The sequence below is a fragment of the Carassius auratus genome, chromosome 40, assembly GCF_003368295.1.
Source record: "Carassius auratus strain Wakin chromosome 40, ASM336829v1, whole genome shotgun sequence".
Lineage (NCBI taxonomy): Eukaryota > Metazoa > Chordata > Actinopteri > Cypriniformes > Cyprinidae > Carassius > Carassius auratus.
In genome coordinates this window covers 1,424,986-1,497,074 of record NC_039282.1, presented here as the reverse complement: position 1 = coordinate 1,497,074, position 72,089 = coordinate 1,424,986, and the positions used below count along the sequence as shown (strand labels likewise).

Sequence of the window (72,089 nt, the reverse complement as noted above, 5' to 3'; positions counted from 1 at the left end):
TACGGAACAAAGCTTTGTTCTACAGCTTCACCCTGCCATTCCAAAATACCTCAAACTAACTGCAAAATAAATTATTGCCTTACTGGACTGACCCTCATTAGATTATGAATGATAAACTCTTCTAATATGAAGGGTAATGTAGTTTCCTCAGGTGAAGAAATATAAGTCTGAGTATCATTAACATGAAAGTGAAAACTATTTCTGTGGTTCCTGATAATGTACCCCAGAGGAAGCAAATTCTAGGAGAAAAGCACCTAACACAGAACCCAAATGGGACCTAACACTGGCCCCTGGGGCAATCCATTTAAATTAACTAATTTAATTACAGTTTTCCCTGCTTGATCATATTGCTCTTTGGCCATTTTTAACTATGTCTAAAACTAGCTTATCCACACATTTGGTTTATACTGCATTAAGCTTAGTCTGTGACGGGCATTGCAGGGCCTAGTTTTTTAGTTGTCTCTCTCTGACTCCAATAAAGAAGAAAGGTTTGCCACATTTCAATTTGATCTTAGAGGACTAAAAAATGCTAAATGCCATCAAAGAAAACTTCCAGGACAATTGTTAGAATATTTTAGAGGGCAAAAAGGAACACCCTATTATCTATTCTAGGACGAACAGGACACAGAACAGCCAGCCTCTTTTGCAATTACCTTTTGTGTCTTGCCCTCCTTGTGCAAGGTGTCAATGGTCGTGTTTTGGATAACTGTCAAGCCAGCAGTCTTACCCATGATTGTGTAGCCTACATAACTAGACTGAGAGACCATGTAAAGGCCGTTTCATGTGTTTTGAGTTAATTAGTTGATCCGTGTGTTGCACCATGTTTTCAATACTGAACCTTTTCACAATATTCTAATTTTCTGAGATACTGAATTTGGGATTTTCCTTAGTTGTCAGATATAATCATCAAAATTAAAGTATTGGTATGGATAATATTTGTCTTTTAACGGAACTACTGTACGTGTCTAGCTTAATGTATAAATCAAATCTGTGTGCTTTCTGTATTTTGGTTTAACTATCGAGCTAGTCAAATCCTATTCTGTGGTGGTGTTGCCGGTAAAAAGAAAAGTCCCACTTGCCACATGTTTTGTTGAATATGAAATATTCATAAATTTGAATATCTGAACATATAAAACATCCAAAGAAAGAACAGGGTATCTTGTAAACAAAATTTTTTTTTTATTGCTTCATGCATTCTTCTAAACCCTTTAATGTGAGTTTCATAAAAAAATAAAAAGAAAATAACATTTTGAACAAAAAGCTGAAAAGATTAATTATTAATTGGATTCAGAATAATAATAAAAACGTAGATGAGTCGATCAACACCCAAACCTTGACTTAATTTTTACCTCTTCATCGGTCAACATTTATATTCCATAACGTCACAGTTTTAATGTAGTTTCATGATAAACGATTGGTGATCCATGTTTTTTTTTTTTTTTTTGGAATTCTGGGCAGAAGATGTGTACTAGCACCCTCTACCATATAATAAAAACATGGATTCTAGGAGTATAGCTCAAGTAGATTTAGAACTTCTATAAGGATAAGTATACTTAAATCTCATTTTAAGTAGGTTTCTGAGGAGTACATAAAGTAAACAAAGCATACTTTCCTATTTTTAGTTTAAAAGTATATTAATAGCACACTTGAATAAACTTATTTTTCCTAAGAGGAGCTGCAGTGGATTATGTTGGCCTGGGGAGCTGAAGTATTGTAGATACCTCGCCCTCAAGGGCAGACCCACATAGCAACATTGTGTCGGCCCAGATCGGCCCACATCTGGCACCAGTGGAAAGATGATCTGGCCCACATGCAGTGTGGAATGAAGGCCCTGGGGCGGACCACTCCTGTTTGCCAGATTTGATTTGATTTCATCTAAGGTTGTGGCTGAATCAGTTGTAGTTCTTGTGTTTCTGCTCATCTCTTTTTCTGTTCTCTTCTTTCCTTCATTGATTCTGCTTGTTAACAGGCGTATTAAGGCTGAAATTACTTCATATTTAATATTCACAGATTTTGTGGCTCGGATAAGGTCCATTTCTGGTTAATTTCTTTACTCTTGGCTGACATGTGGCATTGCTATGGCCTGCTTGTGGCTGAAATCTGGCAAACAGGAGTCGCCCGCCCAAGTGCCATCATTCCACTCTGCATGTGGGCCAGATCATCTTTCCACGGTTGCCAGATGTGGGCCGGATCTGGGCCGAAACAATGTTGCTCTGTGGGGATGCTGTCACCTCACCTGAGGGCAAAAGGCATTTATGTTGTCCAAAGAAACACAGTCACACTGATAAAACTTTTCTTTTGTGATGGGTGGAAAGAGGGTTTAGAATTCTATTCTATCTGCCTTATGTCCATTACAATAGGTGTCAAACAGCAACCTCAATGCAGAGAGTAAGAATCTGGCAGGGAATCAGTTGTCCATTCCCTTGAATAACTGAAAAAAAGAAATGAAAAAATGATCATGCAAACTGCTTTCTCTCCTCATGTGACTGAAATTTGTAAGCTTCGGTTTGTCTTCAATGATTTTATTGAAAGTTTAATTGATTTGATCTAGAAATTATTAACTTGTTCTATTGGGAGATGTATTGAGTATGTTGTTGGTTTTCCCTGTTGGGAAGAGGTAACATTTGTTATTTTTTTACAGTTGATCACTAGGTGGGATCATTAACCCTTCAGATAGGCATGTGCAATAAAAGGCTTAGTTTCTGGCTTGTATATGGAGTTATATGGAGTATAACAGCAAATTATAGTGTGTGTATTTGTGTACACATTTGAGAGAGAGAGAGAGAGAGAGAGAGAGAGATGATTATAAAATAACAAATTTTATCTCTTCCCAAAAGGGAAAACCACAAACAATCAAGAATGCATGATTATATGGTGTCCTGGCTTTGCAATCAAAAATGTCATTATAATTGAAGTCAATGGGGCAAAAACAGCCATCAACAACAAATGAGGGAGAAAAAATTAAAATCTTTAATTGAGTTATGATTGACCATTATTGAAGGCACCTGATGTTAACAAGCAGAATCACCAACTGAGAAAAATCACAATTTGTGTGTCACCATAATAGTGGTCAGTGTTTGCTTTAGTTGGGATCTTGGCTTGTGGCATTTTACTTTTAAAATGTGTTTGACAAGTCAAGAGCAAAAGTCATCGGGTGGTGATGATTATGTTTTAATGTAATCATTGCTTGACCTGAGTTGCTGAACTAGTTTACAGTGTTTTCTCTAAATATTTTTCTATTATTGATACTAACAGCTTTGATTCCACAATGAAAGTGTCTGCATTTTCTATCCATTTTGCAGCCATCTCTTGCAAGTGATTCTGATTTATTTATTCAATTAAAGAGTTTTTATTTTAGGCACACACAGATAACTAGAATCAGCGTATGAATCTCAACAACGGTGACAAACAGCATATTCAGAAAAAAACAGATCTACTCTGAACGTCACAAAACAAAATACAAAAAAATTCACATAAAAACAGCAAAAATAAAATATAGTTAGAATAAAAAGTTAAAAAGACAGTTCAGCTGATAATTTATTCATGCTGCAATGCATGATGGGAGCCATGGATGAGTTTTTATTGGCTAAAACATGCTTTTTTGATGGTCACCGTTGTTGAGATGCTCACACTCATTCTTGATGTCTGTGTGTCTAAACGAAATAATGTTTTTTATGTAGAACTAACTTTTAAAAACAGGTCATATTATGCCAAAAATGTTGGATTGCGTTTGCTTTGGTCTGTATGTTATAACTCAGTTACCACAGCCACACAAAGTCAAAAGTAAGTAACTGAAGGGTCAAGATCCCAACTAAAGCAAACACTGACCACTATAATGGTGACACACAAATTGTGATTTTCTCGTTTGGTGAGTCTGCTTGTTAACATCAGACGTCTTCAATAATGGTCAATCATGACCCAATTAACTTTTTAATTATCTCATTAACTTAAACTCTGCTTCAGTGTTACTTTTAACTCTGCTTCAGTGTTTATATGAGTCCACACTCAGAGTGTTAAATTAACACTGGGGATTTTGCTGTGTACTCTTTTTTTTGATAGACAATAACTTTATCTATAATGCAATGTCTGCTTCACAACTTTAGAGACATAAAGCCACTTGACACACTGCATGAAAGTTGAAAAGGCATAATAGGGGCATTTTAAAAAGCTATATCAGCTTTCTTTTAAGATATGTCATCAAGGAAACAATTACAATTATAGCTCCATCAACATAATATGTTGGCTTTCTCCAGTTGTGAACACAGTGACCTGGCACTGGGCACAAATCCTTCAGAATCTGAAATTGGATTGGATTCATTGTGATTGACGAGGATTAGTGCATACAAACATACCTTGTGCTTATTTCCCCAGAAGTAGCCATAATTTCAAGACTGCAATATGAAATTTAATAACACATCCTTTGCAATCCTGTAAAACTTTAAAAAGAGATTTCATCAGATTTTTTTGTCTTAAAAATAGGTTTTCTTTATTGTCTGTTCTTCTTTTGCTCTCTATATGTGTCATTGTTTTCTTTTTCTGTTGCAGTGTGCCAGCTATTTACAGAAATAATACTTGCATTTTAATTTTTTATGTATTTATAGAAGAACACTAGTATATTTCAAAAAGTTAAAGAGGCAGTTTCAACAAGCCAGACGAAGGAGAGTGAGATAAATTGAAGCAAACTCTGTCTTCTCTGTTCATCTTGTCTGGAGTATATCAGACAGAGCTTCCCAAGGTCTGTAAATTCATTACGGCACTGCATCTTTGAAATAGGCGCATTATAAAGGGCACAGGCTGTGGATTGTAGTCAGTTGAATTGCTAAGCAGTAGCCTGAGGGCAGAGAGCAGCTCTGCAGTAAAGGTATGACCAGTCAGTACTGCAGGCACCAGACTCTCCTGAGAGCCTTAGCAGCACACTGATACAGGTGTGTGGGTGTGTGTGTGTGTGTGTGTGTGTGTGTGTGTGTGCGTGCGTGTGCAGCAAATAGTTCAAGATGTGATATCACAGTATATAACTAATAATTCTGAGAACAATCATTTTACTGTCTATTGTCTGTTGAATCAATTTATACATTTTGATTTTAATGTTTTTAAAATATATAATTTTATCATGTTATAGGGTTAAGCATGTTAGGTTAACACTTGAATTCACATCCGTCTAATAACCAGAAACTGACAGTGGATGGAATTAGTAACTTTTGTTAGTTTTCTTTGCTTTAATTCATGATAATTCAACACATGCAAGGATAAGAAAAAAATTTTTTTTAGACAATTTGACAACTCTTTGAACAACAATTCCACCATTGCGAATAAACAAATTTAAAACATTAAAATAATTAAAATCTGATGTTCCTTTTTAATCTTTCTTTCTTTCTTTCTTTCTTTAATATTTAGCTTTGTTTGTGGAACAAACATAATAATGTAGTTAATATTTTAGTCAAAGATTTCTTAAATGAATTTTGCACTATGCATTAGCTTTACAGAAAGCAACAATATTAGAATGAACAAAACGGAACCCGGTAACAGTTTAGATTACAGCCCACAATTTACAGCATAACTATTTGTAATTATAGTGTACCTCCGTGTAGGTGTAAGGGAACAATATGCAATGTTTGGTGAATAAATACTACACTGTACAAATGTATCAGGAATTTGGATTAAATAGTATTACTTTTGAATAAATTACTGTAGTCAGAAATTTACTGTGAAATTCATGCATGCTGGTCAGTTTCTTATAAACTACTGTGAATGAACAGCGGAATGATGCAGACATCACAGCAATGTACTGCTCTTGTTGTACTTTGAATTATAAAGATGTATTTAACTGTGCCATTGTGAGAAGTTTTGTCGTTTACTTCTGTAGTTGTTTTGAAGTCACCATGATGGTGATGAGTGATTAGTATTTGTTTGGGCTCTATGATCTAGTCATGTCAGAAATGTGATAAATTAAAATATTTGTTAAAATTGTGACAAACTAAAATATAAATTATTCTGGCTTCTCAATTTGAATAATTGGTAACTGCCTGATTTTAAGATAGTCAAACTATTCTTAGCATGAAGATATTTTATTTTGGCATTAAGCATGAAGATTAATCAATAACTTATTTCATATTCATAACTGTTTGTGGATGGATCTTTTACAACAGTGAAGTGACTGCTGAGAAATGCCTGAAAGATGTGACATCAATACTCAACATCCAAAACACAATGGTAACACTTAACTAATAAAACAAACATTACAAAATAACCTGCCAAAAGTGAACCAAAAATCAAGTTCAATCGCACAAATAAAAAACTCAAAACACAATGAAAAAGTATCTATTTATGCTGCATTGAAACACAATATAACACTGTTTGTTCACAAGAAATGTCTGAGAGTGCAGTTACATACAAGTGCTAATGTGAAATTATTGTGAAAAGAATGCAATTGTAATGAGGAGTCAGAGACATTAAGATCTATGTGCAATGTTTATTTAAGAACTCGTAGTGTTAACAGGCAGGGTTCAGACAACAGCTCCAGGGATATCAGAGACAGTCATTATCAAGATCGATTACCAGGCTTGAATCGGGGCCGACAGCAGACAATAGACAGGTCGTAGACAAAGCGGTGGGTCAGAAAGGCTGGCGGGAGAGGATTGGCAGAATCAGGACAGAACAAGGTAATAAACGGAAAGGCAGCTCCGAAAGGATCTGAGAGCAGGTCGGTATAGGGGTGGTCTCGGTGGTATTCCATAGTAAAGTTTGGGTCTAAGATGTCCTGTGAATTAACCCATGATCGTTCCTCCAGACTGTATCCCTCCCATTCAATAAGGTATTGTAGGACCCTGCCTTGGCAACGTGACTCGCACCTGATAGGTTATCTCACCATCGATGGTTGTGGGAGGGGTACTCTCCTCAGCGGCCTCTTCCTGGTCCCTCTCTCCTCCAGGACCACCGGTGTGCTTGAGAAGGGATATATGAAAGGTGGTTGACATACAGTAACTGGCAGGTAATGTTAAACGATACGAAACTGGGGTTATCTCTCGATAATTTTGAAAAGACCCACGTATCTTGGATTGAGTATCTTGCAGGACTGCTGGAAATCGAAGATCTCTGGTGGACAGCTAGACCCACTGACCCGGACTGAAGCTAGGACCAGCTCTGCGGTGACGATCCGCCTGTTCCTTGGCTCTGTGGACCGCACGCTGAATGTGAACATGGGCTACATTCCAAGTCTCCCCGGTCCTTCTCAGCCATTCAACAACTGCGAGGAGCTCAGAGGGCTCATCCGACCATGTACACAGCAAAATACCCAATGTTAATTTAACACTCTGAGTGTGGACTCATATAAACACTGAAGCAGTGTTAAAAGTAACACTGAAGCAGAGTTGAAGTTAATGAGATAATTAAGAAGTTAATTGAGTTATGATTAAGCATTATTGAAGACACCTGATGTTAACAAGCAGAATCACAAACGAGAAAAATCACAATTTGTGTATCACCATTATAGTGTTCAGTGTTTGCTTTAGATGGGATCTTGGCTTGTAACTTTTTACTTTTAAAGTTTGTTTGTCAAACCAAGAGCAAAAATCATCGCGTGTTGATGATTATGTTTTAATGTAATCATTGTTTGACATGAATCACTGAACTCATTTACAGTCTTTTCTCAAAGTAAAACTTCCATTATTGCTTGTCACAGCTTTGATTCCACAATGAAAAAAATCTGTATTTTCTATACATTTTGTAGGTATCTCTTGCAAGTGATTCTGATTCACTCTGCTTCAGTGTTACTTTTAAGACTGCTTTAGTGTTTATATGAGTCCACACTCAAGAGTGTAAAATTAACACTGGGGATTTTGCGGTGTAAGCAAGGGTGGCTGGAAACCAAGTACACATTGGAAAGGGGTGAGGCCGGTAGCTGGCTTTCGAAGGGAGTTCTGGGCTTACTCTGGCCACATAAGGTAATGACTCCAGTTTGCCTGATTTCTGTGACAGTAGGTGCAGAGAATGCGAGTAAGCTCCTGATTGAGGTGCTCCACCTGGCCGTTTGATTCAAGGTGATATCCAGAAGTAAGGCTTACATTTAGTTTAAGTTGTTAACAGATTGTTTTCCATACCTGGGAAGTAAACTGCGGACCTCGGTCTGACATGATATCCTCAGGCAGACTGTAGAAACTGAAGATGTTCTGGAGCAAGGCTTCAGCAGTCTAAAAGGTGGTAGGCAGTTTGGGGAGAGGAACCAGATAGCAAGCTTTGGAGAAGCGATCGGTTATGGTGAGTATTGTGGTGAAACAGTTGGAGCTGGGTAAGTTGGTCACAAAGTCGATTGGAATGTGAGACCAGGGTTGTTGGGGTATGGGCAGAGGTTGGAGAAGACCAGCCACTCATTGATGTGAGGATTTTGTGATGTTGCAAGTTTTTGAACAAACTGAGTAACGTCGGCTTGGAGCGATGGTCACCAGAAGCGGTTGGCTGTGAGTTCTCTGGAGGCGTTGATGCCCAGATGACCAGCACTGGGAGATTGGTGTGTCCATTGTATCACTTATGGTCAGAACTTGGCAGGGACAAAAGTACAGTCTGGTGGACACTCGGCCGGTACCGGGTTGATAACCTGAGCCTCGGAGATCTCCGTCATGATGTCCTATTGGATAGGTGCTAGGATCACAGTAGAGGGAAGAATAGGTTCAACAGAGTTAGATTTTGGCAGGTGATCAAACTGTCAGGATAGAGCGTCTGCCTTGCCATTCCTTACTCCAGGTCTGTAGGTTACCTTGAAGTCGAAATGGGAGAAGAATAGATACCATCTTGCCTGTCTGTGATTGAGACATTTAGCGGAACGGATGAATTCCAGGTTGCGATGGTCAGTAAGAACCAGGAAAGGTTGTATTGCTCCCTCCAGCCAATGACGCCTTTCCTCAAAGGCAGCCTTCATGGCTAGTAGTTCCTTATCTCCCACGTCATAGTTCCTCTCAGGTGGATTTAGCTTGAGGGAGAAGAATGCACATGGAAAGAGTTTAGGTGGGTTACCATGGCGTTGTGAGAGGATTGCGCTGATGCCCATGTTAGATGCGTCCACCTCCATCGTGAACTCTAGTTCTTGGTTGGGATTATGTAAGATGGGAGCTATCGTGAATTGTAGTTTGAGCTGTTGGAAAGCCTGTTCACTCAACAGTGTCCACTTTAGACGTTGGCTCGATCCCTGCAACAGAGAGGTGCAGCTACCACACTGACATTTCTGATAAGGTATCAATAGAAGCTTGCAAACCCTAAGAAACTTTGGAGCTCTCTGATTGTGGTTGGTCTAGGCCAATCTAAGACCACCTCTACCTTCTTCTCATCCATGGCTACCCCCTCTGCAGTGATGATGTAACCCAGGAAGGAAATCTGTGTTTGGTGAAACTCACATTTCTGTAACGTGGCGTAGAGTTGGTGCCGAATGAGTCTTTGAAGGACCGCTTTGACCTGTTTGACATGGGTTTCCAGGGATTCGGAGTATATTCAAATTTTGAATATAGGCGATGACACACTGGTTAAGCATATCCCTGAAGACGTCGTTAATGAGGGCCTGGAACACAGAAGGACTGTTGGCAAGGCCGAACGGCATAACCTGGTACTCATAGTGCCCAGATGATGTCGAGAAGGCTGTTTTCCACTCGTCCCCCTCGCGAATGCGAATCAGGTTATAGGCACTGCATAGATGTAGTTTAGTGAAGTACTTGATTTTGCGAAGCTGCTCCAGAGCCAATGTAACCAGAGGCAGTGGATATCGGAACTTGATACTAATTTTATTGAGTGCACGATAGTCAATGCAAGGCCAAAGCCCTCCATCCTTCATTTTGACGAAGAAGTCAAAATGAAGGATGTATTTAAGAAGTATTTAAGAATTTGTTGTGTTAGCAGGCAGGGTTCAGACAACAGAGTCAGGGATATCAGAGACAGTCAATATCAAGGTTGATTATCAGGCTTGAATCGGGCGGGCGGCAGACAGTAGACAGGTCATGGACAAAGCAGGGGGTCAGTAAGGAAGGCGGCAGAGGATTGGCAGAATCAGGACAGAACAAGGTAATAGACGGAAAGGCAGACAGGGATAAATGCTCAGAATTGCTAGATGGGCTAAACAAGACTTCACAATGAGTTAGTGTTTGGCTTCAGTTTATATAGGGCGTGGAATGAGGAACACCTGTTGGTGATTAGTCTGGGGTACGGGGCGCTCGGTAATGTAGTTCATGAGAGTGTCAGTATTCAGGTGAAGGTGCCCTCCCTTGGCCGTCAGAGAGAGCCACAGAGGCCTGGGTTGTAGCAGCAATTATTAACCTGGAATATATTATAATTTCACTGTAGAACTTTTAACAGTTATTATAAACAGGTACGCTGTAAATTCAGTTTATTTTACACTGTATATTGCAAACCGTAATCTAAAGCATTACCATATAACATAAAATAAATGTAGAGAAATTTAAGCTCAAAATTAAATCTTCATTAGCTAGAAGTAGTGAGCACCTTTGTTAGAGGAAAAACAATTCATTTAAGAAGCAGGACATATTTCTGTATAATATTAATTTAATGGTATTATTTGATATACATAAGGATGGGTTGATACTTGTTTCATGAATGATTCCCAAATGTCTGCTGCCTTTAATTTATTCTACATTCCAATTCTGTTATACACTGAATACTACTTAAATAAATTTCATTTGTAATATGTGTAAGCAGTTAAAACAGTGTAAAATATGCATCAATTAAATACACAGATTTTATTGATTAATTTAATTTCTTTTCTCTTATTGATGTAATAATTGAAGAATACATCATTAAAGATCTTATTGTTTTGCTTTGTGGATGAATTATTTAACTCAATTCCTTTTTATTTAATATTGACTTTGGTGCAAATAAACTAAATGAGAGTTTCAAGATGATTCATTGGCTGTTATAGAGTGCTTTGCTGTGCTGCCATCTCCATTCCCTTGTTTACATAATGCTCCTGGGAAGAAAGAACATACAGGTCTATATTTGCATTACATTTGTGCACACACAAACGCACACACATGCAACATAATTTTGGGGCTTTGGTATTTTGGCATGATGCCCATCTATCTTTCTGACATCTAACCCAATCCCTGGAGGGTAACTGAATTTAATCCTGAACATTAGATAAGCACCCTCTCCCTGAGCGTATAGTAATGTGGTGTGTGTGTGTGTGTGTGTGTGTGTGTGTGTGTGTGGTTGAGGTGACTTCCAACAACAGGTTTTGACTGGAACTTCTCCTTTGTTTATTCGTCTATCTCACTCCTTAGGGTTAGACAGCAGTGATGCACAGGTCAATGTAAGAACAACCTGCACCCAACCAATGTTCTCAATTAACAACTTGGACTGCAAAAAAATAAAAATAAAATATTGTACCCGACCAGCAATTTTTAAAAGTAGTAAATGCGTTGCCCCTTTATATTAATTGAATTACTTAAATAGACTATAGAATACAGGATAAGCATTATGACCGCACACATAAGGCTTGCGACAAGGAACTGGTTAAAGTAATGATTATAAATGTGTCTAAATTAGCAAGGTGACATTTAATTGTTTAGTAAAAATTTGGTGTTTTTTTGTGTCGCTGCTAAGATGAAGTTGACGATGCAAATTATGAAGAAGTATTGAATTCTATCCTGTACTTCTGTAACTGTTCAAATACAACCAAATTTGTGATTTATTCAAATTGCTATTTTCCTGGTTCCCATTTAAGCACACACAATGCTCTTATAACATTTTCAAATCATGTCATGAAACATCAGGTTTTGCACAAAACATAGTGTGTGTATACACAAAAAACACCTATATTTATAGCTCTGGTCCCGGTCATGGCAGTGAATCAGCTCTGACACCTGCAGTCTTCACATGGATATCTGCTGCTCTGGTAGTACAATGTGTGAAGTCATGATAATAACAGTATGAGTCTGTCAATCACACAAAGACGGCAGAAATGCAGAACTTAAAAGCACTAATTGCTGTGTTTGTTCTGTGGTTTTCCAAAGTGTGCTGCTGAATATGTCATCGGAGCACTTTGAAACTGAACGCCCTCTCTGTTTTGAGAGGCTTGTTTTGTTGATCTGCATCAATAAATAATCAACACTAAATGTATACTTGTAGAAAATATTTTAAGCTGATGATGAGTAAGACTGTGATGTGTGAAGCTTATTAAGATGTTATTGAGCTGTGAAATGCTATTTAGTTTATTCTGTTTAGTTTTATCACTCATAATGGATTGGCAACTGACATTTCACAAACCGTGTGGCTGGAAACAGTCATTCCCCTTAGTAGGGAAGAGACGTAAAATTACATTCAGCAATAATGATTTTATTTGATAGTAAATGGCAGGCTAACAAACCCCTGGTACTGCTGAATAACGTGTAAACATTTATCCAATAAACACACTTAAAGATGTCCAGAGACCTGACATGGGTTTATTATGGCACTGTCATCCATCTGTATATGGATTTTTGAAATGTGCTTGACACGGACAAAATGTGAGAATATAATAATGTTAGTTTTTGTATGCACTGTTTGTGCGCATTGTTAACATAAATGGATACATTAGAGAAACCTTGTTTTTGAGGTTACATTTTTTAAAGCTTTTTGTTTGTTTGTTTGTTTGTTTGTTTGTTTGTTTGTTTTACATGAAATCATTAGGGATGTTTAGCAGACCTGATACATTTGAACAAGCATGTTATAGAAATATAAATTTTTTCTCTTGCGTAATTTAATAAGATCTCAAATTTACACACTATAACCCACTGCACCAAGGATGCATGTAGAATCAAAACTGAACATCAAATCTCAAATATGTAATGAGGTAAAATAAAATTAAAAATAAATAAAAAAATGTTTTTCTGTCTAGTCATTCAGTGTTTGTGTGTGTCTGCGTAAATGTTTTATACAAGTACACAGTTGTGATCTGCCATTTCAAGGCCATTGTTTTCTTCAATGATATTCTTTCCTCCACTTTAACATTGCAGGACCCACCAGACTTACGTTTAGAGCAGTGGTTTTCAAACCTGTCCTGGAGGCACTCCTGCCCTGCACATTTTGCAGGTTTGAAAACCACTGGTTTAGAGGTACGAAGTCTGCCAAATGCACAAAGGCTTCTACAGCAGTTTTTCCTCATTATGTGAGGTGGTGAAGTGTGTCTCATGTCTGCTTTATATCAGTCAACCTGAAAGATGCACACTTCCATGTGGAGAAAGCCCCTTATCAGAAGCCATTCTCGAGATTCGCCTTCAAGGGCACTGCACACCAAAAATCATTGTTCCTGGCTCCACCAACGTTTACTGAATGTGTCAAGTGACATATAAATATAAATAAATTAATGCATTCTTGATAATTCAAACATTTCTTATCATTCACAGTGTCTGTAATCATTTGACAGAAGTTTGGTAATGGAGAAATGCAAGGGTAAAATGTTTAAATGTGAACTTTACACATTTTAAATGCAGCAGATTCTACTGTCCTCTTTTGAAAGAGACAATGTATCCCACAGGTGGACGGACCTTCATTCTGCATTTCTGTCCCAATGGGAAAGGAGGGATTAACAGACATTTCATGTTCTGTGTTTCCAGCTCGATGGGAAGGAGACATTAACAGAATCAAGTTTCAGACTGACAAGAAAATACACAACTGTACAGCTGAGGTTAAGCTCTTATAAGCACAATTCATATTTCCTGCGGCTGCATTCTAGCCTCTAAAGGACTCCAGCATGGACTGACACCTTCAGGCTTTTACAGCTTCTTCAACAGCACAGACTTTAGTCCATAAAGGAGCCTTGCACCGGCAGATATTATCTGACCCACAGCTCCTCTGTAACATAGCCAGTGTGCAAAGGATCCTTTGTCCACTCACATGACCCTGTGTATGTACAGTATTATCCTTTAGCAGTGCATACAGTGCATTTTTAGTTGTCAGTTATAATCATCAAAATTTTTAATAAACCTTTTAAATATATCAGTCTGTGTGTAATGAATGAATAATAATGAATTAATGAAATAAATCAACTTTTTGATGATATTCTGATTATATAACCAGCACCTGTATATATATATATGTGTGTGTGTGTGTGTGTGTGTGTATAATGCCATGGGTATGACACAGGTATTACAAGGAAAGGGTGACTTATGAGAACATAACCCATGTCCCCATTTTTCAAAACGCTTATAAATCATACAGAATGTGTTTTTTTGAGAAAGTAAAAATGCACAAAGTTTCCTGTGAGGGTTAGGGTTAGGTGTAGGGTTGGTGAAGGGCCATAGAATATACAGTTTCTACAGTATAAAAACCATTACACCTATGGGATGAACACACTTTTCTCACAAACAAACGTGTGTGTGTGTGTGTGTGTGTTTGTGTATTATACCAATTCTAAAATTTCCATGACGTTATAAAAGTGCTGTTTCTTAATGTTCTCTGAATGTTTGAAACGTGAAGGGAACATACCTTTTTATAATCTTGCAAAGATTATGGGAATGTTAGTTTTGAATGTCCTGAAACAATTAGTAATATATATATATATATATATATATATATATATATATATATATGAAATTAAATCAGAAAAAAATTCAAACTAAATGATTCAGAAACAAAGGAACCATACATGATGTATAAATGTTTTTGTTAACATTTAACAAATGTTAACCTTTTGAGAAGATACATTTTAATGGACATTCTTTTAACATTACTGAAAAAAGTTTGTTTCATAACTTTCTTGTGTTGATGATCAAAGGCTCTACTAATTATCCAAATTCTTACAAAAACTTCAGATACATACATGTTAACAAACAGCTTCCAGTTTGCATGGACTTGAACAGCCCCTTTTTGATTAATGTTAAGATAAAATTCCTCAGCTGGTGCCCCAATGTAAAAAGTAAAAAAAAAAAAAAAAAAAAATCAACTTAAAACCACTCCTTAAGTGATGTGTGATCAAAGATCTCTACGTCATCTGTGGTGCAAAGTGTGTGTTTAGGTGTGGATGACTTTTCCATCGAGCACATCGACAGATGTGTTTTCCTTATGAGGACCTCTCTAAAAAGTTGCATTTGTCCCTACACTGTAAAAAAAAATTCCGTTAAATAACAGTAATTTTCTGGCAGCAGGGGTGCCAGTAAAGTACTGTTAATTTACAGCTCTTAACCATTAATTTACCACTCTTATTTTTTAACAGTATTTTACCGTAAATTCTACCATGGAAATTAACTCCACTCCCACTGCTTCAAACAGTTCGAGTTTTTAAACTAGCATTCCTACGATGTTAGTACTATGAACATATTTCATTTGAGTCCACTGAGAAGGAATATTTCTTACACTTAATGTGAAGTAATAAAGTAACTAAATACATGACTTTTACTCAAATCACTGCAGCTCATTGTCAGCTATAGCACAGATGTATGTGCTGAAGTAATTAACACAGAGATCATCACTGTATCAGCGACTCCACATTCACTGCCTTTATATAAAGCAGCAGAAAATCAGAATTTGTGGCTCATCATTGACTGAAGCACCAGCTCTATTCTCCAGCACAATGGTGAACAACAAAACTACATTAAACTAAACGATCTCTCTTGTGCAAACACACATTAATACAGTCAAGTTCAGTATTTACTCTCATTATCAGTGTATGACTTTGCCTAATTTTTTTTTCTATGAATGTTCACAAATATTTTAGTTAAATTAACTTTTTTTTCATTTGGTAAATCTGACGTTTACATTTTACAGTATATTACTGTTTTTCCTTGACTTGACGGCAAAAAACTGTAGAAAAACACTTTTTTTGCTGGCAACCATTAATTTACGGCAAGAAACTGTAGAAAAACAGTTATTTACTGGCAGCAGGGGTGCCAGTAAATAACTGTTTTTCTACAGTTTGTTTCCTGTAAATTAATTACAGTTTATTACTGTTAAATTATGTTTCATGCTGTTTTTTCTTCATCTTAAATCTTTAACCCTTTAAACCCCACAAGAAAATCCTCAGTTTTAAATGAACACTTATAATGTGTGCACACTACAGAGTGTTAGAGTAACACTGAATCAGTAAAGTTAATGAGATAATTCGGTGATTAATTGATGATTGAGCATAAGTGATAAACACCTGCAGAATCACTGAAGGAAAGAGAAATACAAGATCTACAAATGACTTCAGCCACAGCCTTAGATGAAATCAACTGAATAAAAGAATACATAAAATCTCTCAAGATCTGATTAAACAACTACTAAAACAGCTTCACCAGATTCACATTACTAACCAGACTGACTTTATTTCTGTCAAATGTTTACAGAAGAATTTATGGAGAGTTAAATAGGTTTAGGTGTTTTTTCACTACCATGATGGAGATCAGTGTTTACTTTAGTTGGGCTCTTGAACGTGACTTTTCAACAACTAAGGTTTTTTTGTTTTTTTTTCTTGCTGTAACAATGCGCTTTTGGAACCTGTTATAGCAAAACAAAAGTACACAGAAGAAAAAAAATCTGATATTGTTGTTTATAGATTGACAAGAACAAATACTATTATTTCTGATCTAATCCCGTGTCTCTTCTCTTATTGATACTGCAGCATGAGAAGGAACACTGCTGAGCCATAAGTTATGAAAGACTGTTAAGAAAATTTCACTCATAATAAAAAAAAAAAAAAACCTTTGCTGAAATTTAGACAGAAACATCAAGAATCAGCGTATGAATCACAACAATGGTGACGATCCACAAAATAAATGAACAGATCAGTTCTGAACATCACAACACATGCTACTAAAACTTAAAACAAATGCAAAATTATAAGCACATAAGAATTCAAGAAAATAAGTGAACAATTCAGGGGCATAATTTATTCATGCCACAATGCATGAATGCTGGGAATCATGGATGAGTTTTATCCTGTGCTGGTACCCAGCATGCATTGCATCATGAACCTTTTGATTGTCACCATTGTTGAGATTCATATGCTGATTGTTGATTTCTCTCTTTGAGTGTTGTGGGGACTGCTGCCCGAAATATTTTTTAACTAAAACTAGTCGTTAAATCTATAAATACTGGTTGTCACACTACTTTTCAATCTTACAAAATTTAAGTGTCATTCACTCAAATATTTCAACACCAAATTAATATTTGATTATTATAGCAACACTTTAAGTCAGTCTAGTAGATCATGCCTGTTAGAAACAACCATAATCACTTGACTATCAAAATTAATACTGCTGTAACAGATGCATCATAAAGATACAAATACAGCAATAAAAACAAAATTTAAAGTGCAAAAGTCAATGGTCAGGAGCCCAACTAAAGCAAACACTGATCTCCACAATGGTGACGCTAAACGAAACAGTAACATTATCATCTAAATCTCTTTAATTCTCAATAAGATCTTTTGATCTCTGTTCTCTGATCTGACAGAAATAAAGTCAGTCTGGTTAGTAATGTGTGAAGTTGGTGAAGCTGTTTGTTGATCGTTTAAATCTTCAGTTGATTTCATCTAAGGCTGTGGCTGAAGTCAGTTGTATTTCATGTGTTTGTCTTGTTATGTTTTTTTTTCTTCAGTGATTCTACTCATTAACAGCAGCTGTTGATCAGTGTCTGAATTCACTCATTAGTGTTCATTCTCTCTGTCAGGTGGACTATATTAGTAAACTCATGTAGGGAATAGTGAATGAGGGAGTAGGGTGTGATTTGAAACACAGCCGCTGAGTGTCGACTTTGAATGTTGTTAATTTACGATTTATAGCAGCAGGCTACTTCTCGAAAACGATGAATATTACCCAGAATGCACTGTTTTAATGAAAAACAGTATTTTACTGTCGAAATTTGGCCGTTTTTTTACAGTGATTTTTAACAGTGTAGTCAGTGATGTGTTATTAATTGTTGTGTGTGTGTGTGTGTTGGTTTTGGGGTGTGGGGGTGTTGATAGGGTTTCAAGGAGATGGGAGTCCTCAGGGCGCTCTGGCAAATGTTTTCCCTGAGCAGGAGGAGTGGGATGAGGAGAGAGAGATAGAGAGACAGAAGAGGGAGACAGGGCAGCCTGGGAGAGACCTGGAAGTTGGGTAAGGTTTGGGTAAAGTTTGGCCGCTGGCGGGTGTCTCTGACATGGCAGCTGTCCACCCCCCACCACCCTCTCTAGATGCCACATCAATGCTGCTGAACCTGGGATAACAGTATGTATGTGTGGGTTTGTCTGTGGTGATTACAACAAGAAGTGTGTTTTTTCCCCCACATACATAGAGAAAGAGAGAAAGAGCTGGGAAGCAAATTATTACATGCAATCTGGATTATATAATCAGATTCCACATTTATTTTAAATTCTCATAATCAGACTCCAGTTACATTTTTTAATAATATTATTATTATTAATTGAATGATTTCATATTATTTACATTATAGCAATAAGTTATTAATAATTTATTGATTCTTCCTAATTCTTCTGTTTCATCTTTTGAATTTCCCTCTCTTAATTAGCCCACTGTAAGTTTAAAACATACTGTAAATTTCATCATTTAAAAACCAATGTCAAGCCAAAATGGATTTTGCACTCACAGACAGATTTTCCAAATCGGTGCTCGATGTGGTCAGCGAAGCTCGTATGAGTATGTTTACAAGTATAACAAGCAGGTCAGCTATGTGATCTGAGCCTGTCTCCAGCATTCACAGACTCTGTCTGTGAATTTTCAAACCTGTTCGTTATTATCGCCACGCATATTCCAGCCAATCACAGTGCAGATGGTATGAACAGAAAAATATTGTAATCGTGAATTTATGTAACTATTTTCACTGTTGGTTGGGACTGCCTCTTGACCAAATGTCTTGTAGTTTGTGCATCTTGTCAGCATTGTGTAGTATGTGCTGCTATAACAAGATGATGACAAGAAACCTTGTTGTGTAATGTGAGCACCACAGCAATTCAGCAAAATAACTCATTTTCTAGTCTTTCTGACATCATACAGATGAATACTTTGGCACCAGATTGCCTACACAGAAACAGATCCTACATTTTCATCATCACCTCTTTGCTCCACATAAGTAACCAAGTAGAAGTGCAAGCTCCTGTTAAAATCAATAAAGCTGTCTATACTACACAATTAATCTCTTAATAATGTGTTTTTATTGTGTTGGCTGAGAGTGCAGAAGTCTTTAACAGAGGCTGATTGAAATTAGATATATCCACCAGCAGAGTTCATGACAGAGCTGATGAATGCTTTACCCCAGCTCACCAGTGACCCTTACCTCACTTCACATTAACTTCTGTCCTAAGATATTAATTCATATTAAATATGCTCCAATACTCCCAAACATATAATAATTCATCCTTTTGTAATGATGAATTTTTGGTGTTTTGGTTGACGTTTCTTGAGCGTACGCTGAAAAAAAGAATTAGTAAATTTACTTAATTTTTATTTGGCAAGTTTTTGCACAAGCATTTTTCAAGTAAATTTAACACATTTGGAAATTAAGTAAATCTACTTAACTAAGTTAATTAAAAATAAAAAAACTAATAAGTACATGTAACTTGACATGTTAAATTTTATTGAGTAAATTTAAATTAAAGCAATTAGCAGACACTTTTATCCAAAGCGACAGTGCATTCAGACTGACAATTTTCACCTATCATGTGTTCCCGGGGAATTGAACCCCCAACCTTACACTTGCTAATGCAATGTTCTACCACTGAGCTACAGGAACACTTCAAGATCTTGTGAAAAATAAGTGAAAATTTCACTTACTTACGTTTTTATTTTGGAAAAAGGAATGTGGAAAAGTTTTTACACTAATAAAAAACCTGAGAATCTAGCCATTTCTAAATGTATAATTATTTTTTTCAGAACAGTTTTATCAAATGAGGGTAAATAAGTCTCTCACTTCTGTCCCTTTAAACCAGTTTACAGCAAAGACAGGACGAAGGACTGGATGCACATGATAAATATTCTGCAATTAAGAAAACAGACAAAAGAAATAGCACTGTAAAACCCGATAAGTAAACTTTACTCAAACCGTTTGAGTAAACAGATTGCCTTGATTTAAACCATGTAAGTTTTAAAACTTAGCATTTAAGTAATTAAGTGATTAACTAAGTGCTGATTGAGAATTAGTGATGAACAGCTGCTGTTAACAAACAGAATCACTGAAGAAAAGAGAAACACAAGAACTACTACAACTGACTTCAGACACAGACTTAGATGAAATCATCTGAAATAAAATACATGAAATCTCTCAAGATCTGATTAAACAACCCCACAAACAGCATCACCAGCTCCACTTATTAATAACCAGACTGACTTTATTTCTGTCAGACGTCTACAGAAGATCTTATTGAGAATGAACTAAGGTTTAGATGTTGATTTATTGTTTCATTTGAAGTAACCATGTTAGAGATCAGTGTTTGCTTTAGTTGGGCTCTTGGCCCTTGATTTCTGTCTTAGTCTTTTCTCTGGCTGTTATAACTGTGTGTTTCTAAAACACATTTGTTGTAACTCAAAAGCCCAGAAGAAATATAATCAGGTGTTAACCTGTACCTAGGTGTAGGTTTTTATACTTTATATCAGTGATGATAATCATCAATTATTGATCCATACGGAATCTAATCTCTGATGAAAGATGGACCTTGTATGTTGTAGTGGTTGATTTTTATTAAAACTTACAAATTTTAACATATCCAAAATCGCAATGGTATTTTATGTTCTCCTTTGTAACTTTTAAACTCTGCCTTGTTCAGCATAAAGTACTGAAGAAGGAGGCCCTAGGCAACTTCTAATGCCTCTTAATGTCCAGCACAGGCCTTGCTTTCTAGCATTGCTTTACACAAACCTATTAATGCACTAATTACTTAGCATTGCCTATAAAATGACTGTTATGAAAGTTTAGGAAGAGTCATAAATTAGAATGATTTAAAATGTACTCTTATAATGTAAACACAATTATGTGTTTTGGATGTGTTTAGAACATTCTGTCAGAAAATCTATTTCAGAACACATAGGAACAGTTGAATAAACAAAACCAAGTATGATTATGCATCTTGCCAGGCAAGATTTTGATTTATAATTCTAATTAAATGGAACATTAAATTTGAAATGCTAAATGTATAATATTTATAAATATTACAGACTGTGGGAGCTGTTCTTACGCAAAAAAAAAAAAAAAAAAAATCCTATCAGGTAAGACATCTGGGACTCCACCAAAGCACTTTCTCAAACAAACCTTTGTCTGAAAAGCATAAACATATTTAATTCAGTGCATATTCGAGTCGTTCCACTTTGATTCTACCTGAGTGCCGCATCCAAACCTCGTCATCTTTTTGCATGGCTTAATGAAGTACTAAAAAGTATGTCCCATATTTTTGAACAACTTTGAAAAGTAGCAGCCAATAGTAAGAAATGCAACTAATTGAAATGCCCATCTGAAGTTCTTAAATATTTCCTTGTTTTACATGTCTGTTTTCTGAGAACGAGACTCTGCTCATAGGCTGCACCTTGGGTTATGTTTATCTTTGAGTTTTTTCTGTCTTTCCCAAAAAAGAACATTATGCTAATATATATATATTTTCACAGCCCTGTGACTGCAAGCGATCCTTATGCTAATCTGTGAAATATTAACATTTAAATTATTTTAATATGTTGAGATCTTTATTTCCCCCCCCCCCCCAACTACAAGAGAAAACAGGTCTGAGTTCACCTCTTTCTCTTTCCATCTCCCTCGTTATCTTTTTCTCTGTTGTGTTAGAGAGAGTAACCTTTCGGGGGGTGTCGTGCCCCAAGGTCTCTATTGATAGCTACCACTGTGCCCAGGCGGGCGGGCTTCTCTCGTTTAGTCTCTCTATCTTACCTCAGGGAAAAGAAAGAAAAGTAAAAGTAGGGAGGAATGTTTATTAACACCTCCGCCGGCTCAATTGGCCCCGCCGGGGTGACCTGATTATCGCCTGTCTGTAATTATGCTGTTCATGTGGGGGTCCTGATTAGGGAGGGGAGGCGTTCTCTGTGTCTACCCAAGAGCCTTGATGAGTATTAACACAGGAGTCCCATTGTTTGTGCAGATTTGTTGTTAGATATATACAGGTATGCTTGTCAAGCAGATGATACCTAAGGCGGGAACATTGAGCGTCAGAGGGTACAGGTGGAGTGAAAGGTATTTCGTTTTTTTGTGTGTTTTGAAAATTCCTGCACCATGAGCTCTTTTGTCTGCCACTGTTTTGTTAAAAAAGAAAATCAAATAGCGGATGGAACTTTGCCAAATTTCAACGACGCCGCAAACACAGAACAAAACTTTGAGTGTGTCTGAGTAGGATGAAAAGACAGGTGTGTTTAAATATTTGATTTGTGTTCATTTATGTGTGCCATGGAATCATTTACATTATATATCATATACAGCTAATCCCTTTTTCCATTCCTTAAGAATGTATGATCGGTTTTAACTGTGCATCTGTGTTGAAGTCTAATTCTGTATATAAACCAAATAACTCTCTTTGTCACTTGAGCTCAGCATCATGTTGTAGTGAAAGCACAGGCCTGTTATAACTCAAGGGCACTTGTCAGACGTGCACTGCCATCTACTGGCTTTTGGGTCAAAAGTCTCCAACAAGGCCGAAAGCTTTGAAGTATACTACTGTTCAAAAGTTTTAGATGGGTGTTTTTTTTAAACGTTTTTAAAAGAAGTCTCTACTGCTCACAAGGCTGTATTTATTTGATTTAAATCAAAGATATATATATATATATATATATATATATATATATATATATATATATATATATATATATACACACACACAGCACCCCATATTGACAGAAAAACACACAAAGCAAAATCTCCAGTGTTAATTTAACACTCTGAGTGTGGAGTCTGTGGACTCATATTATCATGTTCATCACTAAAGCACAATCATCATTTAATTAGTCACTTAATTATCTCATTAACTTTAACTCTTTGAGGACTTGGGATTTAACTTGAGACTTGTTGGTGACTTGGAAGGAATGACTTGGTTCCTCCCCTGGTGAAATCAGCTGCTGAGTTCATGGGTGGAATAAACATATGGCAGGACTTTTACTTTCTGACTCCTGGAGTGTCCACCTCTGCTAGATAGATACAGGCAGGTGAGTTTTTATGAGGGCTGAAGCTAAACTGTGCAGGATAGTGGCCCTCCATGACCGGAGTTGTCTATCAATGCCCTAGAGTTTTACACTGTTCTATACTTACTCAATGCAGTACCGTAGTTTCGCTGTAGGGGTTGCTGTATGTTTTCATTAACTGAGAGGTAGAGATTAGGAGAAGAAGAGTCTTTGCAGCTGGTACAGGAGGTGAATTTGAAATATTACAACTTTTAAATCTTTACATTTTACGCCTGCATGGTTGCAGTATGTTCATGGGTTTCAAAAGAGAGTTCATACTGATGTGGATTGAGAAGATATCTCTACAAACTCTGTTTTATTTGTTTTTGCCTGAATCCATCCTGTGACATGAACAACTGTGAGCTTATGTGAGCTATGGCGAGCCAGACCCTGTGATTTCTGTGAAGGGCCTATTGCTGATGTTCAACTCGGACCTGTCTGCATCGTTGGATTTTTTTCCATTACAGCTAAGCTGTTACTTTACACGCACTTCCTGGGTAGTAGGATAAACCAAGGCCTTATACATTAATTCATTTTACACTACACACATCAATTTGCAAAGCAACCAGGAGGACTTTTGGACATTTATTTTTTTTTCTTTTCTTTCTTGGAACTATTATGCACAACCTGGACTAAATATTGAATTTTTTCCATTTCATCGGTGTTGTGTTGATACAATACAGGAGATACTAAATTGTTTCTTCTACTATTTGTTTTATTTTGTTATTTGTGCAATAAATGTGCTTGCTTTTAGCTGCTTCATATCATTTGGCCCAAATTTCTTTTTTTTTATCCTCCCAAGAGTCGAACCTAGCCATATATTTATTCAGAGTAATATAACAGTGTTATACTGATAACTTTTGCCGTGTTACAAAATGATCACAGATAATAGTTTTGATGTACTCTGCTTGACAGAAACCTGGCTAAAATCAAATTATTATATTGGTCTAAATGAGTCCACTCCACCAAAGTTCTGTTATAAGCATGATCCCCATCAGACTGGTCATGGGGGAGGTGTTGCAACAATATATAGTGATATTATATTCTCAATGTTATCCAGAAAACAGGATACAGGTTTAACTCATTCGAAATACTTCTGCTTAATGTTACACTGTCAGATATGCAAAATAAATCTGTTGTGTCTGTTGCTCTGGCTACTGTGTATAGACCACCAGGGCCACATAAAGAATTCCTAAAAGAAGACCTATTGGTTACCGTTGATAAAACGCTAATTGTTGGAGATTTTAATATTCACATTGATAAAACACAGCAAAATCTCCAGTGTTATTTTAACACTCTGAGTGTGGACTCATATAAACACTGAAGCAGTGTTAAAAGTAACACTGAAGCAGAGTTGAAGTTAATGAGATAATTAAGAAGTTAATTGAGTTATGATTAAGCATTATTGAAGACACCTGATGTTAACAAGCAGAATCACAAACGAGAAAATCACAATTTGTGTATCACCATTATAGTGTTCAGTGTTTGCTTTAGCTGGGATCTTGGCTTGTAACGTTTTACTTTTAAAGTTTGTTTGTCAAACCAAGAGCAAAATCATCGCATGTTGATGATTATGTTTTAATGTAATCGTTGTTTGACATGAATCACTGAACTCATTTACAGTCTTTTCTCAAAGTAAAACTTCCCTTATTGATTGTCACAGCTTTGATTCCACAATGAACAAATCTGTATTTTCTATACATTTTGTAGATATCTCTTGCAAGTGATTCTGATTTTTTTTTTATTAAAGAATTCTAATTTTAGGCACACACAGATAACAATAATCAACATATGAATCTCAACAACGGTGACAAACAACATATTCAGATAAACAGACCAACTCTGAACATCACAAAACTAGATACAAAAATTAACATAAAAACAGCAAAAATAAAATATAGTTAGAATAAAAAGTTAAAAAGACAGTTCAGCTCATAATTTATTCATGCCGCAATGCATGATGGGAGCCATGGATGAGTTTTTATTGGCTACAACATGCTTTTATGATGGTCACCGTTGTTGTGATGCTCACGCTGATTCCTGATGTCTGTGTGTCCAAACAAAAGATTACTTTTTTTTTTATTTATGTAGAACTAACTATTAAAAACATGTCATACTATGTCAGAAATGCTGGGTTGCTTACTTTTCTTTTTCACTTAATTTATGCATGCAGTAAAGAAACTTAAACTCAGGCATTCAGGTCACTCTATAACAAACAGCTCAAATCACAATCAATGGCACACATGATTGCCTTTGCTGTGGTCTCTCTGTATGATATAATTCAGTCACCACAGCCACATACAATCTAAAGATAATAACTGAAGGGTCAAGATCCCAACTTAAGCAAACACTGAACACTATAATGGTGACACACAAATTGTGATTTTCTCGTTTGGTGGTTCTGCTTGTTAACATCAAGTGTCTTCAATAATGGTCAACCATAACTCAATTAACTTCTTAATTATCTCATTAACTTCATCTCTGCTTCAGTGTTACTTTTAACACGGTTTTATTGTTTATATGAGTCCACACTCAGAGTGTTAAATTAACACTGGGGATTTTGCTGTGTACAAATGATGCATTAGGACTTGCGTTTACTGAACAAATAAACTCTTTTGGAGTTAAGCAAAATGTCACCAGGCCCACTCATCATTTTAATCATACACTAGATTTAATTATAACACATGGAATCGATCTTACTGATATAGATATCACACCTCAAAGTGATGATGTTATAGACCATTTCCTTGTATCATGCATGCTGCGTATCACTGATATTAACTATATGACTCAGCGTTACCGTCTGGGCAGAACTGTTGTTCCAACTACCAAAGACAGATTCACAAATAACCTGCCTGATCTATCTCAACTGCTATTTGCAGAGGTGGGAAGTGCAGAGGCCAAATAGTAAAAGTCCTGCCATATTTTTGCTCCACCCATGAACTCAGCAGCCGATTTGACCAGAGGAGGAACCAAGTTATTACAAGTCACAAACAGATCTTGTGTTAAATCCCAAGTCCTCAAAGAGTTAAAGTCAATGAGATAATTAAGTGACTAATTAAATGAAGTTTGCTGTTAACAATGAACATCACTGAAGAAAAGAGAAACACAAGAACTACAACTGACTTTAAGCACACCCTTCAATTTAATACAAAAAAAAAAAAAGCTTTGCCACCATAATTGTGGTGAGTATTTGCTTCAGTTGGCCTATTGAGCCTTTTTTTTTTTACTCTATTTGACTTGAGACTAGTTTGTGACTTGAAAGGGTTGCACTTTATTTTACAGTACGTGTACTAATATGTACTTATAGTGTACTTACAGTGTATTTATCTAAGACAGTTCTGGTAACACAAGGTAACTACATGTGGTAGGGTTAGGTTTAGGGGTAGGTTCAGGGTTAGTACCTAGTTATTACATAGTTATTGTAATTACTATAATAAGTACATAGTATGTAAATGAGGAACAGGACTGTAAAATAAAGTGCTACCCTTGAAAGCAATGACTTGGTTCCTCCTCTGTTGAAATCAGCTGCTGAGTTCATGGGCGGAACAAAAATATGGCAGGACTTTTACTTTCTGACCCCTGGACTTTACACCTATGTCTGTAATATAGATCCTTGTTTTAAACTCGTTGGCCACCAGGTGGTATTGTGAGCAAATTAAGTTTCCTGAAATTAACCCTTTTGTGAACCACTTCCTCATCTGGTCAAATCAGCTGCTGAGTTCATGGGTGGAGCAAAAACATTGCAGGACTTTTACTCTTTGGCCCCTGGACTTCCCACCTCTGACAGAAACTCAATTTAACCAATTGTTACAACCAAGGTATGCAGAATACCATCTCTTATCACACAACAAGTCGAATCCTGAAACAAATGGGCTACAGCAGCAGAATATCACACCAGGTGCCGCTCCTGTCAACTAAGAACAGGAAACAGAAAATACAATCTGCACAGGCTCACCAAAATTGGACAACAGAACAAAGTTTCCTGGTCTGAAGAGTCTCGATTTCTGCTGCAGCATTCAGATGGTAGGGTCAGAGTTTGGCATAAAGGACATGAAAGCATGGATCCATCCTGCCTTGTCTCAACGGTTTAGGCTGCTGGTGGTGGTGTAATGGTGTGGGGGATATTTTCTTGGCACACTTCGGGCCCCTCAGTACCAATTGAGCATTGTTTAAACACCATAGCCTACCTTAGTATTGTTGCTGACCATGTCCATTCTTTTATGACTAATGTGTACCCATGTTCTGATGGCTACTTCCAGCAGGATAATGCACCATGTCACAAAGCTCAAATCATCTTAGACTGGTTTCTTGAACATGACAATGAGTTCATGATTACTCAAATGGCCGCCACAGTCACCAGATCTCAATCCAATAGATCAGCTTTAGGATGAGATTCACATCATGGATTTGCAGCCAATAAATCTGCAGCAACAGCGTGTTGCCATACATCAATATGGACCAAAATCTCAGAGGACTGTTTCCAACACCTTGTTGAATACAGTATATAGCACAAAGAATTAAAGCAGTTCTGAAGGCAAAAGGGTCTGATCCAAAGGTCGAACCGGCTACTAGCAAGGTGTACCTAACAAAGTGGCCAGTGAGTGTATATCCATGGTTTTCATATGAAGGCTGTAACGCTAATATTGTCCTCAAGAGGGAGCCACAGGATAACAAATCCTTTTAGATCTCATCATTTGAAATTCTTTAGGCTGTAATCACATGACTCCTTTATGATAACATGACAGTAATCAGGTTTAAAGAATAAGACAATAACTGAGTAGATTATTATTATTTCTTTCCATATTTATTGAGATTTAAAATACAGTGAACAAATATTTTGGTTTGCTGATATTCTGAAATAATAATAATAAACAATACAGAAGTAATTTGATGAAGAGCATTTGTTATTTTAAATGTTTGAATTCCACATAGCAAAATCCCCAGTGTTAATTTAACACTCTGAGTGTGGACTCATATAAACACTGAAGCAGTGTTAAAAGTAACACTGAAGCAGAGTTGAAGTTAATGAGATAATTAAGAAGTTAATTGGGGCATGATTGACCATTATTGAAGACGCCTGATGTTAACAAGCAGAATCACCAACCGAGAAAAATCACAATTTGTGTGTCACCATTATAGTGGTCAGTGTTTGCCTTAGTTGGGATTTTGACCCTTCAGTTATTAACTTTAGACTTTGTGTGGTTGTGGTAATTGAGTTATAACATACAGACCAAAGCAAATGCAATCATGTGTGCTATTGATTGTGGTTTGGATTAATTGTCATGGAGTGAACTGAATGGCTGAGTTTGGGATTCTTTAATGTGTGCATAAATTAAGTGAAAAAAGCAAGCAATCCAACATTTTTGGCATAATATGACGTGTTTTTAAAAGTTAGTTCTACATAAAAAAAAAAAAAAAACATAATTTTGTTTAGACACACAGACATCAAGAATGAGCGTGAGCATCACAACAACGGTGACCATCAAAAAAGCATGTTGTAGCCAATAAAACTCCTCCATGGCTCCCATCATGCATTGCGGCATGAATAAATTATGAGCTGAACTGTCTTTTTAACTTTTTATTCTAACTATATTTTAATTTTGCTGTTTTTATGTGGATTTTTTGTATTTTGTTTTGTGGTGTTCAGAGTAGATCTGTTTTTTCTGAATAGGCTGTTTGTCACCGTTGTTGAGATTCATACGTTGATTATTGTTATCTGTGTGTGCCTAAAATAAAACTCTTTAATTAACAAAAAATAAATCAGAATCACTCGCTAGAGATGGCTACAAAATGAATAGAAAATGCAGACACTTCATTGTGGAATGAAAAGCTGTTACAATCAATAATGGAAAAACATTTAGAAAAAAACACTGTAAATTAGTTCAGCAACTCAGGTCATGCAACAATTACATTAAAACATAATCATCACCACCCGATGATTTTTGCTCTTGACTTGCCAAACACATTTTAAAATTTAAAAGCCACAAGCCAAGATCCCAGCTAAAGCAAACACTGAACACTATAATGGTGACACACAAATTGTGATTTTTCTCGTTTGTGATTCTGCTTGTTAACATCAGGTGTCTTCAATAATGCTTAATCATAACTCAATTAACTTCTTAATTATCTCATTAACTTCAACTCTGCTTCAGTGTTACTTTTAACACTGCTTCAGAGTTTATATGAGTCCACACTCAGAGTGTTAAATTAACACTGGGGATTTTGCTGTGCAAGTTCTATTTATCGAGATCCTGTTTGTTTATAAAAAAAAAAAAAAAAAGAATCACTGTTGTTTCTATGATGACCAACTCTACACGCTTATACTGCACTCTAGCAGCCTATAACTACTACATTTGTCTGTAATGAAAACATATATTTGGAAATGATGAATATTCAAGTAAAATTACAAAAATAACAGTTTAAAGCCATTCAGAACTTTGGGGTCAGTATTTATTTATTTTATTTACTTATTTATTTTTCAGACTCTCCTGGGCCCGTTTCACTAAGAACGTTCAACCAACTCTGAATTTAAACTTGAACTCTGAGTTGACTTACCCTGAGATGGGAAACTCTGAGTTTTCAGTTCCAGAACAGCTGAAATTGGTTGGTTTAATCAACTCTAAATTGACTGACTCTGAGTTAAGCGCGTGCACCACAACTATAAAAGTATAAAGTATCAATGGAGCGCCGATATTATGATTCACCATGGCAACAGCTCCCGCCAAAAAGCTGTCTGCATACTTCAGACTTGATACAAATGTAATTCTGCTCAGTGTTGTAATATCACAGGTAACAACTGCCAGAACGTTAGATTAATGAACTAATAGCTAATCATTTTTTGGTATCTCATGGCCAAAAAAAAAAAAAAATATATATATATAATAATAATATAAATAATAATATTTTAAGTGCAATTTTCTTATTTTACAAATGATCTGCCAATAGAGTAAGAAACATACGGCAGTGGCTATTTACACTAAGTAGAATTAACATACTTTCTTAGCGGCAGATCCTATTTACAGTAGGTTAAGTGCAAGTAGCTGTAGATGCTATTTACAGAAAAAAAATGTAAAGAGAAAATCATGATATATTCTATTTACCATGTAAAAGTAGCAGTTCTTTGTAACAGGCTAAGTGTAAATAATAATTAGATGCTAGTTATACTTTATACTGGCAGATACATACTCGGCCCATTTGCACAGTATTGTTATTGTAAATATTATTGTAAAATAATGTTTGTAAATGATTATATTTATTATAATTATAAATAGTTGTATCATTATTGAACACTCGTTAGGCACTTTACTTCCTTTTTAGAACATTTTGTTCATTTTTATTGAAAATAAACTCTAATGTGACATGTGATGGGAAAAGTGAGAAGAGCGAGCTCGGCAAAAGCGAGACTCTAACCTAATCAATCGCGTTACAAGCTAGTTTTCCATGCCCAAAACATTTGACAAACACCATTGAAGCTGTTATTCACATGTGTTGTATTTAACATTGTGTGTCGATGGAGGGCAGAGCTACAGTAGATTTGCACTTAGTAATGGACACTCAGAATAATCTTCTTTTCCATTCTTTTGCATAACGATTATTTTTATTACCACACTGGCATAAAACTTTACTTAAGTAAAATCCACTTAATTTAGACCCCCCCCCACCCCTTCCAAGGAAACAAGACTAAGTATCTTATATAATTTTCTCATATAGAAAATCAATCTTTATTTTATCATTTTTTTTTCTATTTGTACTTGGGGAAAAAAGAAAAAAAAAACACTTAGTAAGAAGAGCGTGCATTAATGAAGTGTTTAAAAGGGGGGAGGAGACTGAAAGAAACTCTAGGTTTATCGAAGAAATCATGCTCCTGACCAGGTTAGGTTCATAGAGTAAGTGACCATGGTAACTCACCCTGAGTATAAGTTAGCTCTCTTTCAGAAACAGGCTTGACTTACCCTGCTTTCTCAGGTTTGACAAACCTCCCATTCTGAAACAGAAAACCTAGAGTTTCCCTCATACTCAAAAGTTTTCACTTAACTGACCCCTGTTCACCAAGGCTGTATTTATTTTACCAAGCACAAAAACAGTAACAAGGTGAAATATTACTAAAATTTTCTATTTGAATGTATTTTATGAATGTAATTTAAGATGAGTTTTCAGTCTTCAGTGTCACATGATCATTCAGAATTTATTATAATATGCTGAATATCAATCTAATATTTCTAAATAAGAAACATTTCTTTTTATTATCATTTTGGAAAACAGTTTTGCTGCTTCATATTACTTTGGAAACCCAGATACTTGTATTTATTTATTTTATTTTTTTGAGGATCCTTCGTGTTTATTTGAAATTTAATGCTTACTTGCTGAACAAAGTATTGATTTATTTTAAAATAATAATAATAATAATAATAATAATAATAATAATAATAATAATAATAATAATAATAATAATAATAATAATAATAATAATAATAATAATCTTACTGACCCCAAACTTTTGAAAGGAATTGTATATAAAACATTATTCTAATACACTCAAACTCGTCCTCCAGAGGGAGCCACAGGATAACAAATCCTTTTAGATCTCATCATTTGAAATTCTTTAGGCTGTAATGACAGTAATCAGGTTTAAAGAATGAGACAATAACTGAGTAGATTATTATTATTTATTTTCATATTTATTGAGATTTAAAATACAGTGAACAAATATTTTGGTTTGCTGATATTCTGAAATAATAATAATAAACAATACAGAAGTAATTTGATGAAGCGCATTTGTATTTTAAATGTTTGAATTCCAAGTTCAATTTATCAAGATCCTGTTGTTTCTATGATGACCAACTCTACACACTTATACTGCACTCTAGCAGCCTATAACCACTACATTTGTCTGTAATGAAAACATACATTTCTATTTCTATTTGAAATTAAATGCTTACTTGCTGAACAAAGTATTGATTTATTTTAAAATAATAATAATAATAATCTTACTGACCCCAAACTTTTGAAAGGAATTGTATATAAAACATTATTCTAATACACTCAAACTCTTTTTTTTTTTACATAAATAGAATAAGACAAACAAGCAAGCTATAACTTTTTGATTAATGTATTTCCATGTTTTTTTTTTGTTTTGTTTTTTTGCTGCGTAAATTTAAGAGACTGCAAACTCACCAAGCTATGATTTTCTAGCCTATAACATATTTTACAGTTGATATATATTTTCCAAATAAAGATTTAAAATAAAATTTTCACTATATACATTTACATTTAAAGACAACATTTTCAGACCTGATGATCACAATTTTAAAATCCCATAATATTTCTAGGAAAATTAAACTTGTTCACTTTCTCAACAGTCAGAAAATGATATTCTATTGTCTCAGTTCTACTAATAATCTACTGCCTCTGCTAGTATTAACCAATCAGAATACACACTGTACCTTTATATATATATATATATATATATATATATATATATATATATATATATATATATATATATATATATATATATATATATATTTCCATTAAGTGATCAATATCATAAAGATTACTGATGATCCTGGTTCATTTCCACCCATCAGCATCCTGGGATTGAACGTTTCTCCTCTGGACATTTTTATTTAACTTGAGCATAAATCACTTCACCAGACCCAGCACCTAAATATATATACAAATTAAAGGGTTAGTTCACCGAAAAATGTAAATGATGTCATTAATGACTCACCCTCATGTCATACCAAACCAAAGGTGAACAGACGTCTCACGGGTTTGGAACGACATGAGGGTGAGTCATTAATGACATAATTTTAATTTTTGGGTGAACTATACCTTTAATTCAAAATGCACGTTTTTAATTTTTATATACAGTATTTTATTTTAATCCTCAATTCTGTTTGAGGCTTGTTTAAGCAGTTTCTTTTGAGTGTACTGTGACTGATGATTTTAGTTTGACTCACCTTGATCTGTCTGCAGCTTGAGTTTAGAGTAAACGCAGTCAGAACTCTCAGGTTTATTCTCTAAAAGATGTCAACAGTTAATATCATTAGCTGTATGTCCAACAGTGATATGAAATATCAAAATATTTATAAACTCTCTACTGCTAATATATGTTAGTGAGTGGTCTATTTTCATACAGAGAGAATAGTTATATTATTTTTAAACAATAACAATCAAATTATTATTTCGTATCGGGTCAATTTCACCGTTCACAGCCACAAACTGACTTGTAGGAAAATAATGTGGTGATTTTTGCTACTGTTATGATCATAACATCATAAGAGCAGATACTTTTATTTCAGTTTACCTTTGTTTTCTTTCTTTTTCTTCTCTTTCTTTGTAGATTTCAGTTCAATCTCAGCATAGGTGAGTTCAGAAGGTGCACTTACACTGTCTACAATGAGGAAAAAACACTTGGTTTAACTGGATTTGCTCTGCAGATATCACAGTGACAAAAAGATGGACTTAAGTTCTAAAATATGTTATTTACCTGTGCTTATGTCATTATCAGCAGTTGTATAAATAGCTGCAGTAGAGTCATAAATATGAGCAGTTCCTGTAATAAATTACTTGCATTAATTGCATTACATTTATTAATATGTGTGTAATATTATATATATATATATATTAAGTTAAAAGTTACCCATACGTGTCTTCTAAAGGTTTAGGGGTATAGATTTATGGGTAGAGGGTAAAGACTGACCAGTGAGCAGTGTCTTGTCTCGCACTTCTCTCTGGTTCTGCTCTGATGTCTGACTGAGGCTCTGCTGTTGACTCACAGTACAGGGAGATCTTCCACCTACACAAACATAACATGTCTTTATTGGCATTCAAAGGAACCTTTTCTATGCACAAAAAGCTCTTCGTAGTAAAAAAAAAGAAAAAAAAGGTTCTTCTGTGTCATCGCTGTGAAAACCCTGTTTGAAACCTTTATTTTGAAAAGTGCAGCTGAAAACTGCTCAGAAACCTTCTAAAATCGGCCGACATAACAGCTTCACCAGGTTAGGAGACCAGTTAAGACCAGAGAACCATCTCAGGCTGTTGTGGGATAGAAACAGAGCTAGTATTTGCAAATGTGCTATGGAAAATTTATCTAACCTTTGTTGTTTCTGTAGCGCCACATCAGGACTAAGAAGACAATGATCAAAAAAGTGATAGTCAGTCCTGCAGTCACTCCAATTATCATGGGTTTATAAGACCTTGAGTCTGCGGAAGCTGAGATATATTTTTAAATTTAGATTAGTGCTGTAAAGTCTACAGAAATATTTCAATAGTGTTTATAGCTCTTACACTTATCCCTCACTGAGATCCAGCTCTTGGGTGACTCTCCTCTCGTCGGGTGTTTGCAGTAGTAGAAACCCTCATGTGACTTTGAGACAGTGGTGATGGACATCTCTGTAGTTTGATTCTGGATGAGCGATCCATCTTTATAGAAATCAGCTCTGAGGTTTGCTGGGGTTGTATGCTGATATAAACAGCGCAGAATCAGATGATCTCCTTCAGTCACAGGATGAACAGGACTCTCCAGAATCACACCAGCTACAGAAACAGAGCAAACACACACCGATCACATAAATAGTTTCATTTTATAAATGATTACATTTTTGGTACCACTTCCTCGTTGAGTGTTTTTTGTCCACTGATTATTAATCAACCTGTTTCCTGCATTGATTGTAAACTGATTGTAAACTGATTAAATACAGAACCACAGACTCACAGTGTACAGTGATATTAACAGGATGATGTTTCTCTCCAGATTCAGACTCACACCAGTACACTCCAGTGTGTGATGGGACGGTGGAGCTGAATGTACATGTAGATCCTCCACGTAATGAACAATCTTCCAGCCGTCCACCGTCTGTGTATCTCCTCACTCTCCATCCAGTAGAGTTACTCTGGTCCTCACAGCTCAGAGAGAGAGAGACAGATGTGAAGTGTTGAGTTCTGCTGGGACTGACGATCAGAGAGACTGGAGGAGAAACACCTGAGAAGACAATCACAGCTTCAGTTTCAGATTTGAGTATAGAAATACTCTTGATTAGATATGAACCGATAGTTTAACTCTGTTTGAACTCACCAGTGACCCACAGCAGCTGTGTGTTGCTGAACGGTGTTTTATAGACTGATTTCTCTCTCTCTGCTCTGCACACATAAACTCCTGTGTGATTTAGAGCAACAGAACTGACCGTGTAGTTTCCTCCTGCTCCTCTGCTGCTGTCTGACAGCTGATCATACTGATCTGGAGAACCAGAGAATGTTCGGTTTTACAGTGTATCCAGTGAAATTAATCTAATGAAATTAGTTGATTGCACTCAAATAATAATGAATATTCATTGGACTTAATTTAAATGTTAGAATTTATAAAGGTTTCTGTTATTCTGGTTTTATAGTGTTACTGTTGTGGTGAAGAGTAGAGCCTGTGGTTAGGCTGAGGATGGACAGCAAAAAACTAAATTTGAGTGTATTTCCCCACGTTATACACTGTAAAAACTTTTGCCGTTAAATAACAGTAATTTTCTGGCAGCAGGGGTGCCAGTAAAGTACTGTTAATTTACAGTTCTTAACCATTAATTTACCACTCTTATTTTTTAACAGTATTTTACCGTAAATTCTACCATGGAAATTAACTCCACTCCCACTGCTTCAAACAGTTCGAGTTTTAAAAACTAGCATTCCTACGATGTTAGTACTATGAACATATTTCATTTGAGTCCACTGAGAAGGAATATTTCTTACACTTAATGTGCAGTAATAAAGTAACTAAATACATGACTTTTACTCAAATCACTGCAGCTCATTGTCAGCTGTATTACACATGTATGTGCTGAAATACTCAACACAGAGATCATCACTGTATCAGCAACTCCACATTTACTGCCTTTATATAAAGCAGCAGAAAATCAGAATTTGTGGCTCATCATTGACTGAAGCACAGGCTCTACTCTCCAGCACAATGGTGAACAACAAAACTACATTAAACTAAACGATCTCTCTTGTGCAAACACACATTAATACAGTCAAGTTCAGTATTTACTCTCATTATCAGTGTATGACTTTGCCTATTTTTTTTCTATGGATGTTCACAAATATTTTAGTTAAATTAACTTTTTTTTCATTTGGTAAATTTGACGTTTACATTTTACAGTATATTACTGTTTTTCCTTGACTTGACGGCAAAAAACTGTAGAAAAACACTTTTTTTGCTGGCAACCATTAATTTACGGCAAGAAACAGTAGAAAAACAGTTATTTACTGGCAGCAGGGGTGCCAGTAAATAACTGTTTTTTTACAGTTTGTTTCCTGTAAATTAATTACAGTTTATTACTGTTAAATTATGTTTCATGCTGTTTTTTCTTCATCTTAAATCTTTAACCCTTTAAACCCCACAAGAAAATCCTCAGTTTTAAATGAACACTTATAATGTGTGCACACTACAGAGTGTTTGAGTAACACTGAATCAGTGAAGTTAATGAGATAATTATGTGATTAATTGATGATTGAGCATCAGTGATAAACACCTGCAGAATCACTGAAGGAAAGAGAAACACAAGAACTACAAATGACTTCAGCCACAGCCTTAGATGAAATCAACTGAATAAAAGAATACATCAAATCTCTCAAGATCTGATTAAACAACTACTAAAACAGCTTCACCAGATTCACATTACTTACCAGACTGACTTTATTTCTGTCAGATGTCTACAGAAGAACTTATGGAGAGTTAAATAGGTTTAGGTGTTTTTTTCACTACCATGATGGAGATCAGTGTTTACTTTAGTTGGGCTCTTGAACGTGACTTTTCAACAACTAAGGTTTTTTTTTTTTTTTTTTTTACATGCTGTAACAATGCGATTTTGGAACCTGTTATAGCAAAACAAAAGTACACAGAAGAAAAAAAATCTGATATTGTTGTTTATAGATTGACAAGAACAAATACTATTATTTCTGATCTAATCCCGTGTCTCTTCTCTTATTGAACATTGATACTACTGTTAAGAAAATTTCACTCATAATAAAAAAAAAAACCTTAGCTGAAATTTAGACAGAAACATCAAGAATCAGCGTATGAATCACAACAATGGTGACAATCCACAAAATAAATGAAAAGATCAGTTCTGAACATCACAACACATGCTACTAAAACTTAAAACAAATGCAAAATTATAAGCACATATGAATTCAAGAAAATAAGTGAACAATTCAGTGGCATAATTTATTCATGCCGCAATGCATGCTGGGAATCATGGATGAGTTTTATCCTGTGCTGGTACCCAGCATGCATTGCATCATGAACCTTTTGATTGTCACCATTGTTGAGATTCATATGCTGATTGTTGATTTCTCTCTTTGAGTGTTGTGGGGATTGCGGCCCGAAATGCTTTTTAACTAAAACTAGTCGTTAAATCCATAAATCCTGGTTATCACACTACTTTTCAATCTTACAAAATTTAAGTGTCATTCACTCAAATATTTCAACACCAAATTAATATTTGATTATCATAGTAACACTTTAAGTCAGTCTAGTAGATCATGCCTGTTAGAAACAATCATAATCACTTGACTATCAAAATTAATACTGCTGTAACAGATGCATCATAAAGATACAAATACAGCAATAAAACAAAATTTAAAGTGCAAAAGTCAATGGTCAGGAGCCCAACTAAAGCAAACACTGATCTCCAAAATGGTAACGCTAAACGAAACAGTAACATTATCATCTAAATCTCTTTAATTCTCAGTAAGATCTTTTGATCTCTGTTCTCTGATCTGACAGAAATAAAGTCAGTCTGGTTAGTAATGTGTGAAGTTGGTGAAGCTGTTTGTTGATCGTTTAAATCTTTAGTTGATTTCATCTAAGGCTGTGGCTGAAGTCAGTTGTATTTCATGTGTTTGTCTTGTTATGTTTTTTTTTCTTCAGTGATTCTACTCATTAACAGCAGCTGTTGATCATTGTCTGAATTCACTCATTAGTGTTCATTCTCTCTATCAGGTGGACTATATTAGTAAACTCATGTAGGGAATAGTGAATGAGGGTGTAGGGTGTGATTTGAAACACAGCCGCTGAGTGTCGACTTTGAATGTTGTTAATTTACGATATATAGCAGCAGGCTACTTCTCAAAAACGATGAATATTACCCAGAATGCACTGTTTCAATGAAAAACACTATTTTACTGTCGAAATTTGGCCGTTTTTTTTACAGCGATTTTAACAGTGTACTATCCATCTAGAAAGTCTTTACTTCTTGACCCTGGAGCCCTTTGGTGTGGTTACCAAAGCAAACAAAGAGCTTATATTGCGCTTTTAATTGTCTCCGCTATCGTACTGTCAATCATACTCGCGGGTCATTTTCAGTAAAAATGTATTTCATCATCATCGGTACCCAAGTTCTGACTGCTGACCGAACACTGGTCATTGATCCTCTCCCGCTCGTCGCTGTCTAGCGCAGCTTCACCACACAGATTTAACTCCGCACCGCTAATTAAAACGGGCTGGTGGCAGACTAATATTTAATATTTCTGATGTAAAGATTTCTGTGAAATGCGTAAAGTTGCAGAGAAGAAAGCCCAACAGGACCTGCCCTGCACAGTTTAAGAATCGGTAGCCATAGTAACGTTAGAGGACTATTATTTTGTTGAACAGACCTGAGCGACAACTGATGACGTCACGTGCCCAGATTTGCTTGACCAATCGGCGGAAGGGGGCGTCTTAGGACCGCCCACATGTGGAAAACGAATTTTGAAGTCATTTATTCGTTTTATGCCTCTGAACTAAAAAACGAAAAATCAAGCCGTAATCTCGTTTTTCAGTTTTTTCAAAAAAACGAAAAACGAATAAAGGGGCTGTTTTCTCGTTTCTGCTTATTTCATTTCAAATTGGAAAACAAACTATCAAAACGTACACGGACCGATGAGCCACAAATTCTGATCTTCTGCTGCTTTATATAAAGACAGTAAATGTGGAGTCACTGATACAGTGATGATCTCTGTGTTAAGTACTTCAGCACATACATGTGTAATACAGCTGACAATGAGCTGCAGTGATTTGAGTAAAAGTCATGTATTTAGTTACTTTATTACTGCACATTAAGTGTTTGCATTGTTATATTAAGAAATATTCCTTCTCAGTGGACTCAAATGAAATAAGTTCATAGTACTAACATCGTAGGAATGCTAGTTTTAAAAAGTCGAACTGTTTGAAGCAGTGGGAGTGGAGTTAATTTCCATGGTAGAATATAAGGTAAAATGCTGTTAAAAAATAAGAGTGGTAAATTAATGGTTAAGAGCTGTAAATTAACAGTACTTTACTGGCACCCCTGCTGCCAGAAAATTACTGTTATTTAACGGCAAAAATTTTTACAGTGTGAGTTGTGAAAGAGAAAATTTTGAGTGAATTACTCTCTTTTTATAAGTTGAGGAATATCAATATTTATAAGATAACTGTGTTAATTTAAGGCACCTGTAAATGTAATTTTAAATTTTATGTAAACTTAAAACATTTAAAAACATCACTTAAATGTTTTTATGTAATCTGTTACAAAAAATGTTTTGAGTTCTGTGAACTTATTAGGGTTTACAGTGTATTAAATGGTATTTTGGGCTTGAATCAAATCAGCTAATCAGAAGTTAGCACATGAAGCACATTATAACTTACCTGGTGAGACAGTTAAAGTGAACCAGCTGAACGTCCAGCCTGTAGAGAAGCTGTGAACCTCACAGATCAGAGTCACTGGATCTCCTTCAGTCAACCAGTTCTGTGGAGAAACACTTAACACTGCTCTGGGATCTGAAACAGAGAAATCACTCATTAATAACATGTTATACATGTGTTTGTGTGTGTATTAAGAGATGATGGACCTCACCTGATACTGTCAGTGTCACTTTATCACTCATTTGTGACCTGCGTGATCCTTCTGTCTCTGATCCTTTACAGCTGTATTTACCTGCGTCAGACTCAGTAACAGACATGAGTGTGTGTTCCTGTTGATCACTGATAAACCTGACTGAACCTACTTTATACCAGCTGTATCTCCAGCTAGTGACTCCTTCATCATATATGTCACATCTGAGAGTGACTTTCTCTCCTCTGAATACATGTTGAGCAGGTGTAATGGTCACTTTGGGTTTTGGTCTTTCTGTACAATGAAAACAATTCACAGTGAAATAATGTAGTAATTTAATACATACAAATAATAAAAATTGTACTTTGATACTTGCCATATATTGTCACTACTACTGGTTTACTGTAATCTGTGTAATATTCTCTTCTTCGTGCTCTGCACCTGTACTGTCCTCCATCAGAGACTTCAACATGATTTATTGTTTTAGTTTTAGCTTCAGTAGATTCAGGATTTGAGTCTTTTCTCCAGAGAAACTCCCATCCATTCTGTGACTGAATCAGCTCACATCTCAGAGTAACTGAGTCTCCAGTGAACACTGAACTCTGTGGCTTAACAGTCAGAGTTGGTTTAGGAGGACCTGTCAATATATAGTCAGTGTGATCATGAGTTATGAAAGGTTTTCAGCAGAAGATCACTGGTAAATCATTAGTGCATACTGATTTCTAATAAAATGCAAGAAATAAGGCTGCAAACAGCAATTACAGGAACAAGTTTGGTGATCATTCCCTCAGTTCAGTGCAAAGAGTTCAAGGACAACAAATGTGCAAAGACCATCAGACGGGTTTCTAACACAATCTTTACATTAATTACCCAGAGTTTGAGCTTCTGTGCCACACAACTACATCTACAGCAGCAGTCAAAGAGACATGTTAACAAAGTTTTGTTTACAGCAGTTTACAGTAAAACTCAAAATGGCAAAGAGGTCAACAATAGAAAAAAATTAGTATTAATTCTGAGAGTTTATTTAACTTATTCTGCAGAGATACATCACATCTACTTTCTTAGAGTGTAATTTGGTTATGTTGAACCATAAAAACAATCTTTTGTGAAAATAAAATGAATAGGAGAAAAAAAAAAAACAGTTGAGGAAATATTTTGTCTGATGATCAAGACTCCAGAAAACATCTTCCTCATTTTGAGAACAGGATATGAATTCTGTTTTTAGCCAAAATATTCAAAAGAGTAAGCACAAAAAAGACCAACACGAGTTTGGGATTTAGTCCCCAAAAAATCTGATCACTTTTTAACAACTTAAGAAGCACTTAAAACTGCTCTGGGATCTGAAACAGAGAAATCACTTATTAATAACATGTTAAACGTGTGTTTGTGTGTGTATGAAGAGACGATGAAACTCACCTGATACTGTCAGAGTAACTGCATCACTCTCTTGTGTCCAGCGTGATCCTTTAAATCCGTCACAGGTGTATTTACCTGCGTCAGACTCAGTAACAGACATGAGTGTGTGTTCCTGCTGATAACTGAAAATGCTGTCTGAACCTTCTTTATACCAGCTGTAGCTCCAGCTAGTGACTCCTTCATCATATATATCACATCTGAGAGTGACTTTCTCTCCTCTGAACACATGTTGAGCAGGTTTAATGGACACTTTGGGTTTTGGTCTTTCTGTACAATGACAACAGTTCACAATGATAAAATATGACAATTAAATAATAATAATAAAAATAATAACACACACAGCAAAATCCCCAGTGTTAATTTAACACTATTGAGTGTGGACTCATATAAACACTAAAGCAGTGTTAAAAGTAACACTGAAGCAGAGTTGAAGTTAATGAGATAATTAAGAAGTTAATTGAGTTATGATTGACCATTATTGAAGACACCTGATGTTAACAAGCAGAATCACCAAACGAGAAAATCACAATTTGTGTATCACCATTATAGTGTTCAATGTTTGCTTTAGTTGGGATCTTGACCCTTCAGTTATTATCTTTAGATTTTATGTAGCTGTGGTGACTGAATTATATCATACAGACAGACCACAGCAAAGGCAATCATGTGTGCCACTGATTGTGATTTGAGCTATTTGTTATAGAGTGACCTGAATGCCTGAGTTTAAGTTTCTTTACTGCATACATAAATTAAGTGTAAAAGAAAAGTAAGCAACCCAGCATTTCTGACATAGTATGACATGTTTTTAATAGTTAGTTCTACGTAAAAAAGTAATATTTTGCTTGGACAGACAGACATCAGGAATCAGCGTGAGCATCACAACAACGGTGACCATCAAAAAAGCATGTTGTAGCCAATAAAAACTCATCCATGGCTCCCATCATGCATTGCGGCATGAATAAATTATGAGCTGAACTGTCTTTTTAACTTTTTATTCTAACTTTATTTTATTTTTGCTGTTTTTATGTTCATTTTTTGTATCTAGTTTTGTGATGTTCAGAGTTGGTCTGTTTATCTGAATATGTTGTTTGTCACCGTTGTTGAGATTCATACGTTGATTATTGTTATCTGTGTGTGCCTAAAATTAGAATTCTTTAATAAAAATAAATCAGAATCACTTGCAAGGGATACCTACAAAATGTATAGAAAACACAGATTTTTTCATTGTGGAATCAAAGCTGTGACAATCAATAATGGAAGTTTTACTTTGAGAAAAGACTGTAAAGGAGTTGAGTGATTCATGTCAAACAACGATTACATTAAAACATAATCATCAACATGCAATGATTTTTGCTCTTGGTTTGACAAACAAACTTTAAAAGTAAAAAGTTACAAGCTAAGATCCCAGCTAAAGCAAACACTGAACACTATAATGGTGATACACAAATTGTGATTTTTCTCGTTTGTGATTCTGCTTGTTAACATCAGGTGTCTTCAATAATGCTTAATCATAACTCAATTGACTTCTTAATTATCTCATTAACTTCAACTCTGCTTCAGTGTTACTTTTAACACTGCTTCAGTGTTTATATGAGTCCACACTCAGAGTGTTAAATTAACACTGGGGAGTGTTAAATTAACACTGGGGATTTTGCTGTGCAGTTAATTGCAAAACACATGCAGGTTAAATACAACAGATTAGACTGAAATGTTGTCTTTGGCTGTTATAATCACTTATATAGTGTCTTATGAATCATCTGAAGAAATATGTTTGCTGTGTATTTTTCACTGCTATTGTTTCATTGGTTAAATTTCTTCCTCTTATCACAACACACAAATAATTTGTTAAAAATGTGTATTTGAAATCATGATAACAAGTTTCTTTCCACAGTTAGTTTATAACAGTGTAGAATCACTCATGTGAATATGTGATGAGATTCACTCACCTTCAGTGTGTGCAGAGTGGATGCTTGAAATCAGCACTAAAACACAGAGAATAACTCACTAGAATGTGAACATGGAGCTGATATTGTGTGTTTTACATTAGTTATATAAAGGTAGACTCTATTCTTCATTTGCTTGTAAGACATCATCATTTTACAAATTTTTCAACCGTTCACAGGAGCGGACTGGCCATCTGAATGTTCTGCTGATTCATCGTCACAGAAACAGAGTCAGATAAAGAGATGTTGACAGCCGATTAAAGGGGCACTAGTGCAATCTATTTTTGGTTATTAGAAACTGAAACTGCTGTATACCACAATCTTTTAGTACGGCCCGCTGGATCATTTTAGACTCCGATGATCAATTTGAAAGTATTTGAAATGTAAAGTCCGTAAATATTGTTTTCAGTGTAATACTATCTCCAACCAGGAGAGGTCTAGTTCCCAGCCTGTATTAATTTCAGTGTAGATAGACATGCACTCTAATGTAAACATTCACTAACATTAGCAAATAATAAATGAAAAACAGACCATGAAAACAGCAAGATGGTAAACAGATTATACTTTTAAGTTCAAGGTTATACTTTTATGTTTGGAGTGTTTAGAAATCTGTTATTTAAATCGTCATCGCACTACTACACACAAACAAAGGAAACGCCAGAGTTGCACTTGCCAAACTATGTTCTTAGGATTTTCTGCTGGTCCTTAAAAAGGCAATGTAAACTCTAAAAAGATACAGAAAGTCTTAATTGTTAAGAGGTATTAAATTTGGGGACAGAAACACAAGAATTGCAATACAGATGAGTGTGTAGATGAAACTTCAATAGTCTATGATTTCTCTGAATAAACTTGAGCAATGCACGTCTTAAAGTCCCTCTCTGTGGTTAAAGGGGAAACTGATATATTTCTGCTAGTTCCGGAAGTGAAACCTGCTGCTGGCAGAAAAACCGTTTACTTTTACAATAAACCGTCTGCTATTTCTGCTACGTTTTTAAATGTGAACAAGTGGATCTACAAAAAGCTAATGCATTATAAAAATCTAAACAATTAAGACACTTAGATATATTTCAGTAATTTAATATAATAATTAATAATAATTGTTTAAATTAATATAATAATTGTCTTAAAAGGTCTTCAAAAGGTCTGCAGTTACCCGGTTATTTTATATCTAATAAGTCCTTTCTATCTTTCCTCTTATGTTGTTTTGAGAATGTTCTGTAATTTAAAAAAATAGGACAGTTGTACATTTGTTTGTTGCAAATTTACAGATAGTTCAATTGAGATGTTTATTTGTCGGGGTGATATTACTGTCAACTTACAACAACGTTTTCTTTCTAAATTAGCTTAACTGCACAAGTTTTATAGTTAATTAGATCTTATCAAATTACATTAATTATACTTGTTAATAATATATTATATACAAGTCAAGTCACCTTTATTTATATACTTTAAACCAAAAAGATTGTGTCAAAGAAACTGAACAACATTCATTAGGAAAACAGTGTGTCAATAATGCAAAATTGAAAATTGTAAAGGCAGTTCATCATTGAATTCAGTGATGTCATCTCTGTTCAGTTTAAATAGAGTCTGTTCATTTATTTGCAATCAAGTGTATTTACTATACAATATCAAGAGATCACTATATTAATATCCCAGGACACCCCTAGTCCAAATGTTAACTGCTATTTATTACTCCACATTGTCTGACATGAATATTACATTCATTCATTCATTCATTCATAAAGAGACAGCAGTGATTCTAGAATCAGTTACATTTGAGAGATACTGAGTTAAAAAAAATACAGTAAATGAAATTGCCTATATATATATATATATATATATATATATATATATATATATATATATATATATATATATATATATATATATATATATATATATTAACGTGACACATACTGAGAGAGAGAGAGAGAGAGAGAGAGAGAGAGAGAGAGAGAGAGAGAGCCATGTGAAAACTCAAACTGAAGAATACTGTTGTTTCAGGTTTCTAGATTCGAGGTTTATTTTGCATTCTGATATTTTTCTATAGATTTCAAGTATATTAGTTCATACAACAATAAATTTATTTAAATCCCCTACAGAAAAAAATAAAATAATAATAGAAACCATCACATCATTTGTAATGGTTTTACTGGTTATAATGAAATTGAATTGGTTTTTAATGGAAACTATAATGTTGCCTGTTGGTCTCTACTATTAATTGATCTCCTTCTGTTGGTTGCTTTTGTTAAAACCAATAAATCAAAATGTGATATGTCCCACACTACATGATACCATTATTTAATGGTTTAAATGGTTAAAAGTTGATGGTTTGTAGTGGTATTTGTAGTAGAAATCATTAGAATTTCTGTGATGGTTTCTGTTGTTTTTATCAGCAGGGTCACAATGGGTTTTGTGATGTTAATTGCCATAAATGTGACCAAATTGCTGTAATAGTGTGATGATGTAGCCATTGTTTGTAGTTTTGGCCGTTTTTTACTCGCTGTACGTCCCTGGTTCACAACATAGTTTTGTGTTAATATCTAAATAAAATATGTTGTAGTCATCAAAGAAAATTATTTATTATTTATTTATTTATTAATTATGTGTTTATAAGAAAATATTATTTGTTTTGTTTCATTTAATCAGTTAATTATGAAAGAAAACTGAGTTATTTGTTAAAGTCTTAAAGGGTAATGTATTGAACAGCAGTATGCCGGGAGCAATGGAGTGGGTCAGACACAATTTTTACCATTTTATAAAAAAAAATTTGTGTAAAGTCCTTTTTATAATTAATTTAGCTTTGTATAATTTGTATCTTAATTTTAATTGTTGTTTTGTTGATCAATTATTGAATAAAAGAAATAAGAACAGAAAAAGGAGTGCATCGTGGAAAGAAGTGCGTGATCAAATGCAAACCCACTCCATGCTTCTGCAGCCTGGAGAAAAGGCCAAAATACGACGGCGTTGTAGTGTCACTTTGAAATAAAAATATCTACACTGAAAAAAGTAATAAGTAAATTTACTTAATTTTTATTTGGCAAGTTTTTGCACAAGCATTTTTCAAGTAAATGTAACACATTTGGAAATTAAGTAAATCTACTTAACTAAGTTATATTATATTTTACTCATTATACTGAGTAAAATTTTATTAAATAATATTAAATTAATGCGTTTAACAGACACTTTTATCCAAAGCAACGTACAGTGCATTCAGGTTAACAATTTTCACCTATCATGTGTTCCCGGGGAATCGAACCCTCAACCTTACACTTGCTAATGCAATGTTCTACCACTGAGCTACAGGAACACTTCAAGATCTTGTGAAAAATAAGTGAAAATTTCACTTACTTACTTTTTTATTTTGGAAAAGTTTTTACACTGATAAAAAACCCGAAACAGAGATTCTAGAAATTCCTAAATGTAAAATAATTTTTTTCAAAACAGTTTTATCAAATGAGGGTAAATAAGTCTCTCACTTTCTATCCCTTTAAACCAGTTTACAGCAAAGACAGCACGAAGGGCTGGATGCACATGATAAATATTCTGCAATTAAGAAAACAGACAAAAGAAATAGCACTGTAAAACCCGATAAGTAAACTTTACTCAAACCGTTTGAGTAAATAGTTTGCCTTGATTTAAACCATGTAAGTTTTAAAACTTTGCATTTAAGTAATTAATTGATTAACTAAGTGCTGATTGAGAATTAGTGATGAACAGCTGCTGTTAACAAACAGAATCACTGAAGAAAAGAGAAACACAAGAACTACTACAACTGACTTCAGACACAGCCTTAGATGAAATCAACTGAAATAAAATACATCACCAAACAAGTTAAAACACATCTGTTGTAACTAAAAAGCCCAGAAGAAATGGCATCAGGTGTTAACCTGTACCTAGGTGTACATTGTTATACTTTATATTGGTGATGATAATCACTTAATTACTTAAATGCAAAGTTTTAAAACTTACATGGTTTAAATCAAGGCAATCTATTTACTCAAACGGTTTGAGTAAAGTTTACTTATCGGGTTTTACAGTGCTATTTATTTTGTCTGCACTGTAAAAAATTTGGAGTGGGATTTACTTGAAAAAAGCTTGGAAAGTTTTTTCACTCAGAAAAGGCTAGTAAATTTACAAAAAATTGTCAAGTAAAAGCCTAAACATAATTATAGTAAATTTAATTAGACATTTAAAGTTGCGTTTACTTGGGAATTCCCAGTAAATTTTGTTGACTCTTTCTTTGTAAATTTTACATTGTGTAGCCTAATGCTTATTACTGAAAAAAAGTGTACAAATGTATTTATTTTGCAAATTTTGCACTCATATATTTTAAGTAAAACTCAACCATTGAATTTAATAAAATCTGGGAGTTTATGCAATTTACTTTAACAACCTTAACACTGGTAAATCACCGTGCTATTAAGCATTTGGTTCACTTGCAAACATGAATGTAAGCATATAGACAGGCTGTTATCATTTAAAGATAATATGCCCACTCAATAAAAGTAATAGCCACCTGAACATAGAGACCTCAATACTTGGTACACCACACACAATGACGGTGAATAGTGTTTGAGTATCAATGGGTCATTTTAAATAGAAAATAAACTCCAGGTGTCACAAAACGGTATGTTACTAAAACAAACAACAACTAACAACTAAAATAAGCAACTAACAACAAAAACAACCATAAACAGTGTACATTTATCTTTATTTACAAGTTCAAAAAATATTTTTTTACAGTGTGTTTTCTTAATTGCAGAATATTTATCATGTGCATCCAGCCCTTCGTGCTGTCTTTGCTGTAAACTGGTTTAAAGGGACAGAAGTGAGAGACTTATTTACCCTCATTTGATAAAACTGTTTTGAAAAAAAATATTTTACATTTAGAAATTTCTAGATTCTCAGTTTTTTTATTAGTGTAAAAACTTTTCCAAAATAAAAAAGTAAGTAAGTGAAATTTTCACTTATTTTTCACAAGATCTTGAAGTGTTCCTGTAGCTCAGTGGTAGAACATTGCATTAGCAAGTGCAAGTTTGGGGGTTTGATTCCCCGGAAACACATGATAGGTGTAAATTGTTAGCCTGAATGCACTGTAAGTTGCTTTGGATAAAAGTGTCTGCTAAATGCATTAGCTGAATATTATTTAATTAAGATGTACTTATTCATTTTTTATTTATTTTTTTACTTAACTTAGTTAAGTAGATTTACTTAATTTCCAAATGTGTTAAATTTACTTGAAAAATGCTTGTGCAAAAACTTGTCAAATAAAAATTAAGTAAATTTACTTATTACTTTTTTCAGTGTAAGATTACAAGATTAAAGTCGAAATATTACAATAGTAAAGTTGAAATATTATGATAATAAAGTCGAAATGTTTCGAGAATAAAGTTGAAACATTACGAAAATAAAGTTGAAATATTATGAGTTTAAAAAAGAAATATTACGAGAATTACTTTTCACATATTTGGAATTTTAACAAAGAAAACAGTTTAATTTAATGAATTGTTTCACATAAATACAGTTATCTGATCATTAAGGAGCTTGAAAAAGACATTATTTTAAGACATATTTGTTTTTCGCTATAAAATTGATTTTGAAATCTGAGACATTAATAGTAGGTCTATCAAAAGCACAAAACCTATTGCTATTGGGTGGGTGGTGCACTACAAATAACGAATGCAATGGAAGATATGAAATATTATTTCCAAGTTAATGTCGCCGTGAGTATGACACATTGTACAATTTCTGATAATAATCCCACATATATCTGTAGTGTTTTAAATAAGAGAGCTACAGCGCACCCCAAAGGAATGTCTATTGGGTGTATATATGTTAATATAAAAAGTTATTCCTGTTCAGTCTGTTAATAAATATCATATTCTTGGTATTACGCTGTTTCATCCCAGTAAGATGATGTAGCCACTCCGACACAACGATATTCAGATAAATTCCAGTGGCTTGCAACTCTCAATCCGGGACATTTACATGCACGATAATAGCCTCACAAAATAATATAGCTAACTTTAATTTGTACTATATAAATTCTTGAAATAAACTTTATTCTCATAGTATTACAACTTTAGTCACGTAATATTTCGACTTTATTCTTGAAGTATTTCAACTTTATTCTTGTAATATTTTGACTTTATTCTCGAAACATTTCGACTTTATTATCGTAATATTTTGACTTAATTCTCAAAGTATTACGAATTTAATCTTGTAATCTTCTTTTTTATATTACGTTTTTTTTTATCATTATATTAAAGAGAAAGTCTGATCACAAGCAGATAAATAGAGATAAACTCCAGTGAACTGCTAGTTAAAGCATCTGTGCAAAACAAACCAATAGAAATTATACTTGTCATATTGTTTATTAACAGAAGAGTTGAGAAACAATATAACAAAAATTGACTGACTGATCAAAACATGACAGAGTGCATTTCTTTTTCACATCCGGCACTAACTGCACACTTACTTCCTCAAGCTCATTTTTACAGATATATCATGGAAGGGCAGGACAAGAAAATAAAAATCCAGGAACACTAAGTCACTTATACTATTCACAATATAAAAGCAATTAAAATCCACTGAAATACATCAAGAGAAAAAGTTACTTACAGAGCACAAGAGGAAGTTGACTGAGCTCCATACTGACCGAATAATGACAGACGGTTAAAGACTCAAGACTTCCTGATACCTACAGTCAACATAATGACTCATTAGAGACATTCAAACACACCTCATGTGTTAGAGGAAAAAAATATAATAATTTGGGAATGTGTTTTCAGAAAATGTCTCACTGACTAATATGCAAGATTTTGACAAAATGTTGTCATGATTTAGTATCAAACTGAGAAGTAATATTCTTGTATGAACAAGTAAAATTAAACAATACTTTGATAGATCTTTATAGTAGGGTATTAGCTGTATTTATAACTTACCTAATATTAATGAAGTAAAGAAGCAGAAACTAGTGATCAGCTGCTGTTCTCTGGTTAATGTCACCGAGCTCAAACAGAACAAACCAAACCACAAAAATGAGCTCATGTCCATCTGTTTCTATTCTATCACACCCCTGACACTGATTGTGTTTGGCTCTGATATATTTGTATCTCTGAAGACAGAATCATATTCATACATCGAGACAATGGATTTAATGATTCTTATGTCCATTAATCTGGCTACTTAATGATTCTGATAACAATACTTTTAGTATTTTTGAAGAAAGATTTTGGAGGGAAAACTACATTTAATCGTACTGCTCTCAGCAGTCTTTTCAGTTCTTTACCAAGAGCAAACAAAGACAATGCAATGGCAAATACAAAAGTGTAATTCAATATGACAATAGTCACAGTGCAGCATGCTGTCTTTCTTGGTTCAGTAGCTAAAATCTTGTAAAGCATCCTTTTACCTTCTATCTAAAGACTTTTAATGTAATTTCACATGTTTAGAGCCCTGAAAACACCAGGCTCATAAGGGTCTTTTGTTCTATTTAGATATTTCAATAGTGTAACATATCTTTTAGTTATTTAGCTACACTTTTATTCTGGTTACGTGTCAACACTTGACTGGAATTATTAACTATTGCACACATAATTAGCTCACACACACATGCATGCACCACACTTATTATCATCAGTGGACAGTCACACAGTGGGATCACAGCGAGGGTAACTTTGTTGATGTGTAACTGGCAATTTAAAGAAAATTACTTTCAAATACATTTTATTGTATTGAATTTTATAAATAGATTCAAGAAAGAGAATGTTGACTTGGTGTGACTTGACAAACATGGGGTGCACAAAGTATTCGTCTGAGATTTCAATATCCTTTAATGGATACATATAATTTGTGTGAAGAAAACTGTAAGAAAAAACATTAACCAATGGACGTGACATGTAGCCTAAATTGCAGACACTAAACGTGGATGGGGAAGTACTATATAGAAAGATGAAACAGTGTGAAGAGAAGCTCACATCAGTGGTTTTCAGATGTGTGCATCATGCATAATAACAAAATAATCATAGTCCGTGTTGCTTGCAAAGCATCATTATTACTATTGATCAAAGATCTGGTTGATGTTTTAGTTGAAGTTTAAATAGACATCTAAATAATAAACCGTATTCAGTAAAGTAATTATTCATGGTCCTGGTTCTTCTGCTTTTATTATGAAACCTTGTTTTTTTTTTTTTTTTTTTTTACAAAACAGCTGCAGAAATAGGCACTGTTTTTATTTAAAAAGAAACCGATAAAAGCATGAAATATGGCAGCAGGAGATTTACACTAAATTAAGTTCAGACAGGAACCACTTTGGCAAGTTTACTTGAGTTTATTGAACACAATTTATCTTTGACGGTATGTTTCCTTATGGGGGTTCTAGCTCCCAGAATAATTTAACATACAAGAACTTTAACCATACTTGAGCATACTTACTGAGCAGTGGTGCCACGTATATACAGGTGCTGGTCAGATAATTAGAATATCATCACAAAGTTGATTTATTTCTCTAATTCCATTGAAAAGGTGAAACTTGTATATTATATTAATTCATTACACACAGACTGGTATATTTCAAATGTTTATTTCTTTTAATTTTGATGTTTATAACTGACAACTAAGGAAAATCCCAAATTCAGTATCTCAGAAAATTAGAATATTGTGAAAAGGTTCAATATTGAAGACACCTGGTTCCAACATTTTAATCAGCTAATTAACTCAAAACACCTGCAAACCCTTTAAATGGTCTCTCAGTCTAGTAGGTTCTGTATTTGATTGAGCTCAGATCATGGTTGCCAGGTTTTCAGAACAAATCCTGCCTAGGATACTAGTTCAAAACTAACCCAATCGCGTTCCCAGGAGGTTCCCCGATAAAAAAATTGCTTTCCTGGATTAAAATTTAAATTTTATGGCATGGTTGCCTTGGTAAAATTAGCATTTTAGGGGCTAAATATCACGTTATTGGTATTGTCGCTTCTACCCGCGGACATGAAAAACAACCAAAGACTTGGCAACATTGGTTGTCATTTACTACACAGAGCCTTAATTCACTGACAATCTACACAAAATCTATGTTAAAATCGGTGGCGATATTGTGTTAGCTGACGGTAGACTACGGCTCTGTGTAGTAACTGCCGCTCCACCTGAACCAGTGTTGCCAAGTCTGCGGTTGTTTTTCATGTCCGTGGTTCGAAGCAACCCTGATACCAATAACGTGATACTTAGCCCCTAAAATGCGAATTTTACCGGGACAACCATGCCAAAAAAAACTTATATTTTAACCCCGGGAAGCAATTTTATTTATTTTTTTAATCTGGGAACCTCCTGGAATCGCGATTAGTTTTGGACTAGTTTTGAGAAGCAACAGGGCAGGATTTGTTGTGAAAACCTGGCAACCCTGATCTGAACACACGTGCTGGAGATAATACTTCTAATAAAAGAAGCGTCTTTACTGATGAGATGTGCATGAAAATCGCATTTGATTTTTTGCACAGCCCTATCTGCTACGTTCTCAAAACTCAGGCAATTTGATAATACCTAGAATATCAAAATCAACTGCGGGCGGCAGATCCTTTTCCTATTTGGCGCCTAAATTTTTGAATAACCTACCTAACATTGTTCGGAAGGCAGACACACTCTTGCAGTTTAAATCTAGATTAAAGAGCCATATCTTTAACCTGGCTTAAACATAACATACTAAACTCTAAATAACACTGGGTTTAAAACAACCCAATTTGGGTTGTTATTAACCTAAGGGCTGGGTAAATATAGGTCAGAACCCATCGTGGGTTAATTTTACCCAGCAAATTAGGTGGTTTATTTAACCCAACATAAGGGGTTGATTTAACCCAGATAAAGTTGATTAATTTTTACTATATTAATAGTTTATGTTTTACTTCATACATTAAATAATGTTTATAGTTTCATTTAAATCCTCTAAACCTTTCTAAAACAATCCACACAACCACTGGTTTGCATGTTAACTTCCTTTAATGTCCTTTAATTATCATTTACAGCATTGTTTATACGGTTTTTAATAGGGTATACATATTGCCCATATTTAAACTTGTTTAACAAACAATAAAACTAAAAATTAAATGTTAAACAGAAGTACTTTACGTGTTATTAAACAGTCTCTGTTTATCTGTTTCCACCGTAACTGCGCTGTGTTGCACTGGTTCTCGAGCCCGACCTGGAGTCGTGTTCGGCAGGAAACTGCTCACGGCTGAGACCGTCCTCCTGCGTTTAATTCATAGCCAAAATATACTGCGATTGCCTTTATAACCTGCCCAAAATCAAACAGTAAACAGCTCTGAGGGGATATTTGTTTTCTGTATTTTTATTAATAAAATAGTTTATTTTATGTAAAGCATCAGGCTTTTCCATCGCTCGAAAAGACCGCAAAACTCGTTAAAGGTGATTCATACCGTGTGCCTGTATGTCGCTCTGCATAAAATTTAACGATATTCATCACAGTAATGATTTTATAGATAAAATCATATGTATACAAACCTGTATTTTACAGACGAATGCATCAATTCGATGGCGCTGAGAACTGCTCTCTCCAGAAGAGAAGCAAATACCCGCAATAAATAACTCAACCGGTGGGTTAATTCTGACCCATGGCCCAATGACGCTACGATGAGCATTTACTGCTTTTTAAAAATGAGGGTCATGAAGCGGGTCGGGTACAATATTTTATTTAGATTTTTTTGTGAGACCACACACAAGAGTGTGAAAGTGTTAAAATAGGAGTGTTAAATTAACACTGAAGCAGAGTTAAAGTTGATGAGATAATTATGTGATTAATTGAGGGATGATTGACCATTATTGACGAGACCTGATGCTAACATGCAGAATCAACAAAGATGAAAATCACTATTTTAATGGTGTCACCATTATAGTGGTCAGTGTTTGCTTTAGTTGGGCTCTTGACCCCTAAAATGTTAAAGTCAGATTTAAATGGCTGTTATAACTGAGTTATAAAGCTGATGGACAAGCAAAGACTATTGTAATTCCTGAATTACATTGTTGATTATTGCAGCCCTATAATTCTTCAACAAAGTATTTCCAGCATTTTAAATACTATCTGATGAATTTCTTAAAAGTTGTTTGTTCAAAAATCTTCCAAAAGAGCCTTTCAGTTAGACATGCAAACATCAAGAATCAACCTGTGAATCTCAACAATGGTGAAAATAAAAAAAGCATGTTGCAGTGCATTCTGGGTGCCATGTATCAAAATTAATTCATGGCTCCCATGATGCATGAATCAATTATTAGCTGAATTATTTCAGTAATTTCCTTTATTCTTACTATTCTATTTTTGTTTTTTATGTTTCTTTTAGTAGTTTGTTTTCTAATGTTTAGAGTTGTTCTGTTTTTATGAATATGTCACCATTGTTGAGATTCCTACACTAATTTTTGATGTATGTGTGTGCCTAAAGCAAGTGTTTTCTTATTATCAGAACAACTTTCAAGAAATCATTTTAATTAGCAGGTACTGCACAATCACAGGGTTGTTATAATCAATTAGGTCAATCAAATGTGGTTAGGCTATAATAGAGTTTGGTGATTCAGGTCAAATGACCATGTTTTGATTTTTTTCTTGTCTGTTTGTTACAATTCAGTTGTAACAGCCAAACCAAATCTCACTTTAAAAATCTAAGGCTCAAGAGCCCAATTGAACCAAACACTGACCACTATAATGGTGACATACAAATAGTGATTTTCATCTTTGTTGATTCTGCATGTTAACATCAGCTCTAGTCAATAATGGTCAATCATCCCTCAATTAATCACGTAATTATCTCATTAACTTTAACTCTGCTTCAGTGTTAATTTAACACTCCTATTTTAACACTTTCACACTCTTGAGTGTGGTCTCACATGTACTCTCAGCAGAGTCAATTTCACTCTGGATTTTTTGCTGTGTACACAACCAAAACCTTTCAATAAAAGTGCAGCAATGCAAAGAGAAGTGTTTTTTTTTTTTTTTAAAAAACCAGAATATGTTTGGTGACTTAACTGATATTAATGTTATTGAACATTAATTCAATAAACATGGATAGTAGGCTGTTTAGTTTCCGTTTATAACAGTAGGATAGGCTACGATTAGAACAGTAGCCAAATATTACAAAAAATATTACGGAAGATCACACACATCTCCTGCATCATAATTAAATTAACGTAAAACCTCAAATCTTTCACATGAAATGAGTTTCTTTTTTTTTTTTAAACAAGACGCTCTTCATTAACAGGTGACAGCCGGTTGCGAGTGTGGGAACGAATGTCCCCAGCAGTACTGAAAAGTCTTTCACTGGGCACAGAGGTTTACTGGCGCACAGAGGTTGATTTTTGCCATTTTTCCCAGCAGTGGAAATCGCTGCAGGTTTGTCTTCCACCACTGAAGAGGATCCTCTCTAAGAGGAATCAAAGGCACACACGTCAGCACCAAATGTGACTGGCTGGCTCTGCATTGTTACGGTATAAATTGTCCCAGCTGCTCAAGATTCCCGAACAGTTTAGTTTAGAGTGAACCGTTGGGCCTTGCTCCTCCTCATAGAAACATCTTGAGGCAATCGGTGCTCTAGACCGTGTTAGTAGGTCTATACTTTAAATCTGAAAATGGCTAAGTTCACTATTGGGACTGGGACTTAGTTGAGAACACATTTTATTTTTTAACAAGCAGCAGTTAAACTCTCTCTCATAGAAGTGAAATTCTCATCTTTTTCTAGATTGAAACTGCCAGTTACCTTACTGCTTGCGAGTGTGATATCATGGCGAACTTCGCCGGAGGATGATGTTGGCATCGTTTGCTTGTTATTGATGCTTTGTATGCCAGGGCTTGAAAGCCGAAAAGTGCGCGATTCAGATTGTGTTTCCGAATGCAGGTGAGCAGGCAACACATTCGATTCAACTGATTGTAATTGATTTTATAATAGTGGGCGAACAAAGAACATTTTGCTAAATGCTTCAGGTGTAGCACGATCCCTGTCCATGATTTTAAATATATAGACACAGGTTACTTCCGTTCACGCTTAAACGACTTCCTTTTACACAGAAATGCCTTCTGATTAAACTGACCTACGCAAGTTATTCACAAGTGGGTATGCATACATTCCTAACATTATATGTATTGGTATCGATTTCATATTAGTGTTCACGTGTATATTATATATATATTTTTAATATCCAGTAGCATGCATGTATATGTGAGTCATTTATAGGTTTATATGCAGGTGTTTTATGTATGTATTCATAAGCGAAGTTTGATTTAAATCCTACGCGGTGCCTCATAATATCCCACTGCAAATCCATATCTTCTTTCTCCCTGTTTCTCTTCAGCTCTATCACAAGGCGGTGCAACAGATGACACAAACGATACCGGAGTTGCAACATAACTGTTGTTTTTATTATTTTCATGTTTTGTGAAAATAATTTTAACTTCTTCATTGGGTTAAATTCCTAATTTGCTTGTCAGTAATGAACCTTTTTAAATACAACATAAAAAAAAACATAAAAAAATCGAGTGATTAATAATGTCTAAATGTACATTAAACAGCAAAACCTAAAAGTAAAAAAATAACCATTCATGACCAGAAATACTGTTTTGAGCAACTAGTACTATTTATTAAACATCAATAAGGCCATCTAGTGGTTACGTAATGGCATTGCATATGAATATCATCTTTCTGGCCACCAAATTTGCCTCTTTGCACTGGAATTTAAACCTAAATACTACAGTTATATTATGATATAAATAATAACCATATTAGTAAATGTTATTTTAAAAATGGTCATTCATGGATTATAATTAGTGCAGCGCGTTGCACAAGAATTGATAGACAAGTAAAAAAAGAAAGACTTGATAGACGAGTACACAAACTCGTGTGTGGGATTCGGGAGGATAAAATTATTCACTCATTTCAGTGCCTCTTAAATGTCTGAGCGATCGATTGAAATATTTGTCCTGGTTCTTCGAAAGTTATGCTAGAAGCGTCTCTAGGCTTTTTTAGGGGGGCTATAGCATTCAGCTCCAAAAAGTGTACACAAATTCGCGATTGCCTCAGAGTCAATCCCCTTAAATTTCATATGAAAACGTTGGCAGATCCGTCTCCTCCTCGTCTTTCAGCGCAATCCCACTCAGACTCAAACACAAACAGAGGACACCAGGTGTGTGTTTATCGACAGATTGTCAGAATATCTGTGCAGTTCTTCGTCATAAATACGTACAGTTCACAAAAGGTCACGAGGGAGCAGTCGGTTTCTCATCTACTGGAAAGTTTTCGCTGCGTTCACCGCTCATCACACCAAAGCTGTTTCCTCCAGAGAAAATCTAGCCCTTAACACATACAAACGCATAATTTAATTATACTTGTTTAAATATACTTAATTTAATTGCCTACTTTATACACACTATTGTGCAAAAGTCTTAGGCACGTTAGTATTTTCATCCCAAAAGAAAGGTGATCGGTGTAGTGTGTCAGTTGAAAATATCAGTTTACATTTCAATCGAATCTTAAAATAATTTTTGGGGGTGAAAATACTTATGTGCCTTAGGCTTTTTTTGTAACTTAAGAGTTTTGTACTTGTGGTGATAATACCTTTATTTAACTGTACAAAAATTAACCTTTCAAAAAGGGATACAAATTTGGCTTGGTCAGTGTACAATCGTTGACTATAATGAGATACATATATTTTATACACACATGCTGAATTAAAATCAAAATTTATTAATTTATTTTTATTTTCACATTTTACTTTTCATTTTAAACACAGTGTTGAACTCTGACATATAAAGATTATAAATTGAGTAAGTGTCATTTGCCTGAAAGTCCATTTCATCTCAATTTCGGTTACTTCTATGCCTACTTCTGATATTTAAGGACCTCCTTGGTACACAGTAAAAAACAGAGTGTTAATTCAACAATTAAAGAGTCAATTTTAACACTACTTAAGATCATATATGGTCCCAATCTGTCTAGTGTTAAAAGTACACTGTTCGTAGTGTTGAATTTTTAGTGATACTATAGCACCTTATAGTGTAGAAAAATGACACTCCAAGTGTAAAGTGTTACACTTGCTATTGTTGTTTAAATTGTACACTCTTGGGGTATTTAAGAATCCTGGTGTTGTTTTTAAGTGTTATTAAAAGTACTATTTTCAGTGAATTTTTTTATCATCATGTTAAAAATAAAGACATAAAAACAAGAGTCTTCAGACAGATGTATACATTTCAACATTTATTGAACAAATGGGCAAAGTCCCATCAGCGAGCAGGTATGGCTGTGTGGTCTCTTCTCTGCAATCAAGCTCTTCTTGTTAAAGGGTTAGTTCACAGAAAAATTAAAATGATGTCATTAATAACTCACCCTCATGTCGTTCCAAACACATGAAACCTCCATTCATCTTCGGAACACAGTTTAAGATATTTTAGATTTAGTCCGAGCTGTTAACTTTTTTAATGTGGCTGACACTCTCTCTGAGTTCAAACAAACCAATATCCCGGAGTAATGCATTTACTCAAACAGTACACTGACTGAACTGATGTGAAGAGAGAACAGTTCGGTTCAGATGCTTGACGTTGAATCACACATACGCAGTATCATCAGCTCCTCGGTTCACGAATCGGACGCGTCTGACAGAAACGGTTCTTGACTCGAAAAATCTGGCTTGGCTCGGTGTTCATCTTCAGTTCTCTCTTCAAACTCTCTTGAAACTAATAATGTAATAATGTCTGTATATTAAGGCAGTATAATGATGCAAAGTTTAAAACAGACATTAAGAGAAGGTTATTTACTTTTACTGACACACACACACACACACACACACACACACACACACACACACACACACATACATACATACATATATACATATATATATATATATATATAATCGATAGAAGTAAATGGAAAAGCTGGTTGATGTTGACTTTAACAACTATAACATGCCAAAAGATAACCCTATAGTGAAAAATAAATATACTCATGTATTTGAAAAACATTTATTTCATGCCAAGTAGATTACATATACATTTTAATAATAAATGACTTAATAAAAATATCCTCAATTGTACTTTTGGTATACTAATTTGGAACAACTATTTTTGTAATTAATGCACTTTAATTGTGTGGAAGAAGTGCTGAGGTCCAACTAAAGATATACTGAAGTATATTTGATTGTATTTAAGTGGAACAATTGCAAGTATACTTCAGTTACACTTTAAGAGACATTTAAAGACCAATATTATTTAAAGATCACAAAATCCTCATAAATAGTGACTTTAAAACACATGTAGGCTTAATATTAAGAAATGTGCATTGTGTAGAAGCAGTTGTGTCAGTAAATGAGTAGCTTTTTGTTACTGTACTTAAGTATATTTTTCAAGTATATGTACTTTAGTAGTATTTTTATTTTGAGTAAATTTTACTTCACTACTTTCCAAAGCATACAATCATACTTTGTACTTCACTACATTTCATAAAACATATCGTTCCTCCATATAATATATCACATGCTTCGATACGTGGAAGCGGTGTCTGATTCATGATCGAGTCTTTTCAGTGAACCTTTTAAATCGGATCACAAATCGCACCAAACGATTCATTCACGACATAGACATACTACGTATACTAGCTGTGTCTCATTTAGAAGGCTGCGTCCTCCAGAGGGTGCATTTTAAGGCTGAATACATAATCGGGGAAGTCTAAAAGTAACCGTTAAATTGCAAATTAAAAAAAATAATAATTATAGTATTTTAAACCTCACCAGGAATATCAGTCAATTGTATTATGGTTACTTTCTTAAATAAGACATCCTCAATGACGCAGCCTCTGAAATGAGACACAGCCATATAGTCAATTATACAAGGCTACAAGAATACTTTTTGTGCGGAGAAAATAAAAACACTTTATTCAACAATTGTTGAATTGTTACCCTGGTGCCATTTTGGAGAATATCTGCTGGATGTATGCTGTTCTGTGTCCGCTGTGTCACACTGATATGCTTTTTCTGTTCAGATCAAATCACAACAACCCAGGAAACAGATCCGGCGTGACGCAGCTGACACATGAATTAATTGCAGATGAACCACTGTTGTCTCATGGATTAAGTCAGAGATCTCCATGCTACGTGTCTGGACCTGGGAACATTTCAGTTGCATTGCTGTCTATGCAGGATCAGACAGCTCTCAGATTCCATCAAAAATATCTTAATTTGTGTTCAGAAGATGAACGAAGGTCTTACAGTTTTGAAACGACATGGGGGTGGGGGGGTGAGTAATTAATAACAGAGTTTTCTTTTTTTTTTTTTTTTTTTTTTTTGTGAATTATCCCTTTAAAATATTATTCCTAACTTCAGGTCTTATTCTCATGTATATTCTCATACACAGCAAAATCCCCAGTGTTAATTTAACACTCTGAGTGTGGACTCATATAAACACTAAAGCAGTGTTAAAAGTAACACTGAAGCAGAGTTGAAGTTAATGAGATAATTAAGAAGTTAATTGAGTTATGATTAAGCATTATTGAAGACACCTGATGTTAACAAGCAGAATCACAAATGAGAAAAATCACAATTTGTGTATCACCATTATAGTGTTCAGTGTTTGCTTTAGCTGGGATCTTGGCTTGTAACTTTTTACTTTTAAAGTTTGTTTGTCAAACCAAGAGCAAAATCATCGCGTGTTGATGATTATGTTTTAATGTAATCGTTGTTTGACATGAATCACTGAACTCATTTACAGTCTTTTCTCAAAGTAAAACTTCCATTATTGATTGTCACAGCTTTGATTCCACAATTAAAAAATCTGTATTTTCTATACATTTTGTAGGTATCTCTTGCAAGTGATTCTGATTTTTTTTTATTAAAGAAATAATAATTCTAATTTTAGGCACACACAGATAACAATAATCAACGTATGAATCTCAACAACGGTGACAAACAACATATTCAGATAAACAGACCAACTCTGAACATCACAAAACTAGATACAAAAAATGAACATAAAAACAGCAAAAATAAAATATAGTAAGAATAAAAAGTTAAAAAGACAGTTCAGCTCATAATTTATTCATGCCGCAATGCATGATGGGAGCCATGGATGAGTTTTTATTGGCTACAACATGCTTTTTTGATGGTCACCGTTGTTGTGATGCTCACGCTGATTCCTGATGTCTGTGTGTCCAAACAAAAGATTACTTTTTTACGTAGAACTAACTATTAAAAACATGTCATACTATGTCAGAAATGCTGGGTTGCTTACTTTTCTTTTTCACTTAATTTATGTATGCAGTGAAGAAACTTAAACTCAGGCATTCAGGTCACTCTATAACAAACAGCTCAAATCACAATCAATGGCCCACATGATTGCCTTTGCTGTGGTCTGTCTGTATGATATAATTCAGTCACCACAGCCACATAAAATCTAAAGATAATAACTGAAGGGTCAAGATCCCAACTAAAGCAAACATTGACCACTATAATGGTGATAAGTGTAAATAATAATTAGATGCTAGTTATACTTTATACTGGCAGATACATACTAGGCCCATTTGCACAGTATTGTTATTGGAAATATTGTAAATGTTTGTAAATGATTATATTTATTACAATTATAAATAGTTGTATCATTATTAAACACTCGTTAGGCACTTTACTTCCTTTTTAGAACATTTTGTTCATTTTTATTGAAAATAAACTCTAATGTGACATGTGATGGGAAAAGTGAGAAGAGCGAGCTCGGCAAAAGCGAGACTCTAACCTAATCAATCGCGTTACAAGCTAGTTTTCCGTGCCCAAAACATTTGACAAACACCATTGAAGCTGTTATTCACATGTGTTGTATTTAACATTGTGTGTCGATGGAGGGCAGAGCTACAGTAGATTTGCACTTAGTAATGGACACTCAGAATAATCTTCTTTTCCATTCTTTTGCATAACAATTATTTTTATTACCACACTGGCATAAAACTTTACTTAAGTAAAATCCACTTAATTTAGACCCCCCCCCCCCACCCCTTCCAAGGAAACAAGACTAAGTATCTTATATCATTTTCTCATATAGAAAATCAATCTTTATTTTATCATTTTTTTCTATTTGTATTTGGGGGAAAAAGAAAAAAAAACACTTAGTAAGAAGAGCGTGCATTAATGTGCATTAATTAAAGTGTTTAAAAGGGGGGAGGAGACTGAAAGAAACTCTGGGTTTATTGAAGTAATCATGCTCCTGACCAGGTTAGGTTCATAGAGTAAGTTACCACTGTAACTCACCCTGAGTATAAGTCAGCTCTCTTTCAGAAACAGGCTTGACTTACCCTGCTTTCTCAGGTTTGACAAACCTCCCATTCTGAAACAGAAAACCTAGAGTTTCCCTCATTTCAGGGTAAACATACTCAAGAGTTTTCACTTAACTGACCCCTGTTCACCAAGGCTGTATTTATTTTACCAAGCACAAAACAGTAACAAGGTGAAATATTACTAAAATGTTCTATTTTAATGTATTTTATGAATGTAATTTAAGATGAGTTTTCAGTCTTCAGTGTCACATGATCATTCAGAATTTATTACAATATGCTGAATATCAATCTAATATTTCTAAATAAGAAACATTTATTTTTATTATCATTTTGGAAAACAGTTTTGCTGCTTCATATTACTTTGGAAACCCAGATACTTGTATTTATTTATTTTATTTTTTTGAGGATCCTTCATGTTTATTTGAAATTTAATGCTTACTTGCTGAACAAAGTATTGATTTATTTTAAAATAATAATAATAATAATCTTACTGACCCCAAACTTTTGAAAGGAATTGTATATAAAACATTATTCTAATACACTCAAACTCGTCCTCCAGAGGGAGCCACAGGATAACAAATCCTTTTAGATCTCATCATTTGAAATTCTTTAGGCTGTAATGACAGTAATCAGGTTTAAAGAATAAGACAATAACTGAGTAGATTATTATTATTTCTTTCCATATTTATTGAGATTTAAAATACAGTGAACAAATATTTTGGTTTGCTGATATTCTGAAATAATAATAATAAACAATACAGAAGTAATTTGATGAAGCACATTTATTATTTTAAATGTTTGAATTCCAAGTTCAATTTATCGAGATCCTGTTGTTTCTATGATGACCAACTCTACACACTTATACTGCACTCTAGCAGCCTATAACCACTACATTTGTCTGTAATGAAAACATACATTTCTATTTCTATTTGAAATTTAATGCTTACTTGCTGAACAAAGTATTGATTTATTTTAAAATAATAATAATAATAATAATCTTACTGACCCCAAACTTTTGAAAGGAATTGTATATAAAACATTATTCTCATACACTCAAACTCTTTTGTTTTTTTTAACATAAATAGAATAAGACAAACAAGCAAGCTATAACTTTTTGATTAATGTATTTCCATGTTTTTTTTTTTTTTTTTCTTTTTTTTTTGCTGCGTAAATTTAAGAGACTGCAAACTCACCAAGCTATGATTTTCTAGCCTATAACATATTTTACAGTTGATCTATATTTTCCAAATAAAGATTTAAAATAAAATTTTCACTATATACATTTACATTTAAAGACAACATTTTCAGACCTGATGATCACAATTTAAAAATCCCATAATATTTCTAGGAAAATTAAACTTGTTCACTTTCTCAATACAGAATACACACTGTACCTTTATATATATATATATATATATATCCATTAAGTGATCAATATCACAAAGATTACTGATCATTGATGATCCTGGTTCATTTCCACCCATCAGCATCCTGGGATTGAACGTTTCTCCTCTGGACATTTTTATTTAACCTGAGCATAAATCACTTCACCAGACCCAGCACCTAAATATATATATACAAATTAAAGGGTTAGTTCACCGAAAAATGTAAATGATGTCATTAATGACTCACCCTCATGTCATACCAAACCAAAGGTGAACAGACGTCTCACGGGTTTGGAACGACATGAGGGTGAGTCATTAATGACATAATTTAAATTTTTGGGTGAACTATACCTTTAATTCAAAATGCACGTTTTTAATTTTTATATACAGTATTTTATTCTATTCTTCACTTCTGTTTGAGGCTTGTATAAGCAGTTTTTTGTGTGTACTGTGACTGATGATTTTAGTTTGACTCACCTTGATCTGTCTGCAGCTTGAGTTTAGAGTAAACGCAGTCAGAACTCTCAGGTTTATTCTCTAAAAGATGTCAACAGTTAATATCATTAGCTGTATGTCCAACAGTGATATGAAATATCAATATATTTATAAACTCTCTACTGCTAATATATGTTAGTGAGTGGTCTATTTTCATACAGAGAGAATAGTTATATTATTTTAAAACAATAACAATCAAATTATTATTTCGTATCGGGTCAATTTCACCGTTCACAGCCACAAACTGACTTGTAGGAAAATGATGTGGTGATTTTTGCTACGGTTATGATCATAACATCATAAGAGCAGATACTTTTATTTCAGTTTACCTTTGTTTTCTTTCTTTTTCTTCTCTTTCTTTGTAGATTTCAGTTCAATCTCAGCATAGGTGAGTTCAGAAGGTGCACTTACACTGTCTACAATGAGGAAAAAACACTTGGTTTAACTGGATTTGCTCTGCAGATATCACAGTGATAAAAAGATGGACTTAAGTTCTAAAATATGTTATTTACCTGTGCTTATGTCATTATCAACAGTTGCATAAATAGCTGCAGTAGAGTCATAAATATGAGCAGTTCTTGTAATAAATAACTTGCATTTTACATTTATTAATTTCCAATCACACACACACACATATATACATATATTTATTAAGTTAAAAGTTACCCATAAGTGTCTTCTAAAGGTTTAGGGGTATAGATTTATGGGTAGAGGGTAAAGACTGACCAGTGAGCAGTGTCTTGTCTCGCACTTCTCTCTGGTTCTGCTCTGATTTCTGACTGACGGCAGAGGGAGACTGAGACTGAGATCTTCCACCTACACAAACATAACATGTCTTTATTGGCATTCAAAGGAACCTTTTCTATGCACAAAAAGCTCTTCGTAGTAAAAAAAAAGAAAAAAAAGGTTCTTCTGTGTCATCGCTGTGAAAACCCTGTTTGAAACCTTTATTTTGAAAAGTGCAGCTGAAAACTGCTCAGAAACCTTCTAAAATCGGCCGACATAACAGCTTAACCAGGTTAGGAGACCAGTTAAGACCAGAGAACCATCTCAGGCTGTTGTGGGATATAAGCTCACAAACATTAGAAACAGAGCTAGTATTTGCAAATGTGCTATGGAAAATTTATCTAACCTTTGTTGTTTCTGTAGCGCCACATCAGGACCAAGAAGACAATGATCAAAAAAGTGATAGTCAGTCCTGCAGTCACTCCAATTATCATGGGTTTATAAGACCTTGAGTCTGCGGAAGCTGAGATATATTTTTAAATTTAGATTAGTGCTGTAAAGTCTACAGAAATATTTCAATAGTGTTTATAGCTCTTACACTTATCCCTGACTGAGATCCAGCTCTTGGGTGACTCTCCTCTCGTCGGGTGTTTGCAGTAGTAGAAACCCTCATGTGACTTTGAGACAGTGGTGATGTTCATCTCTGTAGTTTGATTCTGGATGAGTGATCCATCTTTATAGAAATCAGCTCTGAGGTTTGCTGGGGCTGTACGTCGATATAAACAGCGCAGAATCAGATGATCTCCTTCAGTCACAGGATGAACAGGACTCTCCAGAATCACACCAGCTACAGAAACAGAGCAAACACACACCGATCACATAAATAGTTTCATTTTATAAATGATTACATTTTTGGTACCACTTCCTCGTTGAGTGTTTTTTGTCCACTGATGATTAATCAACCTGTTTCCTGCATTGATTGTAAACTGATTAAACACAGACTCACAGTGTACAGTGATATTAACCGGATGATGTTTCGCTCCAGATTCAGACTCACACCAGTACACTCCAGTGTATGATGGGACGGTGGAGCTGAATGTACATGTAGATCCTCCATGTAATGAACAATCTTCCAGCCGTCCACCGTCTGTGTATCTTCTCACTCTCCATCCAGTAGAGTTACTCTGGTCCTCACAGCTCAGAGAGAGAGAGACAGATGTGAACTGTTGAGTTCTGCTGGGACTGACGCTCAGAGAGACTGGAGGAGAAACACCTGAGAAGACAATCACAGCTGCAGAGTTTCAGATTTGAGTATAGAAATACTCTTGATTAGATATGAACCGATAGTTTAATTGTGTTTGAACTCACCAGTGACCCACAGCAGCTGTGTGTTGCTGAACTGTGTTTTATAGACTGATTTCTCTCTCTCTGCTCTGCACACATAAACTCCTGTGTGATTTAGAGCAACAGAACTGACCGTGTAGTTTCCTCCTGCTCCTCTGCTGCTGTCTGACAGCTGATCATACTGATCTGGAGAACCAGAGAATGGATATTAAATGGTATTTTGGGCTTGAATCAAATCAGCTAATCAGAAGTTAGCACATGAAGCACATTATAACTTACCTGGTGAGACAGTTAAAGTGAACCAGCTGAACGTCCAGCCTGTAGAGAAGCTGTGAACCTCACAGATCAGAGTCACTGGATCTCCTTCAGTCAACCAGTTCTGTGGAGAAACACTTAAAACTGCTCTGGGATCTGAAACAGAGAAATCACTCATTAATAACATGTTAAACGTGTGTTTGTGTGTGTATGAAGAGATGATGAACCTCACCTGATACTGTCAGTGTAACTTTATCACTCATTTGTGACCTGCGTGATCCTGCTGTCCCTGATCCTTTACAGGTGTATTTACCTGCGTCAGACTCAGTAACAGACCAGAGTGCACAGCAAAATCCCCAGTGTTAGTGTTAATTTAACACTCTGAGTGTGGACTCATATAAACACTGAAGCAGTGTTAAAAGTAACACTGAAGCAGAGTTGAAGTTAATGAGATAATTAAGAAGTTAATTGAGTTATGATTAAGCATTATTGAAGACACCTGATGTTAACAAGCAGAATCACAAACGAGAAAAATCACAATTTGTGTATCACCATTATAGTGTTCAGTGTTTGCTTTAGCTGGGATCTTGGCTTGTAACTTTTTACTTTTAAAGTTTGTTTGTCAAACCAAGAGCAAAAATCATCGCATGTTGATGATTATGTTTTAATGTAATCGTTGTTTGACATGAATCACTCAACTCCTTTACAGTCTTTTCTCAAAGTAAAACTTCCATTATTGATTGTCACAGCTTTGATTCCACAATGAAAAAATCTGTGTTTTCTATACATTTTGTAGGTATCCCTTGCAAGTGATTCTGATTTTTTTTTTATTAAAGAATTCTAATTTTAGGCACACACAGATAACAATAATAAACGTATGAATCTCAACAACGGTGACAAACAACATATTCAGATAAACAGACCAACTCTGAACATCACAAAACTAGATACAAAAAATTAACATAAAAACAGCAAAAATAAAATAAAGTTAGAATAAAAAGTTAAAAAGACAGTTCAGCTCATAATTTATTCATGCCGCAATGCATGATGGGAGCCATGGATGAGTTTTTATTGGCTACAACATGCTTTTTTGATGGTCACCGTTGTTGTGATGCTCACGCTGATTCCTGATGTCTGTGTGTCCAAGCAAAAGATTACTTTTTTTTTTTACGTAGAACTAACTATTAAAAACATGTAATACTATGTCAGAAATGTTGGGTTGCTTACTTTTCTTTTTCACTTAATTTATGTATGCAGTAAAGAAACTTAAACTCAGGCATTCAGGTCACTCTATAACAAATAGCTCAAATCACAATCAATGGCACACATGATTGCCTTTGCTGTGGTCTGTCTGTATGATATAATTCAGTCACCACAGCCACATAAAATCTAAATATAATAACTGAAGGGTCAAGATCCCAACTAAAGCAAACATTGAACACCATAATGGTGATACACAAATTGTGATTTTCTCGTTTGGTGATTCTGCTTGTTAACATCAGGTGTCTTCAATAATGGTCAATCATAACTCAATTAACTTCTTAATTATCTCATTAACTTCAACTCTGCTTCAGTGTTACTTTTAACACTGCTTTAGTGTTTATATGAGTCCACACTCAAGAGTGTTAAATTAACACTGGGGATTTTGCTGTGTGTGTGTTCCTGCTGATCACTGATAACACTGAATGTACCTTCTTTATACCAGCTGTATCTCCAGCTAGTGACTCCTTCATCATATATGTCACATCTGAGAGTGACTTTCTCTCCTCTGAACACATGTTGAGCAGGTGTAATGGTCACGTTGGGTTTTGGTCTTTCTGTACAATGAAAACAATTCACAGTGAAATAATGTAGTAATTTAATACATACAAATAATCAAATGTGTACTTTGATACTTGCCGTATATTGTCACTACTACTGGTTTACTGTAATCAGTGTAATATCCTCTAATTCGTGCTCTGCACCTGTACTCTCCTCCATCAGAGACTTCAACATGATTGATTGTTTTAATTGCAGCTTCAGTAGATTCAGTGTTTGAGTCTTTACTCCAGAGAAACTCCCATCCATTCTGTGACTGAATCAGCTTACATCTCAGAGTAACTGAGTCTCCAATGAACACTGAACTCTGTGGCTTAACAGTCAGAGTTGGTTTAGGAGGACCTGTCAATATATAGTCAGTGTGATCATGAGTTATGAAAGGTTTTCAGCAGAAGATCACTGGTAAATCATTAGTGCATACTGATTTCTAATAAAATGTAAGAAATAAAGCTGCAAACAGGAACAAGTTTGGTGATCATTCCCTCAGTTCAGTGCAAAGAGTTCAAGGACAACAAATGTGCAAAGACCATCAGACGGGTTTCTAACACAATCTTTACGTTAATAACCCAGAGTTTGAGCTTCTGTGCCACACAACCTACATCTACAGCAGCAGTCAAAGAGACATGTTAACAAAGTTTTGTTTACAGCAGTTTACAGTAAAACTCAAAATGGCAAAGAGGTCAACAATAGAAAAAAACTAGTATTAATTCTGAGAGCTTATTTAACTTATTCTGCAGAGATACATCACAACTACTTTCTTAGAGTGTAATTTGGTTATGTTGAACCATAAAAACAATCTTTTGTGAAAATAAAATGAATAGGAGGAAATATTTTGCCTGATGATCAAGACTGCAGAAAACATCTTCCTCCTTTTGAGAACAGGATATGAATTCTGTTTTTAGCCAAAATATTCAAAAGAGTAAGCACAAAAAAGACCAACACGAGTTTGGGATTTAGTCCCCAAAAAATCTGATCACTTTTTAACAACCTAAGAAGCACTTAAAACTGCTCTGGGATCTGAAACAGAGAAATCACTCATTAATAACATGTTAAACGTGTGTTTGAGTGTGTATGAAGAGATGATGAACCTCACCTGATACTGTCAGTGTAACTTTATCACTCATTTGTGACCAGCGTGATCCTTTAAATCCGTCACAGGTGTATTTACCTGCGTCAGACTCAGTAACAGACATGAGTGTTTGTTCCTGTCGATTACTGAAAACACTGACTGAACTTTCTTTATACCAGCTGTATCTCCAGCTAGTGACTTCTTCATCATATATATCACATCTGAGAGTGACTGTCTCTCCTCTGAACACATGTTCAGCAGGTGTAATGGTCACTTTGGGTTTTGGTTTTTCTGTACAATGACAACAGTTCACAATGATAAAATATGACAATTAAATAAAAATAATAACACAGTTAATTGCAAAACACACATGCAGGTTAAATACAACAGATTAGACTGAAATGTTGTCTTTGGCTGTTATAATCACTTATATAGTGTCTTATGAATCATCTGAAGAAATATGTTTGCTGTGTTTTGTCACTGTTATTGTTTCATTGGTTAAATTTCTTCCTCTTATCACAACACACAAATAATTTGTTAAAAAGGTGTATTTAAAATCATTATAAAAAAAATGAATAAGTACATTTTATTGAGTAAATTTTAATTAAACAATATTCAGTTAATGCATTTAGCAGACACTTTTATCCAAAGCGTCTTAGAGTGCATTCAGACTGACAATTTACACCTATCATGTGTTCCCGGGGAATCGAACCCTCAACCTTACACTTGCTAATGCAATGTTCTATTTGGGACGCTAAGGCTGTGATATTAATGTTTTCCACTAGATGGCGCCATGGGATTGATTTTAACCCAAATGTTCTTCGAGAAGTTTTAATCCTTATGAATAGAAAAAAACGTGATGATCTACTTCATTTGCATAACTATGGTGCACTGACAGTTTAGTTTTATATAATTACAGTACACTGAAAAAAGTAATAAGTAAATTTACTTAATTTTTATTTGGCAAGTTTTTGCACAAGCATTTTTCAAGTAAATCTAACACATTTGGAAATTAAGTAAATCTACTTAACTAAGTTAAGTAAAAAAATAAATAAATAATAATAAGTACATTTTACTGAATAAAATTGTATTAAATAATATTAAGTTAAAGCAGACACTTTTATCCAAAGCGTCTTACAGTGCATTCAGGCTAACAATTTTCACCTATCATGTGTTCCCGGGGAATCGAACCCCCAAACTTGCACTTGCTAATGCAATGTTCTACCACTGAGCTACAGGAACACTTCAAGACCTTGTGAAAAATAAGTGCAAATTTCACTTACTTACTTTTTTATTTTGGAAAAGTTTTTACACTAATAAAAAGCCCGAAACAGATATTCTAGAAATTTCTAAATGTAAAATAATTTTCTTCAAAACAGTTTTATCAAATGAAGGTAAATAAGTCTCTCACTTCTGTCCCTTTAAACCAGTTTACAGCAAAGACAGCACGAAGGACTGGATGCACATGATAAATATTCTGCAATTAAGAAAACAGACAAAAGAAATAGCACTGTAAAACCCGACAAGTAACTTAACTCAAACTGTTTGAGTAAATAGATTGCCTTGATTTAAACCATGTAAGTTTTAAAACTTTGCATTTAAGTAATTAAGTGATTAACTAAGTGCTGATTGAGAATTAGTGATGAACAGCTTTAGAGGTTTAGAAGTAGAGGTTAATATTCTGATTATTGATGTCTGTGTTTGACCAACTGCTGGCATAGAAGAAAAATGTATGTGTACAAAAATGTTTAGAAAGTAATTTTTATATTAACTGATTATCACAGAATCACTGGCTCTTAATCTCACTTTTACTAGAATCACTTCTACTAATTACACTACACCTACTTCATGAGAGATTATAGATATATAGATCACCTATATAAAGCATAACATCTACACCTAGGTACAGGTTAACACCTGACGGCATTTCTTCTGGGCTTTTGAGTTACAACAAATGTGTTTTAGAAACACACGGTTATAACAGCCAGAGAAAAGACTAAAACAGAAGTCAAGGGTCAAGAGCACAACTAAAGCAAACACTGATCTCTAACATGGTTACTTTAAATGAAACAATAAATCAACATCTAAACCTTAGTTCATTCTCAATAAGATCTTCTGTAGACGTCTGACAGAAATAAAGTCAGTCTGGTTATTAATAAGTGGAGCTGGTGATGCTGTTTGTGGGGTTGTTTAATCAGATCTTGAGAGATTTCATGTATTTTATTTCAGTTGATTTCATCTAAGTCTGTGTCTGAAGTCAGTGGTAGTAGTTCTTGTGTTTCTCTTTTCTTCAGTGATTCTGTTTGTTAACAGCAGCTGTAGAAAGAATATAGTATACCATGTGTCAAAATTTGATTGATGAGGGTCATAAAAAGCCATCTGTTCTGGACACCTGTTTGTACA

The 72,089-nt window shown here is 34.7% G+C and overlaps 2 protein-coding genes and 1 long non-coding RNA gene across 4 annotated transcripts; all 3 read right to left on the bottom strand.

The window, feature by feature from the left end:
- Positions 1–32,620: 32,620 nt before the first annotated feature.
- On the bottom strand, positions 32,621–50,291 carry LOC113058192 (Fc receptor-like protein 5). The gene is made up of 16 exons (XM_026225867.1): positions 50,241–50,291; positions 49,918–49,996; positions 43,297–43,332; positions 41,354–41,620; positions 40,314–40,574; positions 39,959–40,231; positions 39,751–39,882; positions 35,176–35,337; positions 34,816–35,082; positions 34,389–34,637; positions 34,197–34,313; positions 33,802–33,897; positions 33,589–33,654; positions 33,406–33,492; positions 33,059–33,118; positions 32,621–32,759 (listed from the first exon to the last, which is right to left on the bottom strand). Exons 2-16 carry the CDS (start codon positions 49,946–49,948, stop codon positions 32,719–32,721), a joined length of 2,145 nt encoding a protein of 714 aa, XP_026081652.1. The 5' UTR covers positions 49,949–49,996; positions 50,241–50,291; the 3' UTR covers positions 32,621–32,718.
- Positions 50,292–64,019: 13,728 nt separating this feature from the next.
- Positions 64,020–65,091, bottom strand: LOC113058211 (uncharacterized). Of its 2 annotated transcripts, XR_003277940.1 has the most exons (4): positions 64,987–65,091; positions 64,804–64,890; positions 64,457–64,516; positions 64,020–64,157 (listed from the first exon to the last, which is right to left on the bottom strand). It is a non-coding gene; the product is annotated as an uncharacterized LOC113058211 (long non-coding RNA). The 2 variants fall into 2 exon arrangements; XR_003277939.1 differs by having other exon boundaries at positions 64,804–65,091.
- Positions 65,092–65,582: 491 nt separating this feature from the next.
- LOC113058200 (Fc receptor-like protein 5) lies at positions 65,583–67,129 on the bottom strand. Its single transcript, XM_026225888.1, has 6 exons — positions 67,032–67,129; positions 66,824–66,955; positions 66,569–66,730; positions 66,207–66,473; positions 65,799–66,047; positions 65,583–65,723 (listed from the first exon to the last, which is right to left on the bottom strand). The coding sequence occupies exons 1-6, from the start codon at positions 67,060–67,062 to the stop codon at positions 65,602–65,604; spliced, it is 963 nt and encodes a 320-aa protein (XP_026081673.1). The 5' UTR covers positions 67,063–67,129; the 3' UTR covers positions 65,583–65,601.
- Between the last annotated feature and the right edge of the window lie 4,960 nt (positions 67,130–72,089).

Bases quoted from the DNA above. Each gene is read 5' to 3' on its own strand.
- LOC113058200 (XM_026225888.1), bottom strand. From the start codon at position 67,062: ATGAGTGATAAAGTTACACTGACAGTATCAG. The intron at 66,048-66,206 runs GTGAGTCTGTGT...CTGTTTCTGTAG, and splicing joins GGTTAATATCACTGTACACT to CTGGTGTGATTCTGGAGAGT. The intron at 65,724-65,798 runs GTAAGAGCTATA...AATATATCTCAG, and splicing joins GATCTCAGTCAGGGATAAGT to CTTCCGCAGACTCAAGGTCT.
- LOC113058192 (XM_026225867.1), bottom strand. From the start codon at position 49,948: ATGGAGCTCAGTCAACTTCCTCTTGTGCTCT. The intron at 40,232-40,313 runs GCAAGTATCAAA...TTCATTGTACAG, and splicing joins AGTAGTAGTGACAATATATG to AAAGACCAAAACCCAAAGTG. The intron at 33,119-33,405 runs GTAAACTGAAAT...GACATCTTTTAG, and splicing joins GAAAAAGAAAGAAAACAAAG to AGAATAAACCTGAGAGTTCT.